Source organism: Haemaphysalis longicornis, unplaced genomic scaffold (assembly GCF_048455015.1).
Source record: "Haemaphysalis longicornis isolate Haplotype H1 unplaced genomic scaffold, Haemaphysalis longicornis Haplotype H1 scaffold_1, whole genome shotgun sequence".
NCBI classification, from domain to species: domain Eukaryota; kingdom Metazoa; phylum Arthropoda; class Arachnida; order Ixodida; family Ixodidae; genus Haemaphysalis; species Haemaphysalis longicornis.
The window spans coordinates 430,640,754-430,712,842 of NW_027526203.1; the positions used below are offsets into that span (position 1 = coordinate 430,640,754).

The window sequence follows — 72,089 nt, forward strand, 5'->3', positions numbered from 1 at the left end:
CATGGGTAGATGTGACTGAATAAACACTGTTTTCAACATGAAGCCCACCGTGCCAAATTTCACCTGAAATCAAAAACTTTTTGCAACATCACCTGTGCAGCCTAGGCAGTTCACAAAAGGGAGTCATCAAGAATGTAAGGTATATCTTGGCACAAGTAGGGTACTGATAAGTACCTTAAGTTGAACAAAGAAAAGCATTATTAAAACAGAATCATAAGGCGATGGACTACACGCCTGCAGACAGAATGTCTACTGAGCTTTGCTGTTGGCCAGAATGTTTTGAAAGCGGTGCTAACAAAAGCTGACGTAGCACTACAGGTATAGCAAAGCCTCAATGTTTAATGTTTACCCCTTAATGCAAATTCTTCAAGCACCATGCAGATATAGTACAATGATAAAAACAAGAAACAGAAGATGAGCAGAGCTCTGTAAGATGCAGCAGCAGCCTAATGCACACTGTTGCATCTGTTACAGATTGTAATAGATGTAGGTGTACAGTGCACAACACTTACTGAAGTGAGATTTGTCTTCCAGATTAACACAAAAGGCTGGCAAGTAAAAATACTATATTACGCATTTATTTTTTAACAGCAACAACATTCTCAGCGTAAACTGGCATAAAACATATAGAAAAACGGCTCCAGTGCTCCTGGGCAATGTGCGTGTTTATTAATTGGCGTAAGCATCAGTTCCAACAAACAAGGCTTTGTCTTTAAAAATTATATCTAGCCAAAAAACCTTTCTGCTTATCCATTACCAAGGGCCCCTCCTGTACATGGAGTGACAGTACTCTGTTCACCCAACAAATTTATAGTAAACATGCATTCTTAACAAGCAACACAATGCACCCAGAATAAGAATAACCTCGAATAAGCGAAATATCTTGGTCTTGTATGCAACAAATTTACAACCTACGGGTCAAAGCAACAAGCTTTCACATGTATGCAAACAAACAAAAGTACACCCATTGGGATTATAGTATTCGGCACATTTTGTGCACTTTATCACCAAACAAATGACGAATAATGCCTTTTAAATGAACACAACAGATTAACACAGCCTACGCTGGGAAACTTCCCCATCTACAGAAGAAAGACCTTTTTCAAGAAGATAGCATTATGAAATGAACAAGGTAAACAGGACATCACTTAAGGCCATGCCGTTTAGTACAGCATTTAGCACTTTGTGCAAAAATTTCCATGCTGGTCTATCAAATATGTCCAGAATAATACTACAATCGAGAAAATAGACACTTGGTAAAAGCATAGCCTCATGAAAAAAAATAGAGATGAACCACCCCTTTACCCCAACAATTAAGAGCGCCATCAATTAACCTAAAATTTACACAACGCAAATATAATTCCTACAGGTAGGCTGCCGTAGCACATTTCACAAGGACAGTGCAGCCTAAGGTCCACTTCAAGGCATCGTGCACACCAATGGCTCAGGTGCCCACCATAACAACCACACACACAGGCAGAAAACAACACCACTACCTCGACGCCCTCCACACTGAACGAGAGAATGCCCCACCAGTTGCTTGCGGAACGTGGTACAGTCACTCTATATGTTACAATGCGAGACACCCAAGCGCCCTCTAAGGGCCCTTGTTTCCCTGCTGCTGCTCGTGCTGCTCTGCAGTGGGCGGCTGCGCTCCGGTTTCCCCACTGGCCTGCTGCGCCTGTTGCTCTTTGTTCCGGGCCTGCAGGACTTCTTCCTTGATGAGAAGCTCGATGATCTCCTTCATCTGGGCTGGGCTTACCTTGACGTTCTCTCTGCCAAGGGTGTCAATGACCTGCACACAACACGCAGCATTTAAAGGGACTGTGCAGCACTTGCCACCGACTGCTTGTGATGCATTTTGGGGTTATTCTCCCTGCAGTCTCCTGCCGCAAGAATTATAAAAATCCATTCAGTATCACCGAAGCTACGCGATATGAAAAATTGCGCATAACCGTTCCCTCTCAACTTGACGGTGGACTACCCGACGAAGGCTGCGCGCTCTCTCTTGGAGAGAGGGGCGGCTCATGACGTTCGATATATCACAGGCAGGCGAGTTTTCTCTTTTTCTCCGCAGCATGGAGTAGTCCATTTCCAGTGCAGTGCGGGACAAAGCAGGCATTGGTGTCTGCCCGCAAGTGCACGTTCAGGCTGGTAGGGCGTTTTAGAAGCAATAAAAGCTTGTTGTTGAACGGTCTGGTCGAAGGTGAAGTATTGAATTTGTCACTCGAACTCCACGTGCACTCAAAACACACAAAATGAACCGCAAAACTGTACATACAGGCTCAGGCATAGAAGAGGTTGGTGCAAAGCGCCGATGACGGCAGATTGTCACGGAAAATGCGAGAAATAAACTGCAATGTTGATCAGCAACAGCCAATAGGACAGCCATTGCTGTAATGACGTAACTAATACGGTGCATAATGAGAGAAATTGAGGACAGCGTGGTTGGTTTTCCGGCATCTTTCATAGCAACTTGCGAGCGCACCACTTCACGTGCACATGCAATATTTGGCTCAGGTACTCCTGTCAGTGTAATCTAAATGTCACGCAGGTTTGTTTGCACTGCTCACAGCATGCTGCGGGGACCCTTAAAGAAAAGATGCGGGCTGAAAAATTATCACTTTTCAAAATTGGTTGAGTTTTTTTTTTTTTTTTTTTTTTTTGCACTTGCTTTATCATCTATGGCCGCCCATCTTTCACGAAAAAATATGGAAACTAAATATGAACGTCAAGTTAATGAAAAATGCATTTGAATGACACACAGTGACTTTAGAATAGAGCATTTGGTCATATATCAACCATTTTTGAGCAGCCATGACATGCAAAAGCGTAGCTGGCTGCTATCACATCCATTTCTTAGAGGTAGCGCATGCCTTCGTCATTCGAAAGAAACATTCTCTCAACCCTTTTGAGGGCGCTTACTGGGCCTTTATGTTGTGTGACATGAAGGCAAGACCATCATTAGCTGCCGCCATGACTCGGGGCTAATAGTGATGGGCTGGCTGGAATCATTCTCTCTGTCTAACAAAATTTGATTGATTAATTGATTGTAGGGCTTAACGCACCGAAGCAACGGAGGCGATGAGTCGCGCCATAGTGGAGGGCTCCGAATTAATTTTGACCACCTGGGGATCTTTAACGTGCGCTGAAATCTCGTACACAGGGGCGTTCTTGCTTTTCGCCTCCACCAGAAAAGCGGCCGCCACAGCCGGGAATCGAACCCGCGTCCTCATGCTCAGCAGCACAACGCCTTAGCCACTGAGCCACCGCGGCGAGTGTAAATTTTGTCGAACAAAAGCTGATTCATGAGAAGAGGCATGACCTTAGTCACTACCAGAGTCGGACTTGGTGCCCTTGCAAGGGAAGCACAAAAAGAAGTGAAGGAATGTGACAAACATGGCAGCGACGAGCTCTAGGCCAGAGATATGGCGACGCTCATTCCAAGCATCAGAAGGTGCTCAGCCAAGTGCGGCTCATTTTATCAGCAATAATTTTAACTTCCGCAGAGCGTTAAAAATACTACCCAAACCACCTTGCCACAAGATGTTCCACTACATTTCCAAAGAAGTGCATGCCTTGGCCACTAAACCTTGTAGAAGCAATTGGGCAAGTTGCTGCTTTGGAAGCGAGTCAGATTGACGTCGGTACAATGTTTGACGGGACCGTAAGGTTGCAGCTCACGCAGAAGTGAAGGTCTAGCTAGGGATCTGATCTCAGTGTGGACATTTTAAACTACACCACAGCCAAGTTTCATGTTGTTTGAGCAAGAATTTTGTAAACTGTCAAACAAATAAACCTTCAAATGTGTTTTTCTCATTTTGGTATTTTTGTCCGTTTTCTCAGTTTGCAAATGCAATTTTTCCCACTTAGAGTTGTCATATTGCAATGAAATTTTGCACAGATATTCTAATGATGTATAGAGTGGACAAATCTTGATTATTCCATTTGTATCACTGAGTATTTATGACGGTCATAAAAAAAAACAGGAAATATCAGCCCTCTACTGGTCAATTTTCTTTCCTGCAAAAGAAAATAGATAAAATTTCTTTAGGCAAGTTTGTTCACCCTGGAGTTCATAAGGAACCACCTAGGCTGCTTTAAAATTCACAATACAAATTTTTACTATGAAAAATTGTACAGACAAAAAGACATTTTTCTACATTTCATTCAGCATAAAAATTCATCCAGAGAGTTATCCGAAATTTGATTGCATATACAACAACAGGATTTCGTTCTTTACGAACTGAGCGAATTTGAGACTCCCAACTTCATTATTAAAAAAAAAAAAAAAAAAGTGGAAAAGAGGCTGTTTCAAGGGGCACGTCCCCTTACAAGGAGGCTTCCAGATGCTTCCAGATACTTCACAGCACCTAGCTTTAGAACTTTCAGGGCTCAATGGGGTCCCTGGATAAGAAAGGACCCCGTGCAAGACTGTAAGACAGTAAATGAACTGTAACTGAACTGAACTATAAGACTGTAAGAGCTCTGACAAACAAGCACACTACTGCGAGGCGGTAGGCATTATAAACCCCAGTGCACCTACGCTACAAACGACTTACACAAGTGGGAAGAGCCCTCAAATAGCAACGCCAGCAGAACAGCGCAACTTCAATTTGTTGCACAAGCTGCCGGGTTCAGGGGCTCATAACGAAAAATGCAGTTTCCAAACCAAACATTTATATAGGGTGAGAGTGAACAAACAATAACACTGACTGTAATAACGAACAACCAATCTGAAATCCCAAATTTCAATAACGTTCCTTCGGCTACAACTTTGTGCCCCCTTAGGGGAAACCTAGATAAGATATCTTCAGTTTTTCTGGGAAATCCTTGCAACCCCTTCCGTGATCTCAGGGGCATTCTGCAGGATAGAGGTGCACATCACTTCCCATTACCAAAAGTGGGCCACGACAGGAGGGAGAGGGCTTCACAATTAGACACAAACGAACTCCTGTTGCATTGTGCAAGCCATCAAAGCTGGCCTTGGCCCCCCACACACCTTGCCCCGGACTACACTTCGGAAGTGCACCTCACTGCGATAGCCTGCTGACAGCCATAGGGAGGGAGCGTACCTTCAACACGTGGTCGATCTTCACAGCTCCATCATGGTCAATGTCCAGCGTGTCCAAGAGGTCGGTGATCATCTCAAGACGTGTGTTACTGGACGACTTCTGGATCCGCCGCATGGCGAGCAGCAGGTCATTGATCTCAATCAAGTTGTCCCTACACGCACAAACAAGACAACACTTTGTAACAAATGTATGCTTTATGTTCATACCCCAAGCAACAGGTTCTCTGTACATGCCTAGAGCCCAGAAAAGACTGTTTGCTTTGTTTAGCACTGAACACTCGCTGCTACTCATTGCTTGACTAAAATCTCATGTAGCAATGGGAACGAAAATAGCTGGCTGTGCTTGACAGAGTCCTTAAGGCACCCTGAAGATTGCTAGACAGCACAAGGTGTTCACCTAGTGAGGCGCCGAACTTGTGCCCCGTATGTTAGCAATGGCAATACACAAATGTTGTCTACCCTTATTTTCAATGTCACAGGCAGCCTAGTGTTCGTTCTATGTAAGACTGCTCGCTGAATGCACCCCAGCCCATACCAACTCTAAGCCAGATTTCCTTCTCATCGTTAGGATCAGCAACATAAGCAGCTGCCAGACATATGTTTCAAAATCACTTAAGGGGGGGGACCCTGGTCTTGAGGACATTTTTATGTGCTTGAGATTTACACATCGAGTGTATTTCAACATCCTGAGCACAAATATGCAGTCAGTTTTCATCTATGGGGTGTAAGTTTAGAGTTGTGCAACATGTTATGTCACTTTGTTTCGGGCAATTTTTTCATTATCTAACTATGAAATACTCAAGTAGCTTTCACCCCTTTGTGCTCTAGAAGGACCAGGGAGTGCAACTATACCACTGCAGTAATTTTAGCATGGTTTATGCAAACACTGTAAAATTCGTAAATGTCGGGTCATCAATTTACAATGCTTTTGTAAAACTAACTGCATAAAATCTTGTGCCAAGCCGCCGCGGTGGCTCAGTGGCTAAGGCGTTGCGCTGCTGAGCACGAGGTCGCGGGTTCGATTCCCGGCCGCGGCGGCCGCTTTTCTGATGGAGGCGAAAAGCAAAAACGCCCGTGTGTACGAGATTTCGGCGCACGTTAAAGATCCCCAGGTGGTCTAAATTAATCCGGAGCCCTCCACTACGGCGCGCCTCATCGCCTGCGTTGCGTCAGCGCGTTAAACCCCACAATCAATCAATCAATCAATCAATCAATCAATCAATCAATCAATCAATCAATCAATCAAAATCTTGTGCCAGCAAAAGAAATTCTACACTTTTGTGATTTCATTGCACTGTTCAGTTCATAAGCTTTCGAATGCAGCAAAAATGATGTAAATCGAACGAGTACATCCCAAGATATTGTAATGCATAAAATCTTGTGCCAAGCCGCCGCGGTGGCTCAGTGGCTAAGGCGTTGCGCTGCTGAGCACGAGGTCGCGGGTTCGATTCCCGGCCGCGGCGGCCGCTTTTCTGATGGAGGCGAAAAGCAAAAACGCCCGTGTGTACGAGATTTCGGCGCACGTTAAAGATCCCCAGGTGGTCTAAATTAATCCGGAGCCCTCCACTACGGCGCGCCTCATCGCCTGCGTTGCGTCAGCGCGTTAAACCCCACAATCAATCAATCAATCAATCAATCAATCAATCAATCAATCAATCAATCAATCAATCAAAATCTTGTGCCAGCAAAAGAAATTCTACACTTTTGTGATTTCATTGCACTGTTCAGTTCATAAGCTTTCGAATGCAGCAAAAATGATGTAAATCGAACGAGTACATCCCAAGATATTGTACCCGACAGCTGACCATATGGAAAAAAAATTGGTTCTGAGAAAACATGGCATGAAGTTTGCAAACATAGGCAAAAATGGTCATTTAGGCAACTTCAAAGGGCGCCAGCTTTGTGAATACTTATGATACAGCTATGATATTTTGCAGGTACATTCTTTGGGACCTGTAGACTGCAAATAAAATTAATACAGAAAATTGATTTTTTGGCAAATTTTCGGTCCTCAAGACCAGTGTCCCCCCTTAAATAATCATAAACAGCCCGAGAACTCACTTGGTTTTTTCACCCGCAGGTCCTTCTGTGGAGTCAAGTTTGATCTGCATGGACTTTCGCTCCTCATTTAATTTGTCAATGAGATGGTCCATGCTACCAATAATACGGTTTACTCGATTGTACAGCCGCATCGCAGCCTTAGATTCTTCAATGTCAACCTTGCCAGTCTTTACGACCACATCCTTGAGTTCATCCACATCCTGCAAGAAAAAAACAAAATGTCATGACTGTGGTGGAAAGCCAGCAACGTGGTCAGCAGAGGAGGGCTGCTAGGAGCCCATACGGCGCTGCAAGCTCATTGAGCTCAGTGAAATTGTACGGCTGGTGCAGAGAAGATGAGGCGAGCCGGATGCACAGTCTATGCGTCACAAGTGGCATCACATATACACGCATATTTTGGTGGAGTTGAGCACAGAAACAGAAGCTAGCAAATACGTTTCTTGAAATTGCCCACGCACAGTCGATTTCACACTTGTACACATCGTTCTCACAAACTGTGGCACTCTGTATAAGTAGCAGCCCATGGCAGTTACAACAATATAGCAGTGACCAGCCACCCGCAGGCACTGAGTGCACTGCAAAAAAATGCTTCCCAAATTTGGAAGTTGATAGTTCCCTTCACTCTTGAGTCAGAAATAACCAAAACAGCGCACTGCTGCCGCCCCCGCTCTCTCTCGTGGGGCACCTCTTCATTGGGAGTAAACGAGTATTTCCCCATATTTCTGCCTCCCTTCTCTGCTGTTTGCGTTAATAGTTCCCTTCACTCGTGAGTCAGAAATGACCAAAACTGCGCACTGCTGCCGCCCTCGCTCTCTCTCGTGGGGCACCTCTTAATTGGGAGTAAACGAGTATTTCCCCATATTTCTGCCTCCCTTCTCTGCTGTTTGCGTTAATAGTTCCCTTCACTCGTGAGTCAGAAATGACCAAAACAGCGCACTGCTGCCGCCCTCGCTCTCTCTCGTGGGGAACCTCTTCATTGGGAGTAAACGAGTATTTCCCCATATTTCTGCCTCCCTTCTCTGCTGTTTGCAAGTTTTCATCTGGGTTTTAATCTCCCCCTTCTTTTGGGCAGTGGCATAGGTGGCGGAGACCACAGTGGCAAGAAAAACTGTTCATAATGCATTGAAACAGTGGCTGTAGCAATTCTAATAATGTACCACTTTGCTTTTTCTATCGCATTTGGTCAACAGAATAGTGGCCACTCGTCATTTTGCGAGTTGGTATTCATACTCTAGAAAAGGCTTTGCTGCGGCACGTCACCTGCTCCTCGATGTAGAAAATGATGTTTTATTGTCCGCAACAAAGCTCTCAACTCACCACAGCAGTGGCTGGCACCATTATACCAGCACATGAGACCCAAGGCCCAAGCGCATAAAAACTGTCGACAAGCGACCAAAATAAAACAGATGTAAAAAAATATGGCATGTGCTTAGGGGGCTCCTCTAGTATTTATACTGCACACTGCGTCAAGGGTAAACAGCAATAAAGCTGTGCACAAAGCAGCCAAATGTTAACTCACCTGCTTGTAGTCGGCCATCTCTTCTTTCAAGTCTTGCAACTCCTCCTTTTCGATGAGGAGCTCCTGCTTCTCAGCAGCAATTTTTTCCAAGGCATCCTCAATTTCAGCCAGGTCAGCCTTCGAGAGTTCCTCCTTTTTGGGAACAGGTGGCTTCTCCACTGCATGGCAAAGAAAGGTTGTCGCCTTTAGGCGAAGGTGCAGCAAATGCAAAGGCCTGCAGAAGCATTAGACAATGTAGTGCTAGTGCAGCAGAGCCTTAGCCAGAGTATGGCATCGGCTACACAATTTCAGTGACAAAGACAGGCCCCAGCAGACTTACTTCCAGGAGCAAATGTTTGTTTGACTACCGTTTCTTCCCTCAAGGTTTCCCTTCAACCTTCAGACAACCTGATAATTTCGAGCTGATCACAGCCATCGACTGAGGGCGCCACAAATGTCTACGACAAGCATTGCTATAAACCAAGTTTTACTCCAGTTTTACTCTACTTCTAGATTTAAAAATGACAGCCTCTTGTTTCTCATTGTCACTCATTAAATCCAATATTCTTGGCTTATCAAAGTAAGATAATGTAGGAATGGATGGAGGCGAAAAGCAAAAACGCCCGTGTGTACGAGATTTCGGCGCACGATAAAGATCCCCAGCTGGTCAAAATTAATCCGGAGCCCTCCACTACGGCGCGCCTCATCGCCTGCGTTGCGTCGGCGCGTTAAACCCCACAATCAATCAAATCAAGAATGGACATCTGCTGCATTCATAGTACTGTAAATTGGCTCGATTGTAGTTTTTTTTATAAGGTACAGTAGAGCCCATTTATACAGTCGCAGTTATGACAAACGAGTGTAGCACGACTGTCACAGCACACACTAAGAGAGTGGACTTATATTTCAGAAAATAACCGGGTGCGACAGTGCAGCTCGGGTACAGTGAACGTCCTACTACGGCAGGCATTCGCTGCCGCCACTTTGAGTGGCTTCCCGTGCTTGCAAAACTTGAGATGCACTGCGCAGCACCAGTCTGCTCCTTCCCTACTTTTCCGACAACAGCCAGCAACAAAAAAAACAAGGGTAAAAGAAAATAAACAACAACAAAGAAAGAACCCATCATCATGGCTTTCAGTTTGCCTCCCCCCCCCCCCACCCCCGAACCACCTCCTTTGCTGCCATACACAGGAGACGCACAAGAAGTTTGTGCTGGCTGAGGCGATATCTGCTGAGTGCGTCTGTCCCCATTGCCGTTGGCTGTGCCAGAAGAGTGATTTCGGCCTTTTGTGTTAATGCTGAACAACTGTTTCTTGCCTTGTGCAAATTAACTTTAGGAATTGCCTCCCCAACAATCTTGCTGTCATGAGTGACTGGAGCTCATTCTGTGAAAAGTTGGAGTACTACTTCAACGCCATTCAATGACCCATTACTAGGCAGATGCTTTATTAATATATTGTGCTCATTATTCTAGACAAATTGCTTCGATTCTTATAATTGTTATAACCAATTTAAGATTTCTCTGAATGACTGACTACCGCGAAACATGTTTATTACTGTTATATGTGCATTGTTAGCATATTGTCGCGTGGATTGTGTGTTAAGCAGGGCAATCCCCCGTTTAAGGTGTGCACCGGTTATTGCACTTGGTACAATCTCCGAGTGATGGATACATGCCGTGTTTCCTGGCCAGCCGGGTAGCACGAAGACCCCGAGCCCCGCGCGCTTGCTTTCGGTCAGCCATTTTCGCTGAGATTGGACGTGCTGTTTCGCCTTTCCATGTGAAGCGCCGCGCTTAATAAATCGGTGCAACACCACACAGCCGAGTTAGCCTGACTATCGGGACGCAACAATATTGGCCCCGAGGGCATACCGTGGCACCACCTACGAATGACGTCACTTGTTGGACGCAGGCTCGGGTTGTCGTCTGCTACAACCCATTTCCTGTGCGTATGCGGCCACCGTACACCCCCCCCCCCCCCCCCCCTTCGCTCCTTCTGGATATGATGCAAATTACCCAAAAAAGTTGTCTGCAACCCGAATAATCCGGGCGAGCAATCAACGACTCGCTTTTTCCCGGCGACACCGCCGCGCCCCACAGCTCGTACGCAGCCAGCTAACGCCAAGGACGATGCAACTGATGCCGAGAAAAGTACACAGTAAATTCATTATTAAATACTTGCAACGTGACATTTACGAGACTGTGTGTGCAAGGAAACACCTTGTAACAGCAACGGAAGCGCGTCGCTCACTTGTGATCTCACCGCGCCTACTGCTCGCCTTGCCTGGTAAATGAATGACTACGTGAGAACGGTTGGCTAAGGCGTTGCGCTGCTGAGCACGAGGTCGCGGGTTCGATTCCCGGCCACGGCGGCCACTTTTCTGATGGAGGCGAAAAGCAAAAACGCCCGTGTGTACGAGATTTCGGCGCACGTTAAAGATCCCCAGGTGGTCAAAATTAATCCGGAGCCCTCCACTACGGCGCGCCTCATCGCCTGCGTTGCGTCGGCGCGTTAAAACCCTACAATCAATCAATATGTGAGAACGGTGATCGGATTGCTTCGCCGTGCATGCTTAAAAGTACTGCTATGATGCGCAGTTTGGCTTAAGCAGTGCCTATTACCCCTACAATGTTTTTCATAGTTATTGTTATTCCCGCATTTGATTAACGATCACTGCCGTAGCCTGTACTCTGCACGGCTGATATGTTTACTTTTCGCGACAACTTGTCCGCAATGTATAAATGGTATACGAACGCGAGTTTTCAACGCCTGCGAGCGGGTTTGGACATGGCTATATTTAGTTTTCATTAGTACTTCGGTGTGGGAATGTATAATTGTAACGTGGGCTCTTTTATGTTTACATGTAGTGAGCCTGCCTTCCTCTAGCATCAATGGAACTAACGATTGCTCACAGAAGGTGAGGCTGTGTACGAGGCGAAACACGTCGTTAATGAATTAGGGTAATTGGGAGTTTTAAAATAGGAGAACCGAGCGTTGGGGGCCCCCCAAAGTGATGGGGGAACCTAAACGCAACACGCGCGTGCGCGACGAAAGGGTCTTCTTGAACCGCTTGCCGCCGGCTTCGGATGCACGTAATCGAATGTTGGGAACTTTAGGCTTAATGTCGCGGCAGATATTTCTTCGCCGCTATCGTTACAGTTGCGAATGAGAGTCCATAATACAACTTTTCACTTCATTGTCACCCTCTTTCTTGTATGTGTAACTTTGTATGCGCGTCCGTTTAAGCGATCGATGATCAAGAACCTGCCACGGCCTCGGCCGATGCTTGCGCGCAGGAACATATCCTTCGGCCGCTCGCCGCACCGCGCGTGAACGGGCCGGCGGTGCCGGGACCGACCTTTGGGGACGGTCGGCGTAGATCGCGGCAGATATTTGAGCATTGCTTTGAAAACCACAGCTGATGGCACTACCTAGCACAATTTTTCACCACTCTAACATCCACATTCCCCGCTGTCGAATTACTTTTCCACAACTAGCGTGATTTTAAAAAGCGGCAACAAGTTGTTGCTGCCGCGACCTGCGTCGGTTCGAGCTGCTCCGTCGGCCGTGCGGGCAGGCACGGCGGTGTGTGCGCGGAGCGTTTCTGCGAGCAGTAAACGCTTCATGATTTCTTGCTTTACACATTTGTTGCAAACAAGGGAAATCAAGAAACTTAGCTTGGCAATCATCGTAGTCTACATTGTTGATCGGAGAAACGAGCCGCAGCTTATGCTTCGGTCGCACACGTACGCCACCACGCTCAAGTTGTTTGCGGAGAATGTACCACAGTTGATACGGTTATAAAATCCCCATGACATCAAACTGCGCTTGACGCACTGAGAATTAACTGCAAACGACGGAAATTAACACGAAAATACTTTTAGAACGCGCGTCCTAAGCTGAGTGTCACGCGCTGCAAGCCAACTGTGCAGCAAGGTAGGCTACAAGTGACGTCAAAACGATCGCAGCGCCAGCCTCTCCAGTGGTGGGCCTCGCGGCCAATACAGTTGAACCTCGATATAACGAACCTCGATTTAATGAAATTCGCGATATAACGAATTTTTTCAAGTTTTCTATCAAAATTTTGCTAAATGCGTGTATTTTTATCTCGATTTTACAAAGTAATTTCGTGCGGTGCTTTCGATTTAACGAAGTCACGGCGAGAAAGGAAGAACGAAATTCCGGTCGAGGCACGTTTTATTTTGCCTCTCAGAGCCCACATTGAAAACATTCAGTACTCACATTAACTCTTAAAAGGCTAAAATGAAAGAAAAGCGGTGAATTATGCGGTTGACAACAATTAAAAGCGATGAAAGAAGCTGCTCAAAAACCCTTAGCGGTCATGGACGGTTTAATAGTGCGGCCACCATTTTGACGTCTCCATCGTTGCCTACGCCAGCGCCCTCTATGCTTAGGCTGCCGAAGGCCGAAGCCTATTTTAAGTTTTTTTTAACGCGTCCTTGCTCACGGTGCAGCTGCTCTAGGTTGTGCTCGCTGATAACCACATTAATATTTTGTTCATCCATCATTAGATGAGTCTTATAAGCAGCATGAGCACTCCAAGGGAAAGAAAAGTGTTCCGAACAAGAGCCTGAGGAAGTGTCGGTGAAACCGAAGGCCACCGAAGTGATGGATGCCATCGACGTTCTGCGGAGGCACACAGGCGCACGCGAATGTTTAAGAGCAAGCCTTGTTAGCGCTGTCAGCATACGAGCGTCACGTAAAGCCCACCCTGGTCAAGAAACGCCAAGCATTGCTTACGGACTTCTTCACTACGGCTTGAACATCGAGTGCTGGTGGCAATAAATTGCTCTCCGAACATGGTTAAAACGTGTTCATTAGAGCTGCGATGTGGAGAAATCGGTTTCTTTAGGGCTCAGCGGGCATAAATGTAATTGCTTAATCAAATTTGGCCAGAAGATATTTAATGTAAGCTTTCCGCTTTAGCAGGAGCACGTAAGCGCTGCTCCACAAAGTGAAGCGGTCCGTGTGTACTCGGCTCAACTCTCAATCATGGCTTTATCTCGAGTGTCGTGGTTGCATCACGCGCCCATACTACAGAGCCTTTGTGCATGAAAAAAGTCTTTCGAAAGCTTTACAGCACCATCGCCTCCTACAGGACGCGATGATAGCACCCTTCCGCTGTTGGCCAGCCGCACCCCTCAACGCCGCGCCTAAGCCTACCACTGAACGGACGAAAAGAGGCGTAACTTCGAACCAGCACCTCGCCGGGGTGAAGTTCACGGGGCATGGACGCAGGTTCAATTGACTAACAACAGCGTTTAGTAGTGACCGAAATAAAAAAAAGAAAAAGTGGAAACCTAGTCTGCTATCACATTTAATGAGGCGTTGCGGAAAAAGCACTGGTTTTACGACATGAACTACTGTCGGGTATCCGAATTCCATTGCCTAAGTGTTGAAGCTCTTAATTCACACAATTTTCGCGGCCAGTTTTAGAACAAATTTCGCTTTAAGTGGAGAGGTAACTACATAGCAGTTGTTTCTGAGCGATAGGCAAGGTTTTGAAACCTCAATAACTGGTTAAATTAACTGTAAAATCAAAACCTCGATTTTACGAAATTCTCAATTTAACGAAATTTTCGCCCGCAAGTACGACTTCGTTATATCGAGGTTTAACTGTAGTACCAAACTACATTCTCACAGAGTGTTTGCTTCCCCCCCCCCCTCTTATGTAATTCCCTATGCAACAAATTAAATGACTTGAGATAAAATGTTTGCTTGCTTTCATCCCTTGTTTGCACAGTTTTCCTTCGAGGTACAAATACCAACTAGTCTATCAGCAAACCCTTCTGCAATTGCCAGCTATTTTCCTGCACGTGTAACTTAGTTTGCGCTTGGGTTTTCAATCAGACCGGCAACACCGGGCTGTAGCTGCAGCCAGCTGTGCCACTTACGCCCATTGTGGCCAGTGGCGTGACGATGTGGAAATAGTGTTCGCGGCTGCGTTAGCATGCCCGCCACAAGAAAACCGTTTTTCCCCAGCCAGGAAATGCATATAACATATATTACAAACTCCGAATATATATAGCGAACAAATTGAGTGCAACGATCAAGCTCGCCATAATAGGGCTCGACTCTACTGATGTATCTGGATATTGTAGAGGCAGTAGAAATGTGATCTTCAAGTGTAATGGTGCTGACAATGGGGACCAATAGGCACTGCACAATCTATTCAATGACAGAAATAAAGGAAATAATTTTGCAACCCACAGGAGTTGAGTAAAGGCTCCTGCATTGTTCAGGCTACTTAGACAGCTGCCAATATCCCTTGTGCCCACATGAAACCAAAAGAAAGGTACTTACTCTTCCTGCAGCTTGATCCTATCTTTTATACGTGACACAATTTCTTACGAGCTTTCTTCCCTTCGTTTTGTCAGTGACCCACTGTGGCTTTTTACTCCAGGTCCCTCCTCAACGGTGTCCCGCTTTTTATTCTTTTGTCGGCCTCTCGTCCTGCTCTCCTTGACTGCCATTCACATTTTCCTCCCTGAACTTGACCTTCAATATCTGCTGCCTCTACAGACCCTCACATATTTTCATACCTATCTTGCTATCTCTTGACCATTCCACGTTCTCATTTCGGCTCTCTTTATGACTCGGCTGTTGGAGTTCTTCAGATGGAGCCCTTAGACTGCATGCGGCCTTGCTGGCCTTACCAGTGCTCTGAACATTTCACCTTTCACCTTTCACAATAAAATACAACTTTAAAAACATGAAAGGTGGTTGCTTGAATTGCACTGGTGAAGCACATGAGTGGAAACACTTTTTTTTATAAAATTAAAGGAAGCTCAAATCTAGTGTTAGACTATCTCACTTCTCCTTAGTCTCTGCCGCTGTTGATGGAGGCGACGAGATCGGCGGCAGAGATGGAGAAGTGAGATGCCATGCGTTGATGTGAGCTTCCTTTAATTTTTCTAACTCCTAGCGCATGCACAAGGTGCGCACACGACCACTACACGTGCCGTGGGCAAAGTGCACAGCGGCGCGAGAGGTCGCGTGACACTATCACTTGGCATTAAGTGAGAACGCAGGGGGTAAACTCGCAGATGTGCTCGGTAAGTGCACAATCCGTCTCCCCCGTGTCTGCGTGCGCTCGTAGCTCAATCTGTAAGACAACGGGCCCTCGCTCCGTTTCTATATTCGTTCCAGGTTCGGTTTCTGGCAGTGCCTGTAACTTCTTTTATTTGTTCGCGGGAGTTTTCTGTTGACACAACGGTCACGACAAAACTGACCACCGTAAAAGTCACGAAAGTAATCCGACGGGTATACCGTAAAATACCGACCAAGCGCCCCCACCCATGCAAGCGCCCCCCAAGCATTTTTCCGGAATTTAGAAGCCCCCTCCCACTTCCCGCCATTCCGAAAGTGTTTTTTCCCAGGCTTTTGGATGCCACGATGCCGAATCCAATACAATCCCACTCCCTGCTGGCCATAAATAATCTCTCTCTCTCTCTCTCTCTAGTCGTTGCTGCTACGAGAACGCGTTACCAGTCATCGCCTCCATTTTTTCAGGAGTGGCTGTCTTTTCACTATGCATTCGTAAACGGTAAAAAGGTAGCTCGAAGTAGTGGACTGGAATTGGAAAAATGGCAGAAACAGGCACCTCACTTCTCCCGTGTTCAAATAGGACGGTAAAAGGATAAGTGAGTGGGATAAGAACTATGAAGTTTTGCAGCAACAAAACTCATTGTCCCCGAGGATCCTGACGAGCTGCAGACCGAGGGCCTGAACCTTATTTTGGGATCAAATTCTGTAGAATCGTTTTGCGGATTTAACAGTGATTGAAGTGAATGTGAAAATTTACGTTTTTAGCATCGCCTAGAACTGTCATGACTCATAAACAAACATTTTTCATACTGAAGGCTACAGTGTCTTTCTCGCGATCGCCGCCATTTTGTGCCGCCATTTTGAATTTGGGGCCCGATCCGAATAAGGGCCCCCTCCCTATCTCTAAGCCAATTATCTACAAATTTTGGGGGGGCGCTTGCTCGGCATTTTACGGTAATGTTAAGACATAACTAAAAAAATTGCACAAATGGCAATAAAAACAAACAAATGAACTTACACTCTTCATGCAGTTCCTGAAAAACTGCTGCCTTATCATGAAGGATTTCCTTGATTTCTTCATCAGGTTTCTGCTCCGAAATCGCCTTCAGCTTCTGCAAGTAAGATTAAAATTCCATGTCATCAAGTGTCTATTCAACACAACCATGTTCATTTCATGAACGGTGCACACGCTGGACTATTAAAAAAAAAAAAAACACTCAGATTTGCTACCAGCCTTGGTGCAATAAAAACTGAGGATAAGTAAAGTTTTCCCACCTGGAGATCTTTAACATTTGCTGAAACTGGTACAAGTGCATGATAATAAGCAAGAATGGTCATAAAACTAGTTTGACCAGTGCTGCGGCGTCAGTGCCTTTTTGTCAGTAAACCTTTATCTCAATGTCCATAAGTACGAAACTAGAGAAGTTTGTCATTCTTTCTTATGTAAAGGTACGTTACAGGCTTGACAACAACAAAAAAAGTTTTGTGCATGAATGAATGAATGAATTTATTGTCAAGAAAAAGGAAAGGAAAGACCACCAGCAGGCGTAAATTGTCACACCTAGGGGTGGACACCGGAACGCCTGCTGGTGTGGGGGTTGGGGCAGAGGATGACAGATTCATAGAGAGGAGAGACAGATGATAGAGGTGACATGTTTACAGAACACAAGAGAGAGAGGGGCATATTTACAAGTTAACACTCACTCCCACACCCACACAAAGTCTGAAGCAAGAGAAAAAAAAAAAAGTTCGCACAGTCTTGTAAAAGTTCCCACAGTCACTGTGCCAGAGAGTCAAGTGCCAGGCGGAGCCCTGAGGCATCCAGGTAGCCACCCAGCGCCTCGTTCGATCATAAAACCAGGGCCTATGTTGTACACAGGTCAGCTTTCTCTTCTAGAGAGTGTTGACCAGGGAAGCTTGAGCACGATCACGGTATAATAATGTGGAAAGAAAAGCCCTAGGATCGAGTTGTCCCAATGCCAAGGAGATAAGGGGTGCACCAAGTACATACTTCTTGCTCTTCGGCTGCACGAGACTGGTGCATTACAGGTAAACCTGTTGCCGCTACCGAATTAAGCCGATGCATGTTTACAGCGGTCAATCGTAAGCGCTCTTTTAAGAAATGTAGATACTTGAGGGCATTGAAGATGACTTTCCATGAGAAAAGATCTCTGACAAGTAAAACTTTGAACACAGTGCCAGTAAAATAGGCAATCCCTACACATGAATTGCCTTACCAAAGCAAATTAGGCCCCCAGTCCCCAGCAGCTGTACAGCACCCGATCACTGCGGCGGTCAAGCCAGTGCTACAGCAGAGAGGGTGCTAAGAATCTTTGGGTCGCGACAGGTGCCTTTGGAACGTCACCCTGGCAACGTTCAACGCACGCACCCTGTCTAACGAGGGAAACTTAGCTGTACTACTAGAAGAACTCTCGGACATTCAGTGGGATATTGTAGGTTAAGTGAAGTTAGAAGGACAACAGAAGGCTTCATAGAACTGACTAGCGGGCATTTTTTGTCGTACAGAGGACTCCATGAGAAGAAAGAACGCGCAGTGCGATTCTTAATCCATAAAGAATTAGCAGGCAACGTGGGAGAATTCTTTAGCATTAAAGGGCCCCTAAAAAGGGTTCTAAAGGTTGCGATTTTACGTGCTCAAAAGCTGGAGTACTATCCAAGGAATGTCCTGCCACAAAAATGGTTTGAAAGCGTTGAGTATCAGCCGAGTTATCGTTCGTTAAAAAGGGTCACCAATAAGGCCTGGAGATCTTCCCCTCTCATCGCGCCTCCAAAGCACTGTGGAAGTGGTGACGTCACTGACCAGGTCCAAGACCACCTAGAGAAACAGGGCAAGGTTCGAGATGCATGCGGCCACGCTTTTTTTTTTTTTAGCTGCCGTTGTGCAGCAGGCTCCTTTTACAACTGCCGAGCCGAGCCGGTTGGACCAGTCGAACTTCCCGGCGACCATGCTCCTCGTGTCGGCCGTGGTCGCGTCAGCACGTCAGTTTTAGAATAGTAGAAACGAGTGTTTGAAGGCCAGGTAGGGAGGTCCCAAACACAACATGCTCGCTCACAACATTAACTGAAGATTTTCCCCCACGACTAGCGACACGCTACCGTTTCCGCATGTGGCACTGCTGCGGCAAACACATCCCTCCAAGGCCCTGCTGCTCGGAAAAGGCTTAGCATCGCCGCAGTTATACAGTCACCGCTTTACCGACGATCACCAGCGCAATCTTTCACTGCACTATCACCCCCTCTCACACATTTACAAACTGCTTTCCAGCAATAGTGTCACTCTGCCGGGTGGCGACAAGTTTTAGGTGCTGCGGTGCATGCCATATTGTGCATACACCACAGAGTGGGCTCCTTGTCGACCGTGCAGGCAGATACTTGCCGCAGTCGCGCGTGTAGTGGTGTTTTCACCTGCAGAGACTCTCCGCGTTTTTCTGCATTATTCATACTTTGTAAACGACATGCTATATCTACAAACTCAGCTAAGCTCATGTGACGGATGGCAACGATCACCATTCATCCCTACTAAGATACGCCATGCCACTGGTGCCGGAGTGCCGCTCGCCGGGACCACACCCACGTTTACCCCAGAGCTGGGAACACTCATTGGCTACAGCATTTAAAGGGGCCCACCAATAGTGGTGACATAAGGTTGAGTGCTTCGTGCATCATGGAGGCTGCGTCAGAGCCAAACTTTACGTCAGAGTGTGCCAGTATGGCGGCGAGGAAGCGGTAGGTAAACAAGGAAAGAAAGAAACAATTTTTTTTGTGTGTTTGTGCGGCCCCTGCTTTACGCAGAGGTGTAATATTTGGTATACGTTGTCATGAAGGGTAATCTAGCTATTCCGTGATTGAAATGATGACCTTTGAAGGCCTATTTAGGGCCCCTTTAACGAAAGAGTCGCAGCCGTTGTAATCAAGCCAAATAAACGTGACAGGTTAAAGATAGTACAGGCCTATGTGCCAACAACTAGCTACGATGATGAAGCCATAGACATTTTCTATGAGGACGTGGAAACAGCTATGAAGAAGGGAACAGCACAGTTCACGATTCTGATGAATGCTAACGCAAAAGTCAGTAAGAGGCAAATCGGAGAAAGGTCAGTGGGAAACTTTGGAATAGACAATCGCAACAGTCGGGGATATGCACTGGTGTGATTTGCGGAGAGAAATAATTTGTGGTTGATGAGCGCATTCTTTTACAAACGAAAGAATAGGAAATGGACATGGAAGAGTCTGGATGGTACAACAAAAAACAAAATCAACTTCATTAAGTAACAGCCCAGATATTGCGCAGGACGTGGAGGCTCTAAATAAGGTTCGGAGCAGCGATCATAGGATGGCTAGATGCAAGGCAAGCCTGAATCTCAACAGAAAAAGAAGGAAACTCATGAAAAGGAAGAAACCCTGCATGCATGGAGTCAGTCAAAGCGGGGACGGAGGAGTGTAGACACGCTAAATGACAACCTGGCAACGGCAATTACAGATTCTGCAGCAGCTGTCGGAAAAGCAGCATGTAAGAAAGAAACGGGAAAACTGACTAAGAAAACGAAGGAACTAATTACTGACTAAGAAAACGAAGGAACTAATTGCAAAACATAAGAACCTGAAGGTGTCAAGTGCGGTGGATCAATTTGAGTTAACAGAGCTGTCTAAATTGATTAATGAAAGTAAATAAAACGGCATTCATGCATATAACATGGCAGTGATCAAGGAAACACTGCAAATGGGAGAAAGTTTTAAAGCTACAAAGAGGAAGCTTGCCATTGGCAAAGACAAAATGTACGCACTCAAAAACGAGGTAGGTAACATTACACACAACATGGGCGAGATAATAAAGGTAACGGATGATTCTACACCAGACTATATGCCAGCAACGTTAGATCGGGGGAGACTACTGAGAGTACAAGCTTAACTTGCAATGCACCACTAGTTACTAAAGACGAAGTAGGAAATGCTCTCAAGGACATGAAAAGAAGACAAGGTGCAGGCGACGATGGCATAACTGTGGATTTCTTGAGGATGGGACGAGACATAGTACTGGAAAAGTTTGCTGCACTATTTTCAGAATGCCGAAGGACACAATAAGTGCCCATAGCCTCAAAAACCACCAACATTATTTTAATTCATAAAAAGGGAGATACCTTAAGAAGTACAGACCCATCAGCCTACTCTTAGTTGTTAACAAGCTGTTTACCAAAGTTATAGTTAGCCACATCGGTGGCAGCCTGGATTCCCAACAACCAAGAGAGCAGGCTGGGTTTAGGAAGGGGTGCTCCACCATGGATCAAGGGACAGAAAAATCAGCAGAATACACTAAAGCTCTTTGAATGGCATTTATAGACTACGAGAAAGCGTTTGACTCAGTACAAACTGCAGCCGTGATGAACGCATTACAAGATGAGGGAATAGAAGAGACATACATAAGACTTGTAGACCAATGTATATAAGGGATGCACGGGCAGGATAACCCTCCACAAGCAAAGCGACAAATTTCCCATCCAAAAGGGAGTAAGACAGGGAGAAATATTTCGCCAAAACTGTTCACATCATGTCTGGAGGGGGTATTCAGAAAGCTTGACTGGGAAAACACAGAATTAAGGATAAACGGAGAATACTCGAGACATTTGAGGTTTGCAGAAGACATAGCATTGCTGATGAGACTGCGGAACACCTGCAAAAAATGCTTCAGGAACTACAATAAAAAAGCATGGCTGTGGGACTAAAAACAAATATGAATAAACCTAAAGTAATGAGGAGTAAGCATGTCGTAAGTGCCCTCTTCAGCTTAGGAGACAAAGCGCTAGAAGAAGTACACGAATATAACTACCTCGGACAGATGGTTATTGCTGACCCCAACCATGAGAGGGAAATCTGGCGCAGATTAAGTATGGGATGGGGAGCACTCGGCAAGCACTCTAAAATAATGACGAGTAAGCTACCTGTCTCACTCACACAACCAGTGCATAATGCCGGTGATGATATATGGAGCGGAAATTTGGCGCCTTACTAAACAACTACAAAGCAAACTTCGGTCGGCTCAACGGGCCATGGAACGAATAATGATAGGAGTAACACTTAGGGAGAGGAAACAAGCTTCATGGATCAGGGAACAAACTCGAGTAGATGATAGCATAGTTCAAGTACAGAAACAGAAATGGTCTTGGGCTGGCCATGTAGTGAGATGAACCGCCAACAACTGGTGGACAATTATAGTACGAGTGGATACCAAGAGATGGGTCTAGAAGAAGGGTAAGGCCAATAACACGATGAAGGGATGAAACATGGAACTTCGGTGGCCAACACTGGACTCGAGTGGCACAGGACAGGAGCTGTTGAAAGTCAATGGGAGAGGTCTTCGCCCTGCAGTGGGCCCGAGTAGGCTGCTGATGATGAACTGCAATGGAAACACAGTCGGCTCTCGATAATTCAAAGTCACTTAATTGGAATTTTTGGTTAATTAGAAAAGATGTGGTGCTGGTCCTGGCACTTTTACATGCAATCCAAGAAAAGAAATTGCTCGATAATTTCAAGCTCAAGCCCATCATATCAGTTAATTGGAAGGTATTTTGAATAAAAAGCATAGAGGTGACCGTCACTTCGTGATAAAATTCAAAATACATACACTTAAATCTCGTTATAGCGAAGCGGTTTATAACGAAATAACGGATATAATGAAATAGTTGCAATTCCCCTTGAAAGTCACCATAGAACCCCATGTGTTTAAAATTGCGTTTTAACGAATAAAAAATTTGCTGATCAAGGGATATAACGAACAACTTTTGTCCCAAACTGGCAATAACCACCCGCTTTGCGAAAAACATATCGATTTTTAAAAAAGCGCGGCCCCATTTTTTGCATCCAATGCGGCATTTTAAACCTCCTGCGGCAGCGCCGTCCCATCCGGCGACGCTCCAAGCCAAGCCAAGCTCTTACTGACGGTCTGTTGCACACGGCACGCTGCGCTGCTTCTCTAGCTTGCTTTGTTTATGCACGCACGGGAAGCAGTAGCGGTAGCAGTGGTAGGCGTAGGACGCTCCGCCGGTTCGCGTTCTACATCCAGTTGTGTGGCGTGTTTCACGAGAGGACAATGAGCGACAGAAGCATTGGATGTAAGCGTAAACGCAAAGTTATCGCTCTCGACCAAAAGGCAGCCATAATTCGAGCGGTGGCAGCAGGGACTAAGAAAACGCAAGTGGCCAAGGACTTCGGAATCGCGCCGAGCACCCTCTCCACCATTCTCGGCAGCAAGGAAGCCATCACGGGTGCTGTCGCACGCGGCGTAAAGGTAGCCGGAAGAAGTTGCGGTCTCCTACTTTTGAAGCCGTCGAAGAGGCTCTCTTCAAATGGTTTTTAGATGCAAGGGCGTTGAATTTGCCCGTGAGTGGGGCACTCCTCCAGAGGAAAGCGATCGACTTCGCTTGTATTTTGGGCTGCGACAACTTTGTTGCAAGCGACGGCTGGCTACAGCGATTTAAGGAACGCCGCGATATCGTCGGCTGAGTCGTCACGGGCGAGTCCCGATCCGTCGACGAAGAGATGGCTACGGCATGGGTGCAAGCCAACGTTGGACCCGTCGTTCGGAAGTACGGAGAACAAAACGTGTTCAATGCTGATGAGACAGAGCTCTTTTACCAAATGTTGCCGCAGAGGACTCTGTCCAGGGAGAGCTGCGTCGTGGTGGAAAACACAGCAAAGTCCGCATCAGCGTGCTCCTGTGCACGAACATGGATGGATCGGAGAAGATCTTCCCTTTGGTGATAGGGAAAAGCACATCGCCCAGGTGCTTTAAGGGAAAGAGGCGACTTCAACTCCAGTACCTTGCTAACAGGAAGGCCTGGATGACACGGGACGTTTTTGCGGGGTGGCTGCGTGATCGGGACGAGAAGTTGAAGAGACAGAATCGCAAGATATGCCTTTTCTTAGATAACTGTTCGGCCCGTCACACAGGTGTGACGCTTGAAAACATCGAACTTCGGTTCTTGCCCCCCAACTGCACAGCGGTGATACAGCCTCTCGATCAAGGCGTCATCATGTCCTTGAAGGCTGGTTATAGAAAGCGAGTTATAGACCGGCTCCTTCTAATCATGCACCTGAAACGCGACACCAAGATCGATTTGTACATGGTGATGGAAATGCTTCACGTAGCATGGATGAGCGTCACTGCCAGCACCATCGCCAACTGTTTTCGCCGAGCATTTGCTGCCAGCGAAAGCAGTTGTGACAGCGACGAGTCAGCTGACCGAGTTGGCGCCCCCGATGACACTTGTGCATCGAACGAAGCCGTGGCGTCGTGGAGCGCACTCATTGATTCCGGTGTCGTGCGTGGAGGTCAAACCTTCTGCGACTACGTGAGCATGGATTCCGACGTTGTGGCCACGGAGGAACTAGCGGACAGTGACTACGTGCTTGGCGCTGCTCGGCCGCAAGAAGGAAACGATGACGAGTGTGACGAGGACGACGACTCTCCAGCCTGCGCGGACGACGTGCCGACATCTTGATTGATTGATTGTGGGGGTTTAACGCGCCGACGCAACGCAGGCGATGAGGCGCGCCGTAGTGGAGGGCTCCGGATTAATTTTGACCACCTGGGGATCTTTAACGTGCGCCGAAATCTCGTACACACGGGCGTTTTTGCTTTTCGCCTCCATCAGAAAAGCGGGCGCCGCGGCCGGGAATCGAACCCGCGACCTCGTGCTCAGCAGCGCAACGCCTTAGCCACTGAGCCACCGCGGCGGGTGCCGACATCTTCCCAGGCGCTGGACGCGGTGGATCTGCTGCGCCACTACTTCGGCGGGCACGAAGACGGCCTCGACATAGCTGATGCTGCGGAGAGGGCCGTCCTTCGGTTAAGGAAGATGAATCAGCGCAGCATAACGGATTTTTTCATGCCATCTATGTAAAAGGGTTACGTGGTATGCGGCGAGTAAATAAAAATCAGTTTCTGCATGTCTGATTCCAGTTTTTTGCTGTTTTCCACGCAGCACTTTACTGCGCGGCCGCGACCGCTACGGTAGCTGATGCATTCTCGGTGACCTACCTTTGCCTGCATGCCGTCGCATACGGTAATCAGTATTACAATTGGTCAGTGGCTATAACGAACTAATGGTTATAACGAAAACAAAATCGGCGCTCGTTTGACTTCGTTATAATGAGATTTAAGTGTACTGATGTCGGCGCCGTTGCAACTGAGGCAGCGCACAGGTGATAAAGCAGTAGGCCTCTTTAGACTCATGACAGCATATGCATCTCTCTCTTTTGAAGTTCTAAACCTTCTTCTTCTTCTTCTTTCCCCCCCCCCCCCCCCCCTTTACTCACCCCGGCACCGCACCATGTCAGCAGTTTGTGTGGTGCTTCAGGCTTTGATTTTAGCAACAAGTATCGACTACGATGAAAACCCATGTTGTAAGCTCGACTTGGCAATGAATGTCGAGATTCTGAACGAAATCACAAAGGCAGATGTGTTGTGGGCTAATAAAAACGGTGCTCTTGTACTTTTTGTTTAATAGGACGAGTCAATTCGAAGTGTTCTGCGGTCCCCGTAAACTTCGTATTAACAGGAGCCAACTGTATATGCTTTCTGTGAGCTTTCCTCACTCCACATTCCAGGCAGATCAAAACGTTTTTCTTTTTTTGCTGTCCCAAAATTTTTTTATATGAAAAAACAACGGAACAGACTTTGCGAATGCAACAGAAAGAAAACAGATGAGCAACACATACGCTCCCTTCTCTGTGCACGTATCTTCAAAGGGTGGGTTCCGTCGCTTTTTTTCACAAATTTGTACCAACATACCCAGTGCCAAATTTTGTGACTATATGCGGGTCCAATTTACACACAAGTTTCAAAAAGCTTTACCACTTATAGCCAGCCCACAACTAATTTCCTCTTCACCAGCTGTTCCCACCTAGGCCAAAAGGCGTCCTTATCAAAGAAGCACACTAAAAACAAGGTACTACAAATAGTATTTTTCATGTATATACCGTATTTACTCGCGTAATCCTCGCACTCGCGTAATCCTCGCACCCCTAATGTGAGCTACCAAAACTTGGATTTTTCGGTTCCTCGCATAATCCTCGCACCCCCAACTTTGCAGCGGCGAAAGTTGCCTGCTCGCGAAACCCGCATTGTGCACGCGCTCTCCAACGCGCGCCCTCCCCCGCCGCCTCTCCGTTCGGCGGAGAGCGCTGTGTATCCAAGGCCATCCAGGCACCCTAACAACCTGCATGGCTACTCCCTAACAGGCGCCCTAACACGCTACTCACACTGTCCTTGAGCCGGTTTCGCGTGTGCGCAACTAGACGGCGTTCGCGCAGCCCGCTGTCGTGTCTGGTGTCGCCGTCGTGGTCCCGTCGTTAACTCTTTCGCTACCGCGCCTATCAAAATCGATCAATTTGATCGATACTTTTGGGAGCGCCTTTTCATAGCGTTCCAGGCGTTTCTCGAACAAGTAAAGCTGTTCGGAGTTAGATCAGAAAATGGCCTTTCAAAATCAGTTTTGTTTTCATTTTTGCAACGGAAACGTGATTTTTGACACGCTTTTGAATCACCTGGTTGTGGAAAAGGGGCGTGGTCATCGCGCCTCAAGGCTACCAACGAAGAATGCGTGCAACTCGTAGTTACTCTGCACCAGCGTTTGTTTTTTGCTATCAGGGCGTGAATGGGGAACTAGCAAACGATTTTCAATCGTCAGGTTCACGCTCTGACAGTAATAATCCCAGAAATCGGCTGAAAATGTCAAGCAGTGCCTGGTTGCAAAGCTACTTTATGATTTTAGGCAGTTTTATTGCCTTTGCGCAAGTTGTCCTAAGTACTCTGGTAGTTCTACTTACCCCAGGACCATTCCCAAACAGTTTACAACAGTTTCGGTTTCGTTTCTGCATCGCGAAATTCATATTTAGCGCAACTACGCAGTTACCCAACTTCAAGGCTAACTGCCATGGCGCCTGAAGCGTCCGCGACTGATCCTCGAACAAAGCACGCCGCTCCTCATTTCCCCCCACCCTAACCCGATTTCTGCGATAAGAACTTCAGATGCAAGTCAAAAGGTCACACCCAGTCGCCAGATATCTGTTCCGCCGAGGACAGCGCTTCAAACCGGCCTTACACTGCCAGCTGTTCGCCTTCCAGTTTCGTTTTCATGCGAGGGTATATCCGGGTGTCTAATGTTGCTGCTTAGTTGAACTGTCTATTCGGACGGAGTCTCTGATAAGTTTTTGTACTGTTTCATTTGAAAAATGTTAGGTGGCGCTGCAATAGAGGAGGCTCGTTGTGCTGATCTTTTTTAGCGCGCGACTGCTACTCGGCCAAAGATCGCAGGGGACGATTCTAGCTCATCGTACCTCATTTTTGCAAGCAAGGCTACAATTGGGAGTAAGAAGATGATAATAAAGCTCAGCTTTATGTTTTGAGAGATAACTGACCGTGAACGACAACAAACATCAGCCACGGCGTTCCGTTTTCAACTTCATGCATGTTTTTTTCTGCATCGCGTGCTTGTCCCAAATATTGTGCTCGCTGTAAATGCAAAGTCAGCCATTGACAAGATGTTTTTACGTTATGTGGGGGCAAATTGGTGCCTCTGATAACGTCAAACCGCCAGATTTATTCCAAGGAACCACCCAAAATTGCACAGTTTGAATTAGAGGTTGGGCTTCACCGCATGACACGAGCACCGTGCGTGCTAACATTTTTTTTTTATATCTGAAAAACTGTTCCGCGCAAGTCGACATTTTTTTTAGGGTGTGTTTTTGAAATGTTTCCCTGCAAAATGTATATTCTAATTTTTTTCTACTACCGGTGGTTTGATATACACAACTCCTTTTTTATCATTTTTTTCGACAACTTGACAAAACTTTTGATTTTGATATTTTTGTTCACAACTATGATATATGAAAACCTTTAAAAAACTGGTGTTATTGGAAAGGCCGTTAAATAATCTGCATTTTGTGCTCCTGCAATTAGTGCCTAAATAATTTTTTAGCAGAAAAAAAAATGTTTTCTTGGACCCCCCAAAATTGGTCAATTTTCTGCGGTAGCGAAAGAGTTAAGCAGCAGTCAGTGAGTCACTCGCGTCAGTGGTGGATAGCTCGCTGCCATTTTGAGAACTTTTTGGTCTATTTGTTTTGTGCTTGGTGCCGCTTCACCATGGGCAAGAACGCCAGCTACACTGCCGCTTTCAAATTGAAAGCGATAGAGTACGCGATCGAACACGGCAACCGCGCCTCAAGCAGGCACTTCGGCGTCACCGACTTCAACATGCGTTACTGGAGTAGGGCACGCACGTGACGACGACGAGATAGGGCGCGCGCCAGAAAGCAAAGGCGGCAATTTCATGATCGCTGATCGACGGGAGACTGTTTACGTTGTAAATAATAAAATAAAAAGAAATAGCTGCTGTTGGCAACACTGAGCTTACATATACAAAAAACGACCGCTACATTTAGCGGGACTGGCAGAAGGCAAATTGGCAACACTGTGCACCGGATTTTTTCCCCCCGCATAATTCTCGCACCCCTATCTTCGCATTGACTTTTCCGAAAAAAAAGTGCGAGGATTATGCGAGTAAATACGGTACAGTTGAACCCCTTTATAAGAGACACGTACCGGGGAGCAGTTTCTGTCTCTTATACGAAATGTCTCTTATAAGCAGGGAAGCATGTCTTCACTTACTAATCAGACCCTAGTTCAATGTGGGCACCGTATGACTAAAATAAGCTCAAAAGAACGCTACAGCATGTTGCAAAAGATTGATTCTAATTTATGTTCGGCCCCCAGAATTTATGAAACAGTTCTGAATCTTTGTTTGCTTCATGGCTATATTTGCACTGTTTTTTACAATGGTTTCTACAAGCTTTCTCTTCTTTCACTGTTTGTGGAATATGAAGAATCGTAAACGTAGAGTCCACAAGCCTGATGAATAGCCAGAGCACACAGCTTCTTCCGCTGTGTGCTCAGGCTATTCATTACGCTTGCAGGATTCAACATCTGTGATGCTTCTTGATTGGGAGCTACAGTAAAACCTCGTTACAAGGAACACTGCTACAGGAGACACGTGGTTATAAGAGACTATCGAATGAAGACTGTTAGGTTAGTTTTCCTAAGTTTGCCATGTTAGCAACATTGCTTACAAGAGACCTTGGTTACTAGAGACATTTCCCGGGTCCCTTGAGGGTCTCTTGTAACGAGGTTTTATTGTACGTGCGTGGGAGAGCCCGCATGTGCAGTCGCGGTCCAATGGATGGCAGTAAGCTTCAACCACTTCTATAAGTTGTATTTCCATTGGCAGGGCTTCCCATCGTCATTTCATAGCTGACTGAACCACTGTGTGTTTGCTGAAGTTATCATAAATAGCGACTGCAGGCGTCTGTCGTCCCCCTGTGTTTCCACAATGGAAGCAACTGCAGTTGCTGACTGGTGGCACTGCATCTGAAGTTACAATGTCTGTTACAAGCGAGATTGTTGATTAAAGTTCAAGGATGACGTGTCCCTTATAACCAACTGTCTTCTACATCCGATGTCTGTTATAAAAGAGGTCAATTTAATGGGAAAGATAGGGCATCCAACCACGTGGGTGAATAGTGTCTCTTATACCCATTTGTCTCTTACATCCATGTCTCTTATAACAAGGTTCAACTGTACTAAGATGCACCTTTCATGGGTAATTTATTCAGTGGGGCACAAGATAATAAAACTGCATCTTTTAAAACTGCATCTAAGATGCATGTACCATTAATAATGCCCAATCTTGCTAACAACAAGCACCTGCACTTCCTTCCATTACAAAATTTTACCGCACAACTATACAAATGGCACTCTGAAACTTTCAAGAAACTTCAAACAGCAAAAGTACGCACTTCAGTTTCGACCTCCACTGCGGTTTCTTCTTTTTCCTTCTTGATTGCTTCTTCTTCTTGTCGGATGATCTCGATCTTCGTACGATTGTCAACTTTCCCTTCCCGTTCACCAATCTTGTACTTGGCTTCCGTAAGCTGTGACAATATTACAATACATGTGTAAGACATTGCTTTGATCCCTGATACAACAAAATAACACCTTAAAATAAAATCAAAAATTAGGTTTTATACGCAGAAAAAACATATGGCACAATGGTTCTTCACCATAGAGTGAAACAGACTCATCAGACAAGAATTAACGAGCCCAAAAGATAGCATACAGTGTTGCTTCAGCCAGAATATGGAATAACAATTAGTCAAGCTTATCAGAGACTAAATTCAACTAGGCTAGAAATCAGGAAAGCAAAAGACTCAAAGGTGACATCCCAGGGCCTTTTACACCCTTGCTGATTGACATCACTAGGCTGGGCTGATGCCATTACAAACACAAACTTGAAAGGCGTGAGCCAAGGACGTGGTGCTATCTGTGTGGTTGTTGTAACAAATGGACAAATGGAACATTTGGAGTTCAGGTGGGCTCAAGTTGCCCAGTTACACAGCCAAATATAAGCCTGAGCTTCAGCTTCATTGCCCAAGCAAACATGGAAACTATGGCCACGCCACTGCACAAGTTAAAAGCTTTACTACATTGACTTGATGGCCTGATTTTCAGTGCCGTACAGACTGCAGTTGCTGACATACACCACTGAACAAAACTTGAACAAAATTTTAGAGAATAGAACACAGGTGTATGTTGCGTTCGCGGTCCCACAGAGCTTAATTTCAACCGATAGCAACGGAAGTAGCACACTAGCACATTTTGTAAATATAACTTTGCTATTTGTAATGTGCAGCAAGGTGCTCAATGCAGCTTTTAAAAAACAACAAAAAAAGCTTCCACATTTTTTGCAATTCAAAAGGCATGGATGACCTTCACAGTGGGGTGCCCACAACTATTGTGGAAATGGTGGCAATGTTAAGATAATGGATACTGAGGAAGACAAATCCTTGCTCCCCTAGCTTTTAGGTTACATTAGGTGTTGGGTTAGGCTAGGTTAGCTTAGGTCAGGTCAAGTTTAGCTCAGGTCAGGCTAGGCTAGGTTACGTTTAGGTTAGGTAAAGTTAGGCCACGCTAGGTTGTGTTCGGTCATGTTAGGCCAGGGTAGGTTAGAATTAGGTCAGGTAAGGTTAGGTTAGGTCAAGCTGGGCTAAGTTTAGCTTAGGTTAAAGTCGGGTTTAGGTTAGGGGTAGGATAAGGGCTATTATCATGCCAATGCATTTATCAATGGCCCAGGAGAAACTTCCCGAGAGCCTGGCCCTTTGCAGAGCCAGCCCGGCAGGCGCTTACCGCCTCCTTGGGCAAGGTGGAGATGGTGGCCTTGAGCTGCTCCGTGGCGGGCAAAGTTTCGGAGAGCAGCATGGCCCGTGACAGGAGCAGCAGCGAGGGCGGGATGTTTTCGTTGAGGCTGAGGTCCAACCACTGGGCCAGCTGGTAGCGCAGCTTGGGTTCGGGCAGCCCCATGGCCCGCATGCCCCGGGCCCGGCAGGCGCCCTGCAGCTCCGCCACGGTCAGGGAGTCGATGCCTTCCTTCTGGATCATCTGGACAGACCACCGGCCGGCGGGTGAGGCTCAGTCACGCAAGCGGCAAAGCAAAGTAGGCGAGCGTGTAATGGCATCAAGTCCTGCTTGACAATCCATCGAAATTCACTGCCACACCAACAAAAACAAAAGGCTCCTGTCTGACTCGCTGCCCGAGATTGCTTTAAGAAACAGATGGCCAGGAACAATATGAAAAGCACCTTCATGCGGCATCCCCTTCAATCTTGAAAAGATAGAATATCAAACTATATATTGAGCTTGCTCAGGCAGCTGACCCTGTGGTGCGGCTATCGTGCAGGCATAGCTCATCTATTACTGTTGTCGAACAGTCTCTCGTATGCATATGTTTATGGCTGATGTAAACGTGACCACACCACCCCCACCCCTTTTTTGCAGATTCCACAGGCTTCTGTCATAAAACATTGTATTAAAGGAACACTGCAGTGAGTTGTGAATGCTGTCTAATTACCGTACCAGCTTTGTCCAGAGTGGAAAGGCCATGCTCTGAATTTTTTCGGTCTATTTACACGCATTTTTAATGAAAAAGTGCATTTGAAAGTGCAGCTTCCCTCGCACCATCCTCCATGCCAATTTGCTGACACGAGCTATGACCCCACCGTAGTAAATTCATAGCGGCAAATCAAACAAATTGTCAACACGTTTAATCTGCACTAGCCTCCACAGGCATAACCAATTAACGGTTCTTCATGAATAAAATCAGTGAAAAATCTAAATTTAGAAGGCTGATATACCACAAATATACATTAAAAGCAGATGTGATGGGCTGCGGTAGTTGGCACAGCAGCCACAAACAGCAATTGTGTTTTCCATTCCACCGTACCGTACAAATAAACGAAGGCCCTAAACGTCTATTAAATAGCCAAAACATTTTTACAGCCCAATGTCGCCGTAAGGAAGACTGACAAATTCCCTTCAGTGTCCCTAAAAAAAGTGCTGCTTCCCATTTCCCATGTTCCTCACACAATCTGGTGACATCAGCTGAGAAGACGCACTGGTAAGTCCACCAAGCAGCATACATTACACGACCCCCCCACCCACCCCCGGGGCCAGTTTCCCTCAAACAAATGTCTTTTCACTGCCCAGATGAATACAAATCATTTTGCAACATCAGACAGGTCTGCCGAAATTCCCAATCCATTCCTCAAATTTCCAATCCATCTCTTGAGCAATACAATGTCGTGCTGGCCAGTACAGACCTGACTGAGCAGCTTATGCAGATTACCAGGGCTCAGGCCATGGGGCAACACTCGAGTGCCTCGGACTTAAAGGACAGACAACCGATTTTTGTCGCGCATATGTTCTCTAGCTCATATGAAAGCAAGCGTTTTATATAGCCCGGTAACCACAAGCAATTTCTAAACGAATTGGCAGAAATAATTTTAATTTGGCAGCAAACTTCCTGAAATCAGAAGGGTGGCGGTTTCTAAACATTATTTTGAAAATTTTTAAGACACGCCACCCGCCGTCACTGGGTTGCTCTCAATGTGGCTAACTGAGCCTTCATGCCCATAATCAACGGCAGCGTTCAGTAAACAGACCCAGTGAAGGAGCTTTGACGATTCTGCCCGAGTCAGGGTCGTTTGTTCTCGCAAAATATTTGATTTCAGTTTCCAAATACGCCAATGGCAGCTTTTAAAAAAAAAAAAAAAAAAAAACGTCGCGCCCGGGGAAAATTGAACTTCTTACCTCCACAACGTGAAGCACGATTCTACCTATTGTCTATCCCAACAGATGGCGCATTCGGGCAAAATAGACCGTTGCAATAAAAAAACATATAAAGGAACAAGAAAGCCTGAGATTCAAACATTTTTAGCTGGGTACAAGTTTTTAAATATCGTTTTTCATTTCGCATAGAGACAAAAGTATGTTGCCGAGCTACTCTATGTCATGGTTGCCAGCATTATTTTTGGGAGGGACACATACGGCTCGTAGATTGAAAAATTTCGATTTAAAAAGTTCTAGGGCGTTATCAGACAAAAATTGGTTGTCTGTCCCTTTAAGGCGCCACCACCTCAGAAAGCAAACCAACTCCTGCTTTATTGCAGTTAGAATTATTCTTCCTTAAAGGTAGAAAAAATATCCCAGGTCATCTCCCCTAACGTGAAACCTGGAAAAGGCAAAGAATGCAGTGTATAAGTGTATTCAAAGATTGTAAGTCTCCCTCTTGCCACACAGCACATGCCGATTGGGTGTCGGAGAAGTGCCGATGGGAGGAGCAATCACGCGCTTGGTGAGGCAGTGGTGCAGTCTCTTGCGTTGAACTAGATTTAACCAATTAAATAAGACAGACTGGCTGTAAGTTGTCTTCGTGTCACACGCCACAGCACACTACGACGTATGCTTTACAGGAAAGAATCTCGCGTTTGAAACCAATTTCAAGACAGAATTTAACAAACTTCTGTTATTAATGCAATTAAATCCTGATTGTTCCTGTATTTTAAATTAGTTTAAAACATGCTAATTTATTCTGAACTGGTGTTATCCATTATACACTTGTTTTTTGACCATGTTTGACAACTTGATTTACCGTGACAACCGGAGACGACGACAGGAGACGCCGACAGCCCGAACCCCTAAAACGCTTTGCCCCTAAAAGTCAACCACCATGATGACAGAAATCACACTGCAAACAATTGTGGAGCAGCCTGCAAGGTGACTGGAAACCATGTCATGTGTTTTCTCTCCTTTCAAGCTTTTTTTTTTTAAATAAACCAGCAGCTGAGGATTTTGTCACATAGTGAAATTAGAATGTTACACCAGCTCAACTGCACAACTGTGAAATGAAAAATTACACCAGTTGAACTGCACAATGCAGCCACAGATACACGTACATCAAATTCGCTCCAGTCAACCCTCAAGTCCCCACCAATATTTTAGGTTTCTGAACATCAAGTTTTATCTCTCGAGAATACTTATCCGCGTGAACATGAGCACTTGAAAAGCACACTTTCTCACCTGGTCATCAGCATGCAAGCTTCGCAGCTTCATGCGCAACTGAAACCGAAGGAAGTTGTTTGTGCCAATCGGCTGCAGTTCGAGAAGCCTGCACAAGGCTGTCAGCTGTGGTCGTGTCAAGCTGTCCAGGGTAATTTCATCCTCAAACAGCTTCGAAAACTTCAAAATCTCTTCACTTGTTGCATCTTCACCGGACTCCCGTATCTGAAACATTAACAATGGTCTTGCAATTAAAAATTCTTAATCAGCTAGGAGATATACGTTGCTGATAATTATGGGTTCTCATTAAAGGGACCCTGAAGTGAATTTATCAAGTTCTCGTTTTTGCTTGCACTGCGCATACTGGCTCAAATAAACACACTTTTCGTCATTTATCAGGGCGATAAGGCGGTATTTATTTTATAAAGCCTGAAAGAAGAAAAACTACCATGTGCAGTTTGCGGTGGCTGCACCAACTAACCGCAGTGACTTCAGGTAAAGGTGCTACGTGATTGGACGATGTCCAAGATCAGCATTCAAACAAGTTTCGATTTCGGTTCTGTGAAACAACATGCTTGGCGTCCGACGTTATCGTTGGATGGGCCTTCTCGATATCTGAATAATCGCCATACCGCGCTTCTGCCATGTTGCCGGCTGTAAAATGCCCAAGATAAACCACTCAGGATGGCTTGGAATCGTAGCAATCACAAGCTAAGGCCTACGCAGTGGATGAACGTCCTCCGCGTCACCGCAGACGTCCAAATGCCATGCCCTTTTCAACCATCTTTGGAGCTTGCTTCACTCATGCCTGTATCACAAAAAGCGTGCTCGCACCAGCCCAAGGGTCTGATGATTCTGGCCTGTGCCCACTGCCCCCAAGCAGTTGGTGTTTATGGCAACAGCCCGCCAACGAGAACTCGCTAGCGCGTCAGTGTCATTCTGCGCGCATTCTGCAAACTTGCTCGTGGCGCAATGAACATTACGGTTCAAAAATACTGAATTCAGTATAGAAAACATTGGCCGAAAACGAAAAAAATCAACTTACAAAAAAAAAGTACTCTCGGGGATTTGAACTTGCTACTTGCAAAATAACACACCTAGAGCTCCAGACCACTCTGCCACGAACCAGCGCTGTTGGTGGTGAAAATATAAAGAATGTAATGTATAACCACTTTTTTATTTATAGCGCTTTCCATTGGGCGAACAGGAGCACTTCTAACTGCACCCAAAGTGCTCTCGCGAGTTCTGGCGTCTTCCAGTGGTCGGGCAGGAGCAGGGGCGTTGTGTTTCATTGGTCGATGAGGAGCACTTTTTTGGCGCCGAGAGCAGCCGAGAGCAGTTCTCGGTGCTCCGTCGCAGCGACGGAGTAACAGGGAACGCCGAGGAAGTCACATGACCTCTTTTGCGTCACTTCTGGTTTTATCCCCGGGTGGCGGAGGAAAAATGGCGGAATCCAGCAGCCGCGGTAGTCGCTCAGTGCGTACGGCAGCAGCTAAGCGCGGCCGTCTGGACAAGGAATTGCTGCTACTTTTAGATGATGAAAGCACCATAGATTCAAGCACAAGCTCATCATAGGACAGCAGCAGCAGCGACGACGACGACGATTTGACATTGCATGAGTTTATGTTCGAGCACCTGTTCACCCCGCCGGAGCAGCGACCGAAGGTAGAGTCGTATCTGGAAAAGACGGCCGACGCTGTTATCGTTCGCAGCTAATTTTTGGGAGACACGATGGTGACCCCTTTATCATGAATATGAACATCCGCTCGGCTTCTTCATTCGTCGCCATGCGGAAGGCAGACACAAAACCACCGGCACATATCTTGCAAAACTGGCGAGGAATAACTGCATGCAGACATCACGAGCGCGCGAAATGCTCCGGGACGCGAGCGCGGGAAACGTTTGGTCACATGACTCTTGACAGCACGCCCTCCCCCTCTTTTCACTGCTCCCGGAGCAGCGCGAATGTTTCATTCGCGGAACGAAAGCCCACGTCCCCGTTACTCCCGTGTGCTGCTCTGGCTGCTCGCTTCACTTGCTCCTGTTCGCCCAATGGAATTCACCATTAGTTTGAGCATTTCAAGCAGCTTAGATGACTATTTGTTGTATAGCGCTCGTGCAGTAAGCGCCCCCCAAGTTTCCACAATATCTCACGTCTAGCAATTGCATTTCTTAGGCGGAAAAGCACTCGCAGATACCGGCCGTGCTGCTGACCACTGTGCTTGTTAACCCAGTGCAAAACAGTGCTTCCTGCACCCTAGTTTTACACTGTACGGCAAAAGTTTCAGTTGATTTTATTTCCACAGTACCTATATTAACTTCGCTGACTCTTCTCCCGCCTTCAATTGGCCATAGCGTACCAGTCAGAGAAGTGTCACGTGAGCGCTTGTTCAGCGCTCGTGTGGAGCGACCTTGCAGCTTGATACAGTGCACAAACTAACAGACTAAAGAAAGGCACACTCTTCCATTCACAAACGTGTCGTGGCTTAGCCTCAACTAAGCGAACAAATTGCGGCGACCTGTCGGCGGCCAGCGGACTAAACGCTGGGCCGACTTACTCTGTCAGAAGGTCAGCGAGCCGTGCAGTAGCACAGTCAAGCCAAGTCATTTTTTCCTGACGTCACAGGATAACGCCACAGAAAATGGACGAGGATGCTGAGAGAAGAACAGCCTTTCCGAATTGATTTTTCTACTAAATAAATTAGCGTAAACGCACCCAGAGTAGTCGAAACATAACCTAGGGACTCCGAACTACAATTTGCGCTAGTAATCCCTCAATGTTTACAAATCACTTCAGTGTCCCTTTAAAAAATACCACGGCAAAACCACACTAAAAAAAGGAAGGAAGCTGTAGCAGCATAGCTTAAGCCTAAGGTTGCCCCACCAGCGAAGCAGAGCTTCAGATCAGAACACCTAGGGGATAGACTGAAAGGGACAACTGCACTTTTAGTACTGGAGGTCCAAAGTGTTTCTGCATTCCAGCTTTCAGTAACTAAAGAAAACAGTATGGTGGGGGGTGGGATTACGCCATCGTCACTGCACTGGGTCACCACTGAAACCTGACGCTGCCCCGCCACCCCCACCCGAGCTGCATCAGCGTAGCTTCCTGAAGGAAACATTGAATGTCTTTTACGAGCCTCTGGATATGATAGGTTTAGAGTCAGATAAGGCAGATAAGTTCTTCCTCATTTTTTAACTTTTGGCACAATGAGAATAAGAAGGGCGTGGTCCATTGCTGTAATGCCCCCTCGATTGTGAGTTGTTGCACTTGTCTGTCCGGTGGTCAAACGTTGAGCATTTGAGCTTGTTTCTTGCACTCGACAGGTGCTGCTGTCATACCCATACAATGCACATTTGGAACAATGCCGCGGGTTTGTAATGAAGGCTCTTGTCTGACAATGAAGGAAACCTGTGTTAGCTGATCCTGGAAGTGTACTACAAATCAAACGTAAGGATGATGTGTCTGGTTATGATTTCCACTCTGTCACCCCTCATTTTGATGTGCGCAATGGCAGTCACTCACTGCTCACGCAAGCCTTCAAGAATATCCACCTCAGTTTCATTCACGAGTTGAGTTTCCTAGATGATGCCTTGGCAGCTATTGACATTTCGGTGAGGTGTTACAGTGATTTGTAGGTCACCTATGTTTGTTTGCTTCAGAAGGTTACTAGACTGTTCTTTATTTTCAACTTCGATCAGCGCGCCACCAGATACAAGTTTTTTTTCCTTATAGCTTTTACCGACCACACATCAATGAATTTGGCAATTAGGAAGACTGATTTGGTAGTTATAGGCGTCGCTTTGTCGACTGTTTGTATGACCAAAAAACTAAGAAAGTCCTCTTGATTCATGAAAATAGGGTTACATAAGAGTCTGGAGACTGCTTCGGTGCAAGCCCTCTTTGGTGCACAACCATCTGGAGAAGGGGGGTTTCTACTATATCATGCACCGTAGTATAAAAGCAGGGTATTGTTGTACAGAGTCCACTGAGGCTACGTACCCTGCTATCCAGCAAGTTCCAGTGCTCCCTGTCTGAACAAGGAGCTCGGAGTCTGTGGTGTGCCCTGCACCGTCGCCAAGATTGCGCAAGATGTCCCTAGCGGGGAAGCCCTACCTCCACCCTTGCTGTTTATGTCTCCTAAAGTGCAGCCATAGATGTTAAAATGCTCACCAACCTTTTCACAGAACTGGGCAAATTCCTTGGCATTATGTGAATGGGCCTCACCCCGCTTCTTCACAGCCATTTCATCCAGAGTGTTCTGCAGAAACTTGGCCATTTCAAGCTTCACTTTCAGCTCCTTCTTGACACTTGCATCCTGAAGAAAGGAAAGGAAAATTCATGCACGGGCTGGCTTCAGTGCCAGCACTTTTTACACATTGATAGCGGAAATATTGTAGCTCACTCCAGTCAAGGATCAGCTGGAGATGATCGGCTAAGGAAGAACAGATTTTACTGGGTACACCATAGATACCGTGAAAAACTTTGCTCCTTCGCTTCATGTGTGTTCTTGATCATTGCCTTACCCCAGCTTCCTGGAATGCTCTATTCCATCCTTTTGTTTCTTGTTTAAGGACATGCTCAACTCACCCCGGATTTCCAAGTCATGGTGCATCCTAGTCCCCCTGTCAGCCTAAAATTCTTTCTCCCTACAAGGCTGGCATACCCCGGTTCTCAAGATAAATCCAGCATGGCTCCCCCAAGGACTATACCCAAAGTGGCTCACAATCCCTGTGACCACACCCCAGGTCAAGAAAAATCCGAGCCAAAGGATTTGCTGCCAACTCACAAGAAGCATGCCAGAGATGCACCAATGCACCGAACAATGTAGGCACAAGAGGAAAAACGTGCACCTAGAAGTACCGAGGCAAGGGTGGACTGACAGAGGCCCTGAAGATGGGAAAAACAGGGGGAAGAGAAGTGTTCTTTGCTGCTAGTAGTGCAAGCCATGAAAGGTGAGCCCCAGTCACAACCGTGCCCCCACATGAAAGTTCTTCCTGAGGGGTCCACTTTATTGCCAAACCTGCACATGCTTATTTCATTCCCAGATTGCCCAGACGGATAATTTAGCCAGTGTCATGTCTCAGCATGGGTGTCTACCACATACTTCGTGCTTGTTTTTTGTGAGCGTGTGCTTAAAAGGGGGCACAAGTCGATGTGACAGGCTAAACTAAAGGGATCCTAATACGTCTGCACCCCTATCTGACTTACCTTGGACTTTGCCTGTAAGGCTTTTCCAGGCTTTCAAGCACAAGCCCACGACGACACAAAAGTGCACCCTTCCAGTTCCATCCTGGCTAAAGAGTGAGCAGCTAAAATTCCCCCCAATCTTAATTCAGAACTCTTCTGTATGGGCCATTTGAGAAAAGAAAGTGTGCACTGAGCAGCTCACAAGCACTAACGCCTCAAAGAAGCCTCCGGAAAGGGCATAGTAAGAAATGCCCAAAAGACCCTGTGGGGTGCTGTAGATGGGTACCCAAGTTTATTATTATTATTATTAAAGTTTATTATTAGAAAGATAAAAGGAAATACAGCAAATAAATCCAATATTAGTACATTTAAAGGGCTCTAATAATTAATTTTCGAACAATACTTACAAAGTTGGTTATTACTTGAAGACACAGAACCATAAAACCAATGTTGCAGCGTTTATGGCAAGACCAGTCCAAGCAGTACAGCGGCACAGCCGTACAGCGGCACGGAAACCAACGATGGCCTCTAAAGCAACTTCTAAATAATGCTGTCACAGGTCCCACCCCACTAAATACAGTAGAACCTCGATGATACATTTTTCAGGAGATAGAGAAAAAAATGCATCATGTAGAAAGCCGTGTTATCCAAACTTGTATAAAACTAAAAAAGTTGCACCGGGCCTAGCTTTAACAATATAACTGCCAAGAAAACACAATAGCCAAAAGCATATCACAGGGATTTCGTTCTATTTTGGCCACACAGCATTCAAACGTAGGTGGTACCCCTCACGGGTATTGCAGCCAAAAAGAAAGATACTCTACTCTACACCCCGTCCTCAAAAATACAGTGTACTGCAGATTCTATTGCTGGGACATGAGGAATTTATGCAAGTGCAATAAGCCTGCAGCGATAGAAGCAGGCTACAATGCACTTCATTATCACTGTGAACTCAGAACCTGTGCAAGTGTCAAGACATTTCTACAGTAGAACTTCAGTCAAACAAATCTCTGGCAACTTCAGAGAAAGTTATTCAAAAGGGACGTCTCCCAAATGAAGCTAGTATGCAATAACATGCCAGACAGGGCATTATAAAAGTTTGTTTAATTGAAACGGTTGCTAAAGTGAACTTTGCTGAATTGTAGCTTAATTGCATTTCATTTTCATTCCCACAAAGCACCTCATTTCATATTTCAGACATGTAGCATGTCCGTTTTTTTAAAAGAATGTACCAAAGACACTTCCAAAGAAACCCCGAAACATAAACAGCACAAAGAAAGACGTCCTTTGTAGGAATCGTACCTTTGCGGACGATGTTTGAAACGTTGATGGCAGCATGCCGGGGAACAGTTTGAGGGCGACTGGGAGCAGGAACTCCATGAAGGGTACAATAATGAACACAGAAAATGGAAGAAGCCGAAACAAATCTGAAACTGTGCGGACGAGCTGCAAGAACAGTAAGGGCAACTGCCTTAAAAATGTGCGCTCCTACACTCAGGCTTGACACAGCATTTTACACTTCATTCTAAATTGTAGTAGTTAAATACTAGCTTTATGAGCAACATTCTGGAGCATAACACGAGGCTTTCTTTTTGCCACAATGAGGCACTTGATTACTATGCAAAAAATATAAAAACAACGCAAAGGCACCAAATGCACCAAAACGAAGGGTAATAAATTTAGGGTAATCATTACAAAAAAGATAAAGTGACACTGTATATACATATTAAACTTTATACGTCAAATAATACAAAACAGCCTGACAGCTCCAACCCTATATCATTTATTTGATTATGTTTGGCATGTTCACATGCACACCTGTGTAATGCTGACGAAACATTTAAAAAGGGGGATGATAAAAAAAATAATAATAAACTCGCTTAAAACGGCAAATGCACACTCCACAAAATTGAGCGTGATACTAATTCATTCACGATTTTCTAGCAAGCACCCTACTATCAACCAAAAAGAAAGCTTTAGTTTAGTGCATTAAGGTCAGGCAGAACCAGATGGCTGAAATGCCTACATGCCAAAAAATATGCAACACCGACTGAAACTTATGCTGCTGCTGGTCCTTGGAATGAGAAACGATGTTCAAAATAAGGGCAACGAGGACAACACTGAAATACCATATGTATTTTCCCACAGATAGGCTGACCCGTTTTCAAAACTGGCAGCTGAAAAGTGAAGGTTGCTACTCGAGTCGATCCAAACTAGTATTAAGAATTCCTCTCCTCTTCTTCTTTTACAGAACAGTTAAAGGAGCACTGACACCAATTTTCGGCGTTAATATTATTGCACAGTTCGCTTCCTTCACTCAATAGAATACCCTGGCTGAAATATGAGCGGCCTGCGACGCGAAGAACATAGTTCGATTGGATCGCATTTATCGCGCCGACGGAGCAGCGCGCAGAGCGGCACTCAGCAAATGGACATCAGCGCGACATCACTCCAGGAGAGGAAAAAGAAGTGACGTGACAGCACTCGTCAAAAACTCGTGACGTCACTTCATGCGCGCGGCCCCACGAGCGGTGAGTGGGCGCAACACCCTCTCAAGCGGGCGCCGGTGACGTCCGCACAAAGCGGTGAGGTCAAACCGGGAAGCTGTCATATGCGCCGTTCGGGATGAAAGCGCGGGAATTTGAAACAAACGATTTTCAGGCCATTCAATGTAATTAACTATCGCGCGCTGAAGTATTTGAAGTGCTGTTTTAGGTTCGCCAGACCATTAAGCATCGATAGAAGCAATAAAAGTGTAACATAAAATTTTCGTGTCAGTGCTCCTTTAATTCAATGTAAACTGCGAAGTGTAAAAAGCCTTCCCTCGAAACAACGAAACAACATGGCCTCACTGTGTGCATGTCAGTGGCAGTTCTTATTACTGTGAAGCCTCCCCCCCCCTCCCCCGACCGCTTGTATTAGCAAGAGCAGAGGTGACCTACATTCTGGTTGGCATTTTAATTGGGCACATATGGTATTGATTCACAAAAATCTGCCTCAAAATATGCACTTTTTTAACCTCAATTGCAATAACTTACAGCACCAAAAGGCTGACCCATTACAACACCAACACAGTTTCATGCATCCCCTATGAATAAGTATGTCCCGAGTCTTTTGGGTGACAGGAATCCTTTCTTTCAATGGCATTTACATCAAAATTGGCTGAAGGCTGCGAGAAGTGACAGAAAATACACGGCAAATGCCATGACACCTACTTTATACAAGGCTTTGTGCAGGATATGACGAATTTTCAAAGGTTTTGGGAAATGTGAAACACTGCTTTTTGCAACGATGAATACGGAAAGAAATAAAGAATAGTTGGTCCTGTAACTAGGTGAACCTAAGCCTCAATAGCAGCCCAAAAACAAAGAATAGGTTGGCATACAGGAGATAACCAAGGCTGGATTGCCAGTAGTGCTTAGCAATACCAGCAAAAAAGACTGCCAAAGCACACCTCAACTGTTGCAGGAGGGCTACAATTGCTCATGGAATGGCGATGAATCTAGGAAGGGGAAAGCTCAAAGTACTGAAAGATTTCAGAAACATGTATGTGGTGCTACGCAAGAATTTCCGCCCAAGAACAAGGAAGGAGGCAGGATGACCACTCCTGTTGCCTTTCTCGGCCCCGCTTCTCATCTGTCCTGCTAAGACTTCATTGAAGCACCAACTTGCCTCGCTTCGGCCCGATTTAAAGATTTTAATCCCTAATGAAGTCATCCCTGCCTCTTGAAATGCCAAATCATTCGCACAGAGAGAGCGACAGAGAGAGAGAGAGAGAGAGCTGTGCACCTGCTTGTGCTCTCGTCTTGTCAAGTCTTCCCCGTTGAGCACACGATAGACGAGCCGGCTCGACACCCGAATGTCAATGAACAGGAGCCGAAAGCCATGGTAGTAATGCACCAGCTCGTCCCAGATCCTCTTGAGGAGCGGCCGCTTGGGAGGTGCAGGCACGGGCGGGGCCTGCGCATCGGCCTTGGCAGCATCCACCAGGGGCTCGGCCTCCCCCTTGAGCGCCTTGACCGTCTCTTCCACCTTGGAGGACTCCTTCTCACACAGCCGCTGGGAAGGCCCCGACAGCGGCCGGCACAGCACCAGCGACAGCATGCCGTGAGAGGGCGCGTTGGGGTTCCGGCGGCGCTGCAACAGGGGCGTGCAGCAGCCGTGCCACGTGGTCGACACGTGCCGGTGGGGGTGCCAGCCGCGGTACAGGGCCACGGCGGCACCCTTGCTCGACCGCAGCATGCACAGCTGCCAGAGGTGGACGCCACACGAGAGCGGCCTCCCGTGCATGGCTGGGGGACGTCGGCGAGGACGGGCACTCACGAAAATTCCCGGCTGCAGCTGGAGGCTGAAAAAAGATTAAAGGGAAACAACAAATGCGCAAAGCTCGAGCCTGTAACTCAGAGGATCGGTTTGGCTGCGCCCAGCCTGGCATGCCTGCACACTTCGCGACACACTTAGAGCCACTGCACAGGGCAAGCTACCCATTGTCTGTGGTTATGGCTGCCCAGAGTCCTTACTCCAGTGCTTCTTTTGCTGCTGTTCTTTATTGCAGCTGTAAATTGTATGCCGTCGACAACTGAATTTTTCAACCAGTGACGATAATGAAAATGTTCAAACAATCACTGAGTACAAAAATGAACTGACTGATTGATTATGAGGTTTACAGGCGATAAGGCACACCATAGTGGAGGGCTCCGGATTAATTTTGACCACCTGGGGTCTTTAACGCGTGCCAAAATCTCGAGCACACAGGCGTTTTTGCTTTCCACCTCCATCAGAAAAGCAGCCGCCACGGCCAGGAATTGAACCCGACAAAAATGAACTGATATGTCACTACAGTTCCAGTGGAAGCATATGAATTGTTGCACAGACAAAAATCAGAATCCAAAACACCCTCCAACAGAACTATTAAAATCATAACTGCTTTTCTGTACAGAACAGTTCAAGCAATTTAAAGGTAAATATAATTCACATTTATTCAATTGCTTTCAAATGCTACTTCATAAGTGTCCTTATTCAGATTGAACTGAGTGTAAGAATTACGCAATACAAACAGCATTTTCTCTGAAGTAGCAGTACTACCTTTGAGTTGAACATTATTTCCTATTGGCTATGTAGCAAAACTTTTCTGTCCAAAAGCTAGGTTTAAGTTTACTCATGGCACCCTGTACAAGGAAGACCCTGGTGGCTTGATTGCTTGATGTTCACAGCCGATTAGCAGTAAATGACAGCATTTCATTTCTGCATACCTGTTTCTTTAAACATAAAAAAATTTCCAGGCTCCAATAATTCATAACTTCAGCCCTGTACAGTACATAAAAAAGGCATGAATAAAAGTATTCGCATCTAAAGATGCCTTGCATTTTGTAAGAAATGTCTTACATTTTAGCCACTTTCTCCCAAAATCCTTGGCTGTGCCGCCATCAGTACATCCACTGAAAAGTGTCAAAAAAATATAACCAGAAAATAAGCATACAAACAAGCAAATCATCCAAATTTTCAACACAACGCTCCATACACGAGGAAAAACAGAAGCCTACGTTGCTGTTCGCTGTTTCAAAATTCAGATAACACTTTTTCAAAGTGGAAGCCTTAGATTGACCGCAGCTTCCTAGAGCCATAAGAAATACTGAAGTAGTGTAGAAAACCGGGCTATAGTTGGTACAGATTCATCTTCACAGCGCACAAGTAATGGGACAAAGAAGAAAATAACTCGACTTGTCCAGTGTTATCCTCCCCTTTGTCTCGTTTGTGCGCTGTGAGGATGAACAAGAAATGCATTCCATAGCAAACAGTTTAGTTCTCACAAGCAACAGAAAGGATTCTAATAAATAAGGTTGTTTTGAAAAGAGGCTGAAATGCCGTGAATGCTAGACTGTGAAGTACAATACAAGTTAAGCCCTAAATACAAAAAAAAAGAGAAAATAAAGTTTGGAATACTAACATTACAGTCTCGCATATCATGCACAATATAATAGGTTTAGAAGCACCACTTTCCCAACCAAACAACCTAAAGCATCGAAAAGTAGTATTCTAAATTATTTCCCATGTTTCACCAATATTCGGTATTTGTCACATTGGTAAAACTTGTATATAAGCAGCACTTTACACACACACTAGCTTACCATATAAATTCTGCATATTTGAGGACACATTTCTAATTTACATAAATGAAGTATCAGTTATTAAGGTTACAAAAGGCTGTTTCTAACAATTTTCAACATTTACAAATTATTTCAAACTTTTCTTGGAAATGCAAGCGACACACTCAAAGGCATGCAAGTAGTCCTACCGCGTTGCTCTCCGTGAATTGTGAAACTGCAGCCAAAGTTTAATAAAACTGTCTGCCTTCTCTAAGGTGTCCCAGCTGATAGCGTGCGCAAATAGCCAGAAAACATTAACCATGCTTTAATAATATTTTCAACCTTATCTCAAGCACAAAGCCTCTGAGCTCTCGAGGGGAACCCATGGTTAAGGTTTCCATGGCAATCAGAAGTAAAATAAATTGTGCTAGTGACAGACGCACAAATGTTCATCAAAGGTGTGCGGTTCCTGATTAAGTAGGATCAAGCAATGAAAGAGAGATTGGAGCGAGGAGGCCTCTGCTCGTTCCAGTCTACCTTTGCTCACCGCAAGACCCACTAGTTCTGCACGCGTTGCTGCTTCGCTTCATTACACTGATGCTACGGGGGATGATGTCACCAGAAGACGATGCAAAGCCACAACTGGAGCTGACATCACTTCTGGTCATGACATCAATGACGTCACGCCTGCAATCATTTTAAAGTCACGATATCACTGATGATTCCTGCTGTGAACTCACTTCGGGCCATCACGCAAAGTTGACTGTTACGAGTCTGCATCCACCCATAATCATGCTAGCAGACTTGCAAGGTCCTCATACTCTCTTCATTGAGGTCACATGCCAAACAGGGGTATGCTGGTCATGAATGCACGAGGGACATGCGCATTCTAAAATCTGACAGTGTTGGCTCTGCTTTCGCAGCAAAGTTCCACCGTTTTACAGTTCCAAAACTATTTAGAACAACACGAGAGGCACGGCACATGTTCAGCCTTTCCATCAAAAGACACAGTTTCATGCAGTTTAGTAAAGACCCAATGCCTTTTTTTTCCTCTATGACATTGACAGTCATGGAAAGAAATTATAAAAGCATCCGTACACAGCTTTGATGTAAAAATGCAGCCGGATTGAGCACAGCACATTCTGGTGGGCTCAATCCAGCCATAAAGCTTTCTTAGAACATGGCAGCTGAGTGAAAAATTGAACCTCCCCTGCTGCGGAATTTTCTGTATCAAATGAACTAGGCTGCACCTGCACAACCATAAACTTTTTTGACAAGTAGAAAGAACATGAATGCCTAAACTGCCAACATGAAATCCCAGTACATCACAGTATGAGAAACACTACTGGTGAAAGCCAAGTTTGTGTGCTACACTAACTACATTCCTTGAAATAATTTTTGCATGTATTTAGAGTCGCATATAGCCTCTTTTTTACTAACTTCCTAAACCAAAGCAAAGTACGTTCTAGCGTTCTTATGCTGCAGATCCTATGCTGCCTACAAAGCAGTACAAGTTTTCTAAAAAATAAATTAGTTCCAATGGAGCAATGCAATACTAGTATGTCATCATCCCTTCATTGCCTTTGACGTTATGCAAACAGGTAAACTGCAAGTGCAATGCAAACACGGGCACTTATTTCGAGAGGTTGTGTAGCATACTGCTAATGTACAAGCACAGCATATTTACATAAACTTGCTCATGGCTGCTCTTTTATTTTTAAATCCTATTCTGAAAGCCTCACCTGCTTTCAAATCAGCACACAAATTCCTGCACATACAACAACCGATAATTATGAAAAGGTCATTTAATTACTTTATGGCAAAAACTGCAAGCGGTGTACACAAAATGGCAGCCACCATACAGTAAAAATGTTAGATCTTGCGCTAAGGTGCTTTAACATAAATCAGTTAGTTTGAAAAGAAAATTGCATACATTGGAGTTTATGCGGCTCCAGAGTAGGAGCCAAATGCGTTGCCACCTTGGCCCATTAGCAGGTTGCCAGCGGCAGAATGACCTCATATCACGTGACAGGTAAATGTGGTCAGCAGGCACGAGGTTTCGCGAAGACTAGTTCGACTAGTCTAGAAGACTAGTTCGCGGTTAGTTTGCTCACTTTGAGTGAGTGCCTGACCAAGGGTATTCATTATACAGGACCCTGGCAGGCCCAATTCCACAGATAAACATACAAGCCCCACTGACAAAGAAGGGGGAAAAAAGCTTAATAACAGCATCCGACCACTAACCTCGCAGATTGTAAAACCAGCGCATTAATCTTGAGCCCACGTTCCTGCAGCAAGTTTCTGGCTTACGGAAATGCCCTTCACAGTAAACAATCAAGAAGAATAAAAAACATTGGCAGCAACCTTTGCTTATTTGGGAAATGGCGGGTAGCAGAGTTAAGTGGGCAGTATTCAGTTTCCTTTGTTTTAAGCTCCTGTGGCACACTGAACATTTCATCTGAAAATGATTGATTGATTGATTGATTGATTGTAGGGTTGAATGCGCCGACGCAACTCAGGCAATGAGGCGTGCCGTAGTGGAGGGCTCCGGATTAATTTTGACCACCCGGGCATCTTCAAAGTGTGCCGAAATCTCATACACACGGGCGTTTTTACTTTTAGCCTCCACCAGAAAAGCGGCCCGCGTCCTCGAACCTGAACTCAAATCGAACCTGCGTCCTCGTGCTCAACAGCACAACTTCATCTGAAAGTGACTATATTCAAGAATCAAATGTACGCCAACTTTTTAATAATCACCTGGCCCAACAAGAGCCAACACGAATGTCCATTGCACGGAATGACAGCCCTAAACAAGCCATAAGAACAAGTTGATCTTGACTGGTAACATTAAGCACAATCCCAATGGTTGCTTGAGCCCTCTAATATCAGCATTCTTATTATGGACCTTGTTTACAACTAAAGAGGAGATAACTAGAAGCATGCTGCAATTAAGCAGCAATGCATAACATTAAAGCTTTTAAACTGTGCCTTTACATAATGCTCTACATAGTTTCCGGTTTAAAGCATGAAAGTTAAAGTTCTCTGGGTAAGATGTTTTCATAAAGCTCACCTCCATGCACATAAAAACTCCCACAATGAAAAGCAACAGTGGTGCAGAACTTTTTCTGTCGAGTTTATGCATACTTTTAGCATACATTATAACCACGCACCTAAACAAAAAAAAATGATTCCTGCATTGCCTCCACCCACCCCTATTCAGGGTATACATGCTCAATGCTAACATGCAGCAATTCATTCATTTCAAAATTACTCTGTTCTGGTATTACGCCTCAATGATCCACCTCCGAGATGCATGGAAAACCTTTTTACTTCACAAACAAGTGAGAAAAAAATACTAAATGTGGAGTTCTCTATAAAAGTGTAATATGAAATTGCAAAATCCAGTCACCAAAACACGAGCTTTTAATTCATCAGCGCATTTGCGAGCAAGAGTGCAGCTATTTGCGTCATACCAGCGCCTATGCTCACGCAATGCATCTTTCAATGTAAAGCAAACAGTAATGCTAGAGGAACGAATAAATAGGGCATAATGGGCGCCGCTGTGCCCGATTCGTTCCGCTAGCTTTGTCGTCGTAATTTTGCGGCCATTCAAGTAAATCATAAGTAACCTTGCCCCGACGTAATATTGTCTCTGTTTTGCCCCTGGCGAAAAGCAAAGACATGAATTTTCGTATTACTGGATACACCGTACGGAAAATAAGAAACGCCAGCCGCTTGAAAGTCGACAAGAACTGGCGCAGTGGGACGGAAGGAAGCTCCCGAAACCGCGCCGGTTCCACGCGGAAGAAGGTACCGTGCTAAACTAAATGTCGACTTTCGGTTCAACGCTTCCTTTCGTTTGAGCACAGAGAGTCCGTGAACAGGTGAAAACAAAAAAACGCGGGCTTTCTTTTCTTTTTTTCTATCACTCCTCTGACCTCAAACTAGAATTAGCTCTTAGCAACTACCCCAGCTCTCGCAAGGTCATTCATCAGTGGACACTTTCCAACGACTGCATAAGTAATGTCTGCAAATAAAATTTAACTAACAACGAAGCATAACTAAGGATGGCAATGGCTACATGACGATCCGTCGCACAAATCGCTGCTCTGAAGGCCAGCTGCCCCGCAAAACGAAATACAGCCAACCCATTCATTCGCACACGAGGCAAACACGGAAGACGGCACTGCACACACTGCGCACGCCTCAATCACGCGTTGCGGCTCAGTTTTCCTGGTAAAGAAAAGTAACACAAAGCACGCCCTTCATGGCATAAGCTAAATACGACAGACTGGAAGCAAAGCAAGCACGTAAATCAGAAGTCACCTGTCTTTTAACGACGACGGAGGACAGTCTAGGCCTGGTTGCCGGCTGATCTGCACCAAGTGCCCTCAGCTAAATTACGCTCCGCTGTATGACAGAGGCACCAGACCAATGAAGAGCGCGAAACTAATGCAGCGTCCATTCTAAATTCCGCTACTTCACATTAGAGGAGCTTCACGCGTGAGATGCAAAGGATCCACACGCCATCATATCGGCCACAGAGGATATCGGCCATCTGCAGCAAAGCAAAGCGAGATGAATTAGTGGAGCTTCAGTCCGCACTCTCGTACTGGTTATCCTGCATAATTTAAAAATATAAAACAATACGATTTAAAGAAATTAAAGAAAGTAAAAGTTTAAAATAACTGTTACTTGTAATGAAGTAAAGCTGGTCAAACAAAAATGGAAGTAGCGTTGCTAGGTGGCGGCCTAGAGTGGAGCGGGTTATTCGAAACGAGAAATCACTTAGTTCACTTTGTGAAACCTATGAAAGAGCTAGAACTGAAATATTTAATGCCCATAAATGGAAGTTTTAGAACCTTGGGTGACCTGGCTAATCTCGGGATTTTGGTTAAGCGCCAGGCACAACTCGCAGAAAAGAATAAAGTAGCGCCTGTGTCCTGCCTTCTTCTTTTCATCTAGTTGGGCCTAGCATTTGAGCAATATTCTAGCGTCCAGGCAGCAGTACTAACGAGCCCCTACTGAACCCCTAACTAACTTCTAGTTAAGTTTAACGCTTATCCTGCGGTGCCACTTTCGCAATGTTCTCTGTGGCGTAGTGATATTTTTGTGGTCGCACTCCTGTGCTCTCGCACTATGCTCTCCGGCAAGCGAAAAAGTGTTGTCGTTTGATAATAAAGCAAATATCCTACACGAAGTCGCCAGTGGTGAAAGAAGGATGATATTTTTCCGCACGCATAAGTCCCAACGACGCGGTTTCATTTATTAGGTGATTCTAGCCTGTGCTGGCAATCGCACCACCCAATGAGAACCTTTGGTAATAAAAACGGTGAAACTTCCCAAGTCCCCGCTCTCCATCTGACAGCCGCGCGCGTACCTGAACTGCGTCGCTGGCGCAGTTCTTGCGGCGCACGATTCTGATAGAAACCATTCAACGACGAAGTTATGTCGCCACACAAAGGCTCGGGGGATAAAAAGAGATAGATTAGTTGCGCCTTCTTTGCGCGGTTGTCCAGGTCGAAATACAAAAGAAGGAGTACACGTTCTCAACAGTACCTGCGAGTAGCAGAAAACGGGTTTTGGAGAGCGAATACGAACGAGGAAACCTTGTGCATAATTTCTAGCGCAAAAAGGACGAGAACACAGGAGAAGAATTCGGACGGTACATGCTCTAGACGTCGATTGAATATTACAAAACAAAACATATAACCGTAAAGTCGCGGCAACCCAAAAACGCACACATCTCACATGCAAAATGTTACGTCCTGGACTTATGGCAGCTATTTTTAAATGCTCAAGCATTTCTATGTGTACTCAGCGAGAAAACACGCGTCTTTCCGTCTCAGCGCTTGAGGTGCCGCACTTCTGCCGCATACAAAACTTATTACAATAAAAATGGTCGTTATGTGTTGCAGGAAATCAGATATAAATCCCACTGTGCACGGCCAGTTCGTTTTCTATTTTCGGAACAATGGCTTTATTTACAGCAATAAATATGCAGTTGACACCTAAACCTGAACGAAAGAAAGCACGAGAGCGCAGTCATGCCCATAATACACATGTACAAAAAATAGTTCCTAGCGCACGCCTTGCTCCCGCGGCTTCAGAAGTCTGTTACGTTTCTCGTCCCTTCATTGTACACCGCACCAGTCATGCTTAGAGCTCCAACCGTTCCAGTGGTCACGTTTGCTCGCTTTAGCGGTGGCATTGGTTGCCTGTCGCCCCTTTCGTTTTTGACCAGTATCGGCCTTCTGTTGCCGCCACTTCCATTCAACCCACTTTTACGCCTACTCGGCCTGGACTCAATTCACACTCTACTTTACGTTGGGACGCCGTATGGCCGGCCCGTCAGGTGGCAAAGAGCCGCCGCTGCCATCTCTTTCGAACAACTTGGCCGGCAGCTCCGCGAAAGCAGCGCCACCGCTCCCCGTTCGGCCTGACGCCATTTCTCCCCGCACGCGCCCTACCATTCTCCCTTCTTCTGCCGCTCAGTGTCCACGGATAGAATGCACAAATTTTTGCCGACATGGGCGATCTATTGCTCGCACAATAATAAACCCATCTAGTCACATCATACAGACTTGTTTTATTACATGAGACGATCCCTCAGGTGGCTTTACGCGATTAACATCGCATCGTAGCCCCTCAACAACGGCCGAAAATATACCTTCAAATTTTATGCTATGGGTGGGTCCATTGGTTTTCCTACTAGTAATATATACGGGAGGGATATCTGGTGCTAGTGTCTACGCGAGCCGCGCTTCAAGAAGCGTATACCGCGGAAACGCGTTCTATTTTTGCTTCGCGTGGCCAATATTGTTAAAAGACTGTTTCAAGTTGCTTTATTGGTATGAAAGCACAGGTCTTGAAAGATGTATTTGGAAGGTATTTTTTTGAAGTTTCATGAAAAATGAGCAAGAAAAAAATGCGCTCATGCACTCCGTACGGATGGTTAACCAGCGAAGCTGTCACCTGCGGCCAGTATTTGGCATGGCCACGCTGGCACTGCTTCGCACGCGTTCTGCATCGCCCCTGGCCGCCGTTGTCGCTTGAACTGTGTTTCACGCAGAAGTTCGCTTCGCGCGCGCTCGATCTGTTTTGAGGGAGATTCTTTCTCGCTCCCTCCGATGCGTCGTTCCCTCTTACCAGTGTCGGTAGGTGTGAGAGCGCAGCTACGTCTCCCCTCCCTTCTACCCCCTCAACAGCCTGGTTTTTTCGCGATTGTGCAAAGGTTGCTCCGGGGGACTTTTCTGCGCACACGGGACCGCCGGATTTTCCTTTCGCCGAGTCATATAAAGCTGATGATGATGGTGATGATAACTTTATTTTGCCCAAGACTGAAGCAGGAAGGAAAGTGGGAGACTTCCTGAATTCCTCCCGCTCAGATGGCGGCCCGCAGCCCCTGGGTGCGAGCCGCATCTTCGGCCAGTTGGGAGCCATTGGTCTGTATTTCGGGGTCGGGGCGAAGCAAAAAAGGTCTCTCACTGCTCCGCACCGGTAATGCGTAAGTGGGCTCGTAAAGTTCGTGGCTGAGCATTACAAGCACAAAGCATGTGATTGACATGTGGCTCGCTGGGTGCACCACTTGCATTGAACACTGTAAAGCTCTGGATAACTGTGGCTGAATATTGCAAGATCGGCGAGTGTATTAGTCTAACGCCAGGCTACATAATGACGTCCATTGAGCGTGGGATGCGCTGCGGATATTTCTGGCACTCCATGCGATAGTGTTGAGTGATGTTCCGGTAGGTCACCAGCCATTCCCTAGCCCCCTGGTCAGAGCCAGCAGCGTCGTCAGGACAATCCCGGGAGCTCAAACTTCGGGCCCCCTCATGTGCTAGGCCATTGCCTGGGAGAGATGCATGGGCCGGTGTCCAGATTTGCACGTTGCGCATACGAGCGGCCTGGAAGGAGCGTAAAATGTGTAGGGGTGTATTGAAGATCCTGCCAATTTAGTAGTTCCGGAGAGCTGTTTTGGAGCCGCTCAAGATGGTTTTAGCCTTTGTGGATGGCTATGGCAAGCGCGATGGTTGTCTCTTCTTTTGCAGGGAAACGCTCGGGCATGACGGCAATCCTGGTGGCGTACACGGTGCGTGTTTCTGGGTATGGTGGAGACGTACATGGCCTTGAAAATGAGGAGGGAGCGAATTCTTGGTTTCGATTTTTCATTTTAGCGTCAGGAGTGAAAAGACGCCATGTCGCAAGCAAGGTCGCAAATAGGAATGGAAGTAGGAATAAGTCTTATTCCTAGAACGAAATGGAACGGAATGGAACGGAATGGAATGGAACGGAACGGAATGGAATGGAAGTAGGGATGGAACGTATGGAGGCCCTCATGGCGGCACGGCATTTAAGAAGCAATTTGCTCTCTATAGTATATGATAGTATAAAACTCTCTGGATGGGCAACGTGACCAGCGGTTGGGCCCCCCACCGGTAATCCTTATCCTTAGGTAAGTCACCTGTGGGTTTAGTAAGAAGGAAAAGTAAGTTGGGTTTCATTATTGCTGTGCCTCTGTACACTTTGGAGGCGTGGGGTCTCGGTTTGTGCCGCACGTCTCGTAAAAGTGTCGCCACCGGCGTTTTTTTTTTTTTCGATTTCGCCGTAACTCTTAAGCGAGAGTTAGCGAAATGCGCCAGGATTTTTGTGTGTGCGTGTGCGTGCGTGCGTGCGTGCGTGCGCGTGCGTGCGTGCGCGTGCGTGCGTGCGTGCGTGCGTGCGTGTGTGTGTGTGCGTGCGTGTGCGCGTGCGTGTGTAACCTCCCGTATTTCCTTATATTCTGCGAAACGCGTTGTATGTGTTCTAATAGAATATTCGCGTTGCATATTCGAACACCTCCTAAATAACCCCGTCCTGTCTTGTCTATGAAGTTAGCCTCGTTATAGACCATCTCGCAGCAATACACCCTTGCTGCACTAAGTCTGGCACGAACTGCAGAGATGTTCATTTTGGTTTTGCCTTAGAAGGACGCTGTTGCCACCATGAGCGAGCTACCAAAGAACATCGGTCACGACCACCCAAGGCGTTGGAAGACGGATGGAGACAGAGACATCCCAGAAAGCGCAGTAGACGACGACCGCGTTTCAGTATGCTGGTAAAGCTCGACCACAACGCAAATGCACGCCTACACTGAATAAAAATTTTGTGCCTAAAATCCGAGCTAAGGGCCATCATTGTTGCGAATAAGCCATCCCGACGCTGTCACCACTGTTGCGACTGGCCATTCGATCGAGCGCAGTCCGGTGTAGCGACGTTGCCTTGCTCCGTCTGCTATCGACGCGGCGCAGATCAGAGCGATAAGTTCTCGAGCCCACGAAAAGTTGAAGCAACATTTATATGCAGTATTCAAAGGGGCAACAAAAACGTTACATGGCTCGCACAAAGGCGGCAGGACCTCTCCACTCGGTGCCTCCGAAAAGTGCCGACCTCGCTGTGCTTCCGGGCGGGTTTTATACCTCCGGGAATCCGTTGCAGCCCCGAGAAGTTTGAATCGCTCCAATCAGGACTCTCGCTGGCCGCAGTTTGAAATCCGACGAATGGAGGCGAAGCGGTTGCGTCAGCCGAGCCGCTACGACGGGTAAAGGGAAAGCGACGCCGTCGCCGTCTCAGCGGAGTCGTCTCCAGGCATGTAGCGGCATGTCTGCCGCGGTCGGTTTGGTCTGGTTTGGTCGAGGCGTGAATCGGCCCCGCTGTGGGCGCGTCGGCCAGTGCAACAAATTTGGGCCGGGCGCTCTGGCACAACACCATCCTGTTCACCTTGGCTGGACATGGAGGGCTACAACCAAGCAGTGTGGGCTCTTCTGGACGCATAATTTACACCTGCTCATGAGGAGAAGGAGGAACAAATTTTATTGAGCAAACTGTATGGTGGTTAAAGATTCCTGGGACCTGGCCGTACGTACTCTAGAGACCGCAGTCTTCTGGTCCTTCAGCAGTGAATCTTTCAGTGGGGGCGTGGAGGGGGGAATGGGATGGTTGAGCATTTCCATATGTGCTATAGGATAGCTGGTGTGGGGCAGCAGGCGCGCGTACTACACAGCAATCCGAACCAACGGGTTGGTTCGGACCGTCGCTGGCTACCTACATTACAGGTAGGGGGTTTAGCTATCGTAGCTGCGGTCGTCGCACCTCCATGTAGCTTTCCGCATATACAACCTCCGCAGCACTTTCGTGTACCGTACGGTCAAATGGCGAGTGACACTTTCTGTATAATCAGCGCGCCACAGAGCAGCTTAAACGAGCCATTCTGAAGGCTGGTGCTGTTGCGACGCGTTCCAAGAATGTTTTTTTTAAGATGCTTTGTGTTCGGATACCTACCAAGAAAAGCTCATTCATTGTTGTTGTTTTTGAGGTCCGCTTACGCTGAACGCGGTGCCTCAGGCAGCATAGGTTGTATTCACTGGCGAGGCACGCATGCAGGCAGGCGCGTGAGTGCGCCGTCACTGGTTACGTCGGGCTACGCGGGATGGCGGTACTCTTCCGTGCTAAGCATACGATGTGTGTTAGGCGTTGCAAACTCTGCCCCCGGTGATTTTTTTTCCCTGCGACATGCGGGCGCGCAGGGGCACAAGCCGCGCCATGTCTGTGGCGCTTCGGCCTTGTCCGTGGCCGTTTCCAGTGCTGCCAAGCGAAGAAATAAATTGAGAGCTAAACTTTTCAGTGAATACCATATACGCTCCCTGTTCTTGGTCTCATTGCGTCGCCCGGAGGCAGTGGCGTACTCACGATTTCATGTCGAGGGGAAAAAGGAAAGGTAAAGCATGAAATGATTAAAAAGTAAAATACACAGTATACATTATAACAAAACAATTACGTAAAAAACCAAAACCAAAAATTATTCCAATAAAACTATTGCGATGATGTCGCTCTCTACGTAAGTGACCGATTGTTTTGTTACCGTTTTCTTCAGTGAAATCGTGAAACGGTTCATCGTCATTGTGAGAGTACACATAGCAGCCACATACGGTTTCTGCGTATAGCTTCCGACAGTGCCACTGAAATAATTATCGGTAGTCATTATTCCGTGATAGGTAAAGTTAGTGGCCTTGCACGCCCGCATACGCCAGCGTCGGGAGGCCGCAACAAAAGAATACATTCACTGAGTCCGTTCGCTTAGGGCAAACTGATTTTTCGAGTCTGGTGCCCGTGGGCACCACCAAATCTTTTGGGCTCAATAAATGTTGTTTCATCATCATCGAGTTTTTTCGAGACGCGTGAGCGACCCATCTCGCGGCGAAGGTATACGATGCTACATGCTAGCACGGCAAGCATCTCTGTTTCGCCACCCCCTCAAGGCATAACAGAATTGATCGAGGTAAACATTTATTGCACTTCCGAGCAATAAATTTCGTTCGTCTTGAACAGATCCCCCATACGACCAAACTTGTCGTGGTAGAACTGGAGGCAGGCGGCTATCGCGGATCACTCGTCGAAACATTTATTTCGCGTCACCTAAGCAGATTAGGCATTCATTGTCTTTTTAATATATAGTACTCTACCTCGTCAAAACATGACAACATTTCGCAGCAAGAAAATTTACCTCTGCCTCCCCCACCCCCGGCACTATTTCACTGGAAGAAATTTCTGGGCCCCAGTCTGTTCCGAACCACCTATCCCCACCCCCCGGCCTATCCGTGACTTCCTCCGCGTCCGCCCTCTTCCGAGGAACATGCACCCCACCTACCACCGAGGTAGAAGGGAGAAAAGGGCGCGGGCGCTCACTAAGAAATTCCCCATCAAACCTGACATTCTGTGCGTGGATGCGGCCGAATACCGCCATCACGACGCTTTTGCCCTCGCAGTCATTAATAGCCCGAATAACCCCCTTGTGAACTCTCTAAGCGTCCGCACTATACCCCTTCAGCGGCAGAGGAGGCGGCGATAGCGCTCGCACTAACAACTAGGCCGTCACCTACAATTATAATCACCGATTCGAAAACAGCCGTCCAAAACTTTGCCCGCGGGTACATATCGTCCGTGGCGTCCAAAATTATCGTTCAAAATCCCCCGACCTCCCTTGTAGACATTGTCTGGACCCCAGCGCACACTGGGTCGGGGGAAATGAGACAGCGCACAACGCAGCACGAGGATTCACTATCCGTGCCGGTGCCAGCCTCGTCCACTACCACGGCGCCAGGGTCAGCCAGGGATCAGTTAATCACGTACCATTATGTCACTACGCATTACCGCCTCTCTCGCCGTCGATACCCTCCTGCCCACCCTGAGCTATACATATAGCTAACCATCAGGAGAGCGTATACGGCGACTCCTGCAGACGCACTCGTCGGCCTGCTGAGCACTACTGCATCGCATTCACCCCTCGCAATTCCCCTCGCCGAACTGTCCACTCTGTGGGGACCCAGCCACGCTAGTCCACTCTATGTGGGCCTGTCCTCAAGACCCCTTTCCCTCCATAATTAATGAAGAGCAGTGGGAGGGAGCGCTGGGCAGCTCGGACCCAGAGGTCCAGATACTTCTGGTCACCCGCGCTGACAACGTCGCCGCCGGCCTCAAACCAAAGTGATTTCTCTCTCTCTCTGCTGGTGTTGCATGATAGCAGGCCGGGGTTGACAAACAGCATCGTTTCATTGCACTAATCAGCGCGGACTGCCAATGTGGGCGGTATGACTGCGCTTTGAAGAACAGCAGAAGTTCGAGAATGGGAAATGTTATGAGTAAGAGCAGACCATGCCGCTGCTTTGGCTGCCAGCCTCTTCGGCGCATTGCGCTCATCCACAATACCCGCAGAATTTACCTCTTTGGCGACGCGTAAGAGTCTGATGCCGCTGATTTTGCTCGCACGGTTTGCGTATCCGAGATCACAGCAGCCCACCGTCATCAGAAAAGCCAAAACCTAAACAAAAAGTTGCAGATGGCATCTACGTTTAGGTCGCGTTACTCCGGCGTCGATGGAGCGTTTCGGAACGGAGTTGCTGCATTTACCATTCATGCTTCCCAATTACTGAAGTTCAGGGACGAGAGCTAAAGTAGCCGCAATAGTTTTGATCACCGCGGCGCAGGAAACTCAAAGGCCATGACCTACGCTTGCGTGGCTTAAAGTATGGGCATGAAAAGTCGCTGCTGCGGGGTGTTGGTCAGTTCGAGAGAGAAACTGAGTGTCAAAAGTGTTTATCGTACTGGCCTGACTGAAGTGTGGGTTTTTGGATAAGTCAAACAGAGAGAGAGAGAGAGAGGGAGAGGGAGAGGGAGAGAGAGAGGGAGAGGGAGAGGGAGAGAGAGGGGAGGGGGAGGGGGAGGGGAGAGAGAGGGAGGGGAGAGAGGGAGAGGGTGGGAGGGAGGGAAGGAGAGAGAGAGAGCCTTGCAGGGGATGATTGATTGATTGATTGATTGATTTACTGATTGATTGATTGATTGATTGTTTGATTGATTGATTGATTGATTGATTGATTGATTGATTGATTGATTGATTGATTGATTGATTGATTGATTGATTGATTGATTGATTGATTGATTGATTGTAGGGTTTAACGCACCGACGCTTCACAGGTGGCGAGGCGGCCGTAGTGGGGCTCCGAATCAATTTTGATCTCATGTAAATCTCGAATACACGGACATTTTTGTTTTTCGCCTCCATCAGAAAAGCGGCCGCCGCGACCAAAAATCGAACCCACATCGTCGTGCTCAGTAGCAAAAAGCCTTAGCCACTGAGCCACCGCGGCGGGTCCTTGCAGGAGATAACGGCAGGCGCTTTGAGAGTTGGTAATAACTGTAAAGTACTCCGTGCCTGTAGCTGCTGTTGTGGCTACGGCTGTTTCTCAGGCTCTTGTGACGTCCGTGGAGGGTGGAGTGAGGAAGGTGAGGGTTTCACCCCGCGATTCAACTACGTACATCGAGGGAGTATGAGTGTTTTGTGAGGGGAGGGGGGAGGGTAAAACTCTCTCTTTCAGTACTTTCTAACTGCACCAATTTGAAATAAGCATCGTCCAGTGATTGGCCATCATCATCATCACCATCATCATCATCACCACACCAGCCTATCTACGCCCACTGCAGGGCAAAGACCTCTCCCATTAATCTCCAATTACACCGGTCATGTGCTAACTGCGACCAATTTATCCCCGCAAACTTCTTGATCTCATCTGCCCACGTAACCTAATGCCGCCCCCTGCAACGCTTGCCTTCTCTAGGCATCCACTCTGTTACCTTTAATGACCAACGGTTATCTTGCCTTCACATTACATGCCCTGCCCACGTCCATTTCTTCTTCTTAATTTCTACTAATATGTCTTTAACACCAGTTTGCTCCCTGACCCACTCCGCTCTCTTCTTGTCCCTTAATGTTACACCTATCATTTTCCGCTCCATTGCCCGCTGAGTCGTTCTCAATTTAAGTTGAACCCTCTTAGTGAGCCTCCAAGTTTCTGCCCCGTAGGTGAGTAGCGGTAAGATGCAGCTGTCATACACTTTCTTCTTCAGCGACAATGGTAGGCTGCTATTCATTATCTGAGAATGTCTGCCATATGCACCCCACCCCATTCTGATCTTTCTAATTATCTCTGCCTCATGGTTGGGATCTGGGGTCACAACTTGGCCTAAGTAGATATATTCGCTTACCACTTCCACTGACTCGCCACCTATGTCAAGCTGCTGTGCTGTCCCGAGGTTATTGATCATTACTTTAGTTTTCTGCATATTAATTTTCAGGCCCACGGTTCTACTCTGTTCGCCCAGTGCGGAAAGCATGCTTTGCAATTCGTCCCCCGAGTTACTTAGCAAGGCAACGTCATCAGCAAATCTGAGGTTACTGAGGTATTCTCCATTAACCCTTACTCCCACCTGTTCCCAGTCCAACGTTCTAAATACTTCTTGTAAGCATGCTGTGAATAACATTGGAGAGATTGTGTCTCCTTGTCTGACACCCTTCCTTATAGGTATTTTGCTGCTCTCCCTATGGAGGATGATGGTAGCTGTAGACCCATTGTAGATATCCTCTAGTATTCTTACATAATGCTCATCTACCCCCTGGTTCCGTAATGCCTGAATGACTGCTAGGGTTTCGACTGAGTCAAATGCTTTCTCATAATCTATGAAGGCTCAGGCAATTACTACGCACTAATGTTTCCCCAGGCTCACCAGCGGATGATGTGGCGCTAGTACAAGAATTAGCCCGGACGCTGGGTTGAAGGCTGAGACCACCTCCTCCTTCAACTGCATACTGCAGGCGCATGACGGCTCAACAAGGACAGGTTACCCCGGTTTGAAGAATTTGCAAAAGCTCGTACGCGGTTTTGACTTGCAAGACGTAGCAGACGGCACACCAGCCTTCGCCCCTGCATTCGTGCACTGGCAAGGGGACTCCCTTGCACGACTAGATCGCGTGTACGTATTGAGTGAGCTAATGTGCATGAACGTCTCCTACCGACGGGTCACCGGGAACAGGTGGTCCTTACCCTAACTGATTTCGAGAAAGCATTTGATTGGGTGTGTCACGATTTTTATTCGCACTTTTGGAAGCGGCTAATGTAGGTGTAGGTAATGTAGGTGATAGGTAATGTAGGTGAACATGTCGTTAACCGCGTTCTTTCGAAACCAGTTGAGATCAGGTTGTCTGTTAGACAGGGCTGCCTCCTATCACCGCTATTGTTTGCACTGTACGTAGAGCCTCTTCGTCTTAGCATACAACAAAGAGTAGGTGGTTTATCATCTTTATTATTTTTATCTACTTTATCATCGTGTGAAGCTAAAGTTCTTGCATATGTCGACGACATAGCCTATTTTTATGCTATGTTGTGAGCGCTAGAACAAAAGTTGTCGTTGTTTTTTCCTTCTTATCACATGTGCATGCCCACTTGGGGGATAGTCCCGGAATCGGTAGCTTTGATGGGATAATGGGCCGGCTTCACAAAATTCACAAAAATGTGAATTGGAAGCGTAAAAGTGGAAGAATTTGGTGTTCCGCGCGACAGCTGAACGTTACGGCACGTCAGTAGAACAAGCGTACACCAGCCACGCAGAACCCCGATTTTAGGGAAACTGTAGCATGTTCAAATCTGCTTGCGAAGAAATTAAAGTGAAGGGATGCAGACATGGTGTCGAGGAAAATAGCCCGGTCGAAGTAATTAATGTCAAAAGACGAAGAAACGAAAGCGAAGCGAAGAAAATACGATGTAGTAGTAAAGGAGTCATTAGCTTTCGCCGTCAAAGCACGTAAGCAGACGTAAGTGACACGAGGATTTTTTCTAGTTGGCGAGGATGCAAAAGTTCTTGAAGCCCCAGGGGAGTGTTTCGGGAGGATTGCATACATTGGTGGTGCGCAGAAAGCCGCGCTTTAGGAAAATGGTAAAAGTGTGGCCATTGGTGGCATTATGCATATTTCCGTCAATGAGAGGGCCGACCTCACAGCTCGAGGTTTGACTAACGGAGTATCCACCATGGAAGATGAGCCCTGGCACCCATCTCCTCTGATCTTCTATGTGGACATTTTCTACTATCGGCTGAGTTGGCACGCCTTCCATTCAACTCAACCGAATCTCTACCCAAGAAATTGGGCCTTTCAGGCCCAACAAACGAACACTTTCCCGCACCCACCCCGCAGCTCCCACTTTATCCGACCTTCTCCTCTCCACTTTGCGCCACTGCGGAGCCATGAGCGCACTCTATCATATGGTGGGTGGCTGTCCCAGTCCACCCCTTCCCCCGCCACCTGAGCTTTGAAGCGCGCTCTCCCCGTTCGCCGTCCAATGGCAGCTACAGCGGCAGGCGCAGCGAAGATCAATGGAGTCCTGTATTGAGGAGGCCACCCCGATGAAATCCTTCAACGCCACAGCAATAAAGAAGTTTATTCTCTTTCACTGGCGGATTAAGTTCGAGAGTAGACGTGACGGTGGAGTGGTTCAGCGTGGCGAGATAGCGACTTTGTTTAAACGTGACATATTTAGGTAAGGGGATTATATTTTCACAACGGACACGTTTAGAGCCACGTGTCCTCGTAGAACCCTCGCTTTTCTTTTGAAGGGCCTCTTCATCAGCGCTGCTCCATTAAATCCATTGGTTTAAGAGGCAATGATTGTTACGGGCGTCCAGAAAAGAACATGTAGGCTACACATTCAACTTAGCTTAGGTTTAGAAGGGTTTAAACGGTTCAGGTAATTTTTGTGAGCCCTGTGTGAGGGAGTCACGCTCGTGATAGAACAGTTAAGCGGAGCAGGACGAATCAGAGCAAGACGCGCGCTGCCGGCGCGCTGTATCCCAGAAGGGACAAAGTTTGACTGTGTGTCATCTCTTCCGTGTGACCGAAAGGCGCGTTTGACATCGTGGGAATGCGTTCCTTTTGGGACACTTTCGCCCCGTTTTGGAGTAAGCGCGATGCGTTGAGAGTTTGTTAATTTTGTTTTGCTTGTTCTGTTTAACATGTGTTTTCAGAACCGTCGTTGAGTGAGCGCGTTGGGAAGTAGGGACCATTGAGAGAGTGTTTACATCACGTGCCTATTTATGCGCACCGCCATGATTGGTGAAAGTTGTCAGGCCTGGCTGTAAGCGGCTGAAAGTGGGCGATTTCTACGTCCTTTCTTATCCTCCGTTCTGCCCCGTTTGAAGGCGTCGAATTGCTACCAAAAAACAAGGTGTTTCGATCTTAAGAAGGAGGGAAAAGAGGGAGTCACGCCTGATGCGGGCTCTGATCTAACTCTGAGCGGCTATGTCTTCCTTTGCAAGTACCTGTAAGTAAATTGAAAAATTTGGAGGGGACCGTCATCTGTCAGATGTCACTCTTCAACGACCTATCACCAGCTGTCCTTCTGGTCACGTCGATATTTAGCTCTTAAAAGAAAATTGGTTGTTTATTAGTCTAAAAAGAATCATGGCAAATTACTAAAATAAACGATTGGTTACAGATATATTAAACTGGCGTTGTAAGGAACGTTGAACTGTCCTAAAATCTTTAATTATACGTTATAATTTATCATTAACACCTTTTACGCAAGAAAAAAATGGATGAAGGACGCGAGGGACAGGGACACGATAGCGCCTGTCCCTGTCCAAAACATCCTTCGTTCATTTTTTTTTCGCCCGTAGAAGCGGTACACATGGAGTACCAAATAGCTCGAACCCACACGTTGTTAAATTATGCTTTTATTAAATGTGTTGAACTGAGTGCCAATGACACTGTACGTGTTTGCTGAGGCAGTGATGCCAGAATTCATTTGTTCATGAAGCAATGAAAAACAATCTGAAAACCAAATGGGAGAATATCAGTAATTTCTAGTCTTGATTAGCAGGAAACACGGACATTTGAAAGGAATAGCCATCAAGACATCGTCATCGTCCTCATCCAGACAAGCAGCTAAACGTGAAAAGAACGAAGTGCGCGAGACGCAATCCAGAAAAGCCCCGTGGTCTGTTCTTCCTCAGAGCATCGGCGCTAACGGCCCTCCGGCCCTGTGAGAAAACCACTCATCCCGCGATGTTCGGGCCATGCGCGCTCCGCTATTAGAGGCGCGCTTAACTTGTGCCACGTGGGTGATGGCTGAGGCCGAGCATCGTTCCATCGTTTGATATTGTTCCAAAGAGCGGTCTTGGCCTGACGCGCCAGCACCTGCGATACCGGCCAGTGAATGGAACGGCCTGTCCAAGCTGCAGATATTCAGCCCCCGGAGGCCCCTGGCGCCACAGCCTCGATGCCGGATTCTCCACCGTCGGAAGCGGCCGCCGGCGACACGTCGCGTTTAGATCGCCGGGAACCTGTCCGAGACGAAGTTTTGCAGGAGCAAAACCGTGAGTCACCATCACGTGGGGGCGACAGATCCGGGCCTGGCGCTGCTGGTGGCGACGTTTTGCAGCAGCAGTGGTCGCTGATGGAAGCTTGGCACACCAGCCATACAGCGAGTGCCAGCCAGGTGCTCGACTCGAGGTCAGAATCGTTGGTTTGCGTGTGGTGGTCGCCAAGCGTTTTGCGGCAGCAGTGGTCGCCGATGGAAGCTTGGCACACCAGTCATACAGCGAGTGCCAGCCAGCTGCTTGACTCGAGGCCAGAATCGTTGGTTCGCGTGTGGTGGTCGCCAAGCACCCCACTCACAATGCAGCAGGGCATTTCGCTTCCGCCTTCGCATCTGCAATCCTCTATTCACCCATCTAACAACCTTGCAAGTCATGACGTGCCCAGTGTGGCTGGCGAAATGGAAACGTCGTTTACAACTGTCCGTGTCAGGATCGATTTTGACTCGTATCCCTCTGCGGGCCCATTCGATGACGTAAGTGTCCTGCAAGACTCACCGCCGACTGGAAGCGCCTTCAGCCGGCTCTTTCCTTCGACAGAAAATATAACGGCTCCTCCACAGCCCATTCCTGCTGGCAGGAGCATCATTAGCATTGCGAGCGATGGTCCACTCATGCCCCCGTTTGCGTACTGCTCTCACAGTAACCAGGGTGTCCGGGCGTCCCTCCATCACGGCCAGCTTGAAGTAACAGCACATGCTGGACCGTCAAGCGTACACCAAGGTTTCTCATCGTCGCAGTCTCAAGAAACGGAGCAGGTACGACCTTCAGAATTTCAGCGAAATGAGAAGACCCGCGGTGTCCCACCTCGTCGTCTTGACGACGTATCGAGACGGGTTGACGATTTGTATCAGCAGCAGCCACCTGATCTCCTTCCAATGATAGAAGATTGGTTCGGCAGCCCAGCGAGTCCCAGCGACCGAGCCCCAGCGACCGAGCCCCGAGTCCCACCAACCGAGCCGGCCAGCTCGGACGCGGCACAGGGGGACACCACGCCGACGCACTTCGGGTCGGGAGATGCCTATATTACGTTTCGGGATTTGTTGTTCGGTCAGAGGATGCAAGGAGGCGTGCCCCGCTTTCAGGTTGAAGACCTCGTGACCTACAAATTCAAGCCGGAGTCACGCGACGAGGCGGTCTGCGCGGTGTGCCAGGACAAGTTTGAGTCTGATGAGCTCGTGCGAGTGCTTCATTGCGGCCACGAGTTCCATGCTTCTTGTGTGGACCAGTGGCTCGAAGCTCATCATAGTTGTCCCCTCTGCCGCAAGGACGCAACCGGAGTAGGCCCATCATCCGCTGCATATTAACGAAGCTTCGCTTCCGGAATACGCCGTTCGTATCATTCATCAGTCCTCATCACTCAGCGTCATCACGCCTCAGCCCTCCGCCGACATCCCGCGTAGCGCTTCCATCCAGATCACGCCCAGTACCCGGCACCGATACTGCCGTTTCTCCCGGCGGCAGCCGCGATAGCCATGCCAATGTAACGCCATTCTTCTCGTCATCTTCTCTGGCCTTAGTGGCATCATGCGACGCCCTTTCGCGAACTTCACCATCACCTTTCGTAAACTTCCCCTTTGTTTCGGCCAATGGACCACTGAGACCCTTGCCCCCAGCTACCTTTACCAGCGTTCATTGTCGGCCAGTATTCCCCCGGTCCCACTACCCATGCTTGGGCTCACGGCTACATCTACCACAGCGTTGCCCCTCGCCAATGTACAGCTCCGGAATGCGCAGCACCTGAGGAGCCAGGGACGCCTCAGACTTGAAGAACGCCCGACTTCTGGCTCTTCCTGACGCTGCACGGCTTCTGTGCCGACACTCGAGCATACATTAGGTGACCCATTGACACCGCTGGACTCTGTGACCAAGTTAACGAATATGGTGTGTTGGCCATAAGAGGAACAAGGAGCGTCCATGAAATAGCAGCGTGTCCCACCATAAACAAATGAGCCTGTCACAATGAGGCGCCACTTTCCTTGGATTGTAGAGCAAAGACGGCAGGTGGATGATTGGTAACAGCCTTGAATAGGCGTCCGTGATGTCGTCGCAGACAGGTATGCGCAGAGTGGTTTGTAGTACTTTCTCATCGCTCGTCTATTGCGCGCCCGTCGAAATTTTCTGTTTGTTTTTTCTGTTCCGAAATGGCGCCGTTCATGCTTGGGATGTAATCACCTTCCGCTTCCAGCCCAGTTTCCGTTGCCTCAAGGCTCCTCCCGTCGTTGGTCTACCGCTCTGCGGCACCAACTCCTTCCGTGATTCATTCTTTCCAAACACAGCCTGAAACCAGGAGTGTCATTCGTGAAGCGTTCGAGACCTGCTGTACCTGCACGCCCCCTTCCGCCTTCATAAATCTGCACCGCTGTTGACTCAGTCTCTGGGGGAGGAGGATATGTGGAGGCGCCACACTCCCACCATGGACGAGGCCCTTGGACTCGGCCGGCCGCAAGCAGTGGGTCACACGCATTGTAATGGAGCGGGTACGTCCGTTTCGGTAAACCACGGTCACCGACAGACGCCTTGTGTATGCTATCCTACTGCCGCTGCAACTGCAATAAGTGAAGAAAGTGATGTCGTGTAACGCAATATTTTTGTTGCCCATGGCGTATACACTTCCTGCTTATTTCATTATCAAAGCTCGGTTGAAATCAGCGCCTGCTTTCTACCCCTCCTGTGCGTCCATGCTGTTGGCTTTGTAAGGTTATTTCCACAACCGACACATTTAGAATCAGTTGCCTCGCATCGTGCTTACGGTAGACTCTGAAGACCTCTTTATCTGCGCTGCTCAATCGGGTCACAAATTTTAGCAGACAGTGCGGGTTACGAGCGCCCATGCAGAAACGTACAGGCTTGACCATCGTTGCATATTCGGAAACTGGTGGCTGCGCTTTCAACCAAAAGGGGGGCTGAAGACTACGTGTCCGTGTTTTGAAATTAATCGACCACATCTCCCTCACGCTTTCGCTTTTCATCGGTGACAGACGGTGCCTTGTTTGTTTGGAAATAAATTAAACAAGGCATTTCTTTTCACTTTGTCTTTCATTCTTTGTAGACGTTAAAAAACTTTTCATAAAGCTATTGCCAGCTGACCGTATAGAAGACCTACCTGACCCTGTGTAGAAAGTGTAGAAAATACCCGCGTAAACCCTTTGACTGCGCGTGTGCACTATGATGAAGCCTTTCACTGTAAAGAAATATGACTAATTTCTTATGGCGTGTGGTAGTCAAGCAGACAGCTTGACGCACATTTATTTTAGAGCGATGTGACCCTGACTTATTTTATTTCAGAAAAATGCCTAGACGAGCTCGACCCATCACCTTGTAGCATTCACGGTGTGGGTGGTCACAAGTCGTGCGGGAAAAATCGTGAGGCAGCGATAAAGGCTCTTACGTTTCTCGAATTTTCTGCTTATATTTATGCATAAGGTGCATAAGGAATTTATGCACTTCGCTGTCATTTTAATTAGAGTAGCACCCGTATACAGCTTCAATGTAAAGCAGTTGCAATCTCCTTAAGGCACACAGCCAATGCTCAAAACGTCGCCACATGCCGGGTGACCCACGCATTGTAACGAAGATTTCTCCTCGAATCACCCCTGGCCCGACTGCGCCGACAATGACCCCAATCTCCCTACTGCAATCAGATTTCAAAAATACAAGCTATTCTCGAACGTCAACACCTCAAGACTCTCACACTTCATGGTCACCGCACCTCTCCCCCCCCCTCCCAACATAACACGGCCACAAGAAATCTTCCTTAACAAAATTACCAAGAGCTGTACTGCACCAGAGACCACCCGAAAATGGTATTACCTCCAAAACGCCCCCAAATGTCCTTCCTGCCACCAGGTCACAGTCGACCTAATCCCCTCCTTTGGTACTGCCCAAAATTTTCTCGCTTTCGCACATTCATCCCCCTTTAACATTACAAGACAACTTACATCGATCCAACAACACGAGCAATTCACACCTATTCAGCATAATCGTTTACGCCCCGAAAAGCGTGTTCTAATTGTGCCCGTGTTCTATCCGTGTAGGAGCAATTAGACATGCTCTACGCCACAAATTGTGCCCGTGTTCTATCTTTCAGCGGAGGAGGCATTAAGTGTTCTTTCACTCAAAGCGACCCCTTCACTCAAGTCTTTCACTCAAGACGATGGGCTGAAATAATGCAACTGTATCTTTCGTACCCCACTTTCCTGCTCCCGATGGTCACTGGCACTAACCTACCCTCTCATTAAAGCTCGCCACCACCACCAACCTCCAAATTCACGAGAGAAATAGAGAATCCGTTTTCCAGAGAAGAGAGGGTACATTTCATTAAATATACGGATGACCGTCCCATGACCGTCCCAAACCTTCAAAATTGACCGGGCCCTCGGTGAGCAATAAAAATGCACGAAGGCACGTGAGCAATAACCGGATCAAAGTCAAGCAATCTGTACAAGGCACCTAATGATACAATTTATACAAACTACTAATACGTCCAGAACATTTTAGTAATTGAAGTTTGAAGTTATATGCACTTACGGCATGAACAAATGGCCAAGAGACCATGCAAAAAAAAAATGACTGATTCTCCAGATGAAAATCTGGTAGTGATTTTTAAAATGCAAGCAATGGCAATCTGAATTCTGGATGCAAGGACAAAGTCTCCCACATAGAAAGTTTAGCAAAATGAACTATTGAACTATCATGTTCTCGTTATGACTATAAACTACTGATAACAACAAAATTCATTTGGAAGGAAAACGTTATAGGGTTAGCATGCATTGCGTGACTATCGATGAAGACAAATTAAGGATGTTTTTTTTTAATAAGCCTAGAGAACATGCGGCGAGGTTGCAATGTAATCAGCAATTTATTCATACCATAATAAACTGGCGTTGCAGTAGCGTCGGCCTATCACAACACTACTTGTAATGATGCGTAATTCTTGGTTCTAAATATGTTGGATTAAAAGCAAATGGCACTCATGAGAGCTGCCCCAGGCGATGGTGCCATAATTATGTATAAATAAAAACAAAGTAACAATAAAGTGGTACCAGAGAAGTAATTTCTAGCCTTAATTAGAAGGTAACATGAGCACTAACTGGGAACAGCCATTCAGACATCATCATCACCATGAAACGTATAGCTGAACGTGAAAAGGACGAACTGCGCGAGGCACTGTCTGGTACAGCCTCAAATCTGTTTTTCCACTAAACAGTGGCGTCCACGGCGCTCTGAGAAATCCACTCTTCACGTGATCGACAGTCCGCGATTGTTGCCGCCAAGCTCCCCATTTACGGTGCACCATTGCATTATCCACCAGCCTTTGCGTCTAGACGTCTTGATGCATCCGTCCAACAATCTTGCGAGTCACGACGGGTGCAGCGGGGCTCGCGGAATGAATGCTTCCTCGGAGACTGACGATGCCAGAAATGATGCGCCATCGGATTCACCTGCAGGCCGGTTCCGCGATTCGGGGGTCGCGAAAGATTCATCGTCGACTAGAAGCGCTATCTTCCGAGTTTACCCATTTACAGTGAATACAGCTGCTCCATCACAGCCCCCAGTTGCTTGCAGTAGCATAATTGCCACCGGCGGAAGGCCCCGTTCGCGCAGCCAGATCGAAATGAGAGCACGGGCTGGGACATCAAGGGCGCACCCAAATCCGGGCCAGCATAACTGCCTGGGGGAGTTTCGAGAAGCGGAAGAGGAACGTCCTACGAAATTTTTGCGGAGTGAGGAGGCTCCCTGTGTCCCACCCCGCCCCATTGCTGGCCATACAGCACAAGACGCTCGGCCTGGAACCCTGTTATCAGCCCACCAGGACATGGCAGACCAGGCACAACTTGGACACGGGAGAAATGAAGGACGTGGTCCTGACGAGCTAAAGGTGGCCACCACACGCACCCCGTTGAACTTCGGCTCGACACAAGCCAAACTTCACCACGCCTTTTCGGTCATTTCTGAGATGGTGAATGGTACGGCATTTGGCTTGCCCCGGCGCGAGATTGAGGACCTTCCGGCGTACAGCTTCAACCCGGACGAGAGTTACTCGGACGAGGTCATCTGCTTGATGTGCATGTACCACTTTAAGGCTCTGGACATGGTGCGGGTACCTCCCTGTAGCTATGAATTCCATGCATCATGTGTGGACAAATGGCTGGAGGTGAACGTCAGGTGTCCCGTCTGCCGGATGAACGCATCGGATACGGACCCGTAATTTGGTGCAAGTACTTAAAGCCATCCCGCGCTCGGAACACAAGCTCATCCACGCCACCCCGAAACGCGGCTGCGTCCAAAGGGGGCAAGCTCCCCAACTTGCTTGCCGCCCCGCGGTCATTACCATGACGAGAAGAAAATAAAACAGAAGCTTTTGATATATGCCTGACGCATTTTTATGACACCTTGAACAGCTACCATTCTTTACAGTCGCAGAACGTTGCAAACGCTTGCAGTGACATTGTAGCTAGCGGCATTCTGGGAAAAGCTTCATCGTGAGTAAGCCGAGTTTAGCACCCTGCTGCTGCTTGTCGTCTCCTCCTTTCTTATAAATCGGGTTTGAAAGGGTTTTCAGAAATAAATAGCCTGGAGACCGATGAAAAGTGTACACGTGTTTCAATAACTCCAAGCGAAATGATAGTGCGAATCGCTGATATTTTAGGCGTATAAGCATAGTTGCAGGAACAGACCAAGGGGCGAATGCTAAAGCCAAAGAATGGTCTCAACGAAGGTCGATAAAACTTAATAGAAACGAAAATTATGAGCCGTTTATGCACAGGACATACCAGTCGCACAGAATTTAGGTCAAAGATTTCAGCAAATTTCATATCTCTAGCGCGTTACATGGCGTCTCCCATTAGAAAGACACGCACAAACACGCACAAACCTTTATATTGGTGAAAATGGTGCCTACTGGTAACCAATCTGCCACCCGCCGCGGTGGCTCAGTGGCTAAGGCGTTGCGCTACTGAGCACGAGGACGCGGGTTTGATTCCCGGCCGCGGCGGTCGCTTTTCGATGGGGGCGAAAAGCAAAAACTCCCGTGTGTACGAGATTTCGGCGCACATTAAAGATCCCCAGGTGGTCAAAATTAATCCGGAGCCCTCCACTACGGCGCGCCTCATCGCCTGCGTTGCGTCGGTGCGTTAAACCCCAGAATCAATCAACTAATCTGCTCAACATGCAGGTTTAAGTGGCGAGACGTATAAGCTTGAAGTCTAAGTCGGGTTTTAGTCTTGAAAATTATGGCCAAGCTGAATATTGCCGCAAATCATGGCCATGCATTGAGTTTGTTCATTTATGCTTTGTTTTTGCCGCCCGGCTGCGTCCGGCTGGGTTATCTGTGGGCCAAGTGAAGCGCGTGTTCCAGTCTTTATGCCTCACGTGTTATCTCCTTTGATAGGGAGAGTGTTTCGTCCTAACGTCACTAGCATAGAAAAATCCTCGTTGATCTACAGTGTTCTGGATGCAATTCGAAGGTTCGAGAAACACTAGCGCCGAGAGATAAGAGATAAATGCCTGCAGAGCAGACGCCGCGGTATTCGATTCGCCGACACTCGCCCGCGCACGTCGCTTTGCTGACTGCTGCTTCGCCGCCTGTGTAATGTTGAATTGTGAGGGAAGCAGAAGTTCGCTCCAATGAACTTGCTTTTCTTTCAAGCCAACTGCGTCATATTTGGCTTTGTGACGATACTATGATGATGTGTGTAAGCTTGAGGTCCAAATCATGTTTTGAACGGCTTGCGACTTTGGTGGTGACCATGTGTAATATCACTCGCACCAGGGGGGACGTTTTCGAATACCTCGCACTTCAACGACACGTGCAGCCTCAGGAGTCTTTGTTCTCAGATATAAAAAATAGACGAAAATCTAGCCATATAAGCTTCGCTTTAAAATTGGCTGAGATCTCATCATGGACAAGAA

At 47.0% G+C, this 72,089-nt stretch overlaps 1 protein-coding gene across 1 annotated transcript; it reads right to left on the reverse strand.

The window, feature by feature from the left end:
• Positions 1-556: 556 nt before the first annotated feature.
• On the reverse strand, positions 557-50,016 carry LOC144155722 (mitochondrial proton/calcium exchanger protein-like). The gene is made up of 13 exons (XM_077687335.1): positions 49,767-50,016; positions 44,740-44,792; positions 43,144-43,702; positions 40,657-40,800; positions 38,342-38,482; positions 34,188-34,391; positions 30,960-31,211; positions 29,573-29,707; positions 16,722-16,815; positions 8,655-8,812; positions 7,136-7,335; positions 5,076-5,226; positions 557-1,795 (listed from the first exon to the last, which is right to left on the reverse strand). Exons 3-13 carry the CDS (start codon positions 43,642-43,644, stop codon positions 1,598-1,600), a joined length of 2,178 nt encoding a protein of 725 aa, XP_077543461.1. The 5' UTR covers positions 43,645-43,702; positions 44,740-44,792; positions 49,767-50,016; the 3' UTR covers positions 557-1,597.
• Positions 50,017-72,089: the final 22,073 nt, after the last annotated feature.

What these genes read in the sequence shown, in the direction of transcription:
- LOC144155722 (XM_077687335.1), bottom strand. Translation starts at nt 43,644, where the DNA reads ATGCACGGGAGGCCGCTCTCGTGTGGCGTCCACCTCTGGCAGCTGTGC. An exon ending in TCAGGAACTGCATGAAGAGT is followed by an intron (nt 8,813 to 16,721) that starts GTAAGTTCATTT and finishes TTTGCCATGCAG; the next exon opens with TGGAGAAGCCACCTGTTCCC. An exon ending in AGATGGCCGACTACAAGCAG is followed by an intron (nt 7,336 to 8,654) that starts GTGAGTTAACAT and finishes TTTTTCTTGCAG; the next exon opens with GATGTGGATGAACTCAAGGA.